Source organism: Mesoplodon densirostris, chromosome 1 (assembly GCF_025265405.1).
Source record: "Mesoplodon densirostris isolate mMesDen1 chromosome 1, mMesDen1 primary haplotype, whole genome shotgun sequence".
Lineage (NCBI taxonomy): Eukaryota > Metazoa > Chordata > Mammalia > Artiodactyla > Ziphiidae > Mesoplodon > Mesoplodon densirostris.
Window position 1 is genome coordinate 101,935,210 of NC_082661.1, and position 72,089 is coordinate 102,007,298.

A 72,089-nucleotide genomic window follows, 5' to 3' on the forward strand; every position below is an offset into this window, starting at 1 on the left:
TTTATGTAGATATTCTCCTTTTGAGGATGTGGAGTTGAAGGCCCTCCCTATTCTTGAGTGTGGGCTACGCTTACACACTTACCGACTTTTTTCCAAAGGGTAGAGTGCAGAAAAGGGAGAGAGAAGGAAGAACTTTACAGTGGAGAACCCTGGCCACACTTCCTCAGCAGGTGATCAAGGTTAACATCATCAGGGATAAGTCATGTTGATAGCCTGTGTACTTGACAGGATGTGATGAGAATGGTACCTCACCTCTGTGGTCTTCCTGCAAAAGCACATAACCCTAGTCTAATCATGAGGGAAAACCTCAGACAAATCCAAGTTGAAGGACAGTGTACAAGATACCTGATAAGTCTTCCTCAAAATTGTCCAGATCCTCAAAACAAGGAAAGTCAGAAAAACTGTCACACAGAAAACTAAGGGGCATGACAACTAAATGTAATGTGCACCCTGGAACAGAAAAGGCCATTAGGGAAAAAATTAGTGGAATTCAAATAAAGTGTGGAGTTGAGTTGATAATAATGTAGTAATGTTGGCCCTTTCATTGTGACAAGAGTACCCCTAGTCATGTAAAATGTTAACAATAGGGAAACTGAGATAGGGACAGATGGGCATTCTCTGTGCTATTTTTGCAACTTTTCTGTAAATCTAAAACCATTCTAAAATTAAAAGTTTTAAAATATATACTTAACATAGTTAACCCCTTAGACAAAAATTCAAAGAACTCGTACTCCCATTCCCGAGCATATTCACCCACCCCCACCATGACAACAACAAAAGTGATGTAAAATGGAGTCCAAGATATTCAAACTGGAACCAACATAGAGAGTGGTTTACCTTGGACGAGTGGGGATGACTCTATTGGCCAGACATAAGAGAGAGGCCGGAAAGTATAATTACCTGGATGAAAGATTTTGGTTTTTCTAATTTCAGGGGTGGATAAAAGCTTCAAAATCTCAGCTGAGCACTGGAGCAACAGGGAAGCTTTCCTCTCCATGCATGAGAAAGGCTTCATTAAGAATTTCTGTTAACTTAGGATAAAAATCAAGAAGGGGTTACTTTGGAGATGTTGGGAGTAAAGCCAAAAGAAGGGAGCTCTGGGAGCAGAAAACCACAGGAAAACAATTGCTGGAGAGACCTTGGGGGTCCCGGGGCAGAAATGCTTATCTGCTCAGTGGAATGTGATTCTGAGTGCTGTAAGGGAGAGATTCCTGACTGAAGGAGACTAAGACCCAAAGGGCACTGTGGGTCCCGCCGGCACCATATTGGAATTGTAGACCCGAGGTTCATTTGTTTTGTTGCTGTTAATTAAATCTCTCTCTAAAAGACACATTAAGAACGTTTTCAAGTTAGGATGTATTTTTTCCCACATGGGACAAGCCAGTGAATTTTCAGCCTATCATAATGTAAATTTACAATCTGTGTCACTGAAATCTTGAATGTAAGGAATCAGCTGTAATTCTCAATTTAAGAGAGGCCCAAACCAGGAAACGAGGACCAGAGGAAGTAGCATCATGAGAAGTAAATTTAATTTTGACCTTGATTATTTTGTATCTCTTGCAATATCTACACTGATCAAAGAAGAAAGGAAAAATTTTTTTGATTTGAAAATGAAATCTGTCCTTCTGAAAAAGGACCAAAAGGGAGACACGTGTATTTCAAGCAAAATAAAAAGTGTATATCTTTCTTCTGGGCTCTTGTCACCTACTGCTCATATGTATGATTGTCTTCCCTGGCATAATAATTTATTGCCTATTAGTTCACTATTTTGTAGGCCCACTTTTCTCTCTTTGGCTGCATGGATTACTCCATTTGTGGTAATGAGCTGGGTTGTGGGTAATCACACCATCAAGACCCATCTACCTTAAGCCCCAAAGCTTGAAACCCTCTCAGCATTTAGTCCTGCAAACAGAAAAAGAGCAATGACCTGCAAAAATAGAGACCTGAGAACTTCTGGAGATATTAAGTTTAAGCTTAATAGGCAGTCATTAATAAATAACATGCAGTATAATTGTCAATATGAACCACATTTAGTAATTAATACCTTGCAAACAAAAGAGAAATGAAATACTGAGTGGAATTAGACAGAGGTTATATTCTGTTCCCCTTGAAGATCCTGCTTTGAAGGGGAAATCACAAACTGTTGAAAATGATAGAAGAGCCATCTCCCCAAAGCTCACATAGTGAGTTGCTTAGCAAATAGGATTCTTAATACGCATCCGTCTGTGCTCTTACAAGCCTTACCTATGCTTAATTCTAAATGTCCAACTCCTCCCCTTTAATTACAACTTTTCACCTTTCATTGAAGTATCAAAAGGTTTTGGCAGAAGTGTGTGATTAATAAAAATGAGTGGGAAAAGTAGTTAAATATAGCCTCTTTCATATGTCATTCTTTTTATCTGGGATTCTTAGGCTAGAATTTATTTGTTGTATCCTCTAGTTTCTGCTGATAATTCCCATTTTTTGATGACCTATACTTTATTGAGTAAGGGAAAGGAACTAGTAATTACAGAGCAATCACCAAGGTAGATGGATTATCCCACTGGCTATCTCATGGAATTCTCTAAACAAGTCTATGAGATCAGGCTTGTTAACATCAATGAACAGACCAGAAATTTCAGGCTAAGAGAGGCCAAGCCACTGACCCGGACTAAAAGTAATAGACTGAGAATGCACTTACTGATCTTTCCAGCCCCTAAGCCTGTCATTTTCCAATTCTGGGAGCTAAATGTATCTAGAAATAGAATATGAAGGTCTTCTTGATGCTTTGTAAGTGACCATATCTAAAGTAAAGTTGTAGTTATTTATATGACATTTGATCAATGCCCCATAAAATTTAGCAGTTTGTCAATGGTTGAGAGAACAAAGGATAATTGCACTTCCCAAGTTCAAGTCACTGATTCAGAAGGGAATCCAGTCATTGCCAGCACTGCTGGCCAGTTGAGTCTGTGATAGAAGGAGAGAAACAAGCTCAAACCATCACTCATAAACCCTTTTAACCAACCCGTCCCCACTGCACCAGCCACGGAACAATGCCTGGATGTTGGAGGGAAGAGTTACAATTTCTTTCCATAATTGTTACCTAGCACAGCAAGTCTAACCCTCATCATGATGTTCAAGTTAAGCTAGAATGAGAGCAGATACACTTCAGGATATGTTATTGGATATCAAAATGTAATATGTTTTTTTTTTTTTTCACTGTCTTCTGCCAGGAGGTCAAACACTTAGCAGGATCTGAGATTTCCTTTTTTTTTTTTTTTTTTTTTTTTTTAGGAATGGAATATTAGTTTAGTCACAATCCCATACCTGTATCATCTATGGTTTCAGTGACCCCAATCTGACTTTCTCCGGCAGGGCATCTTCCGGAGTGCTGTGAACACAGTAGGTATTCCATGCTTTTTAAATTGAATAAATGTGTGTTTGGATCTCAGATTCCGTTCAAAATACTCATCAGATTCTGTTCACATTGCTTCAATCTTAGTCAAATTTTACAGGAAACACATTTTTAAGACAATTGTGATAATAATAATAAATAACAATAGTAAAACAAATACTCCATCTAAAACAAGTTTTAATACTTAACACTAGAAAAAGGACTCAATGCTTATTATAGTCAATGATTTCTCTCTACCTGATGAGAACAATACAAGGAAGCTTTAGATTTTAAAAATTCCTTAGCCGCAAGGATCACATAGGCAGTTAGCATTGCCTACTATGATCAGAAGAAAAATGAAAGAGAAACAAAATTATCATAGGAAATAAGAACTTGGCATAAACTCATCAAAAACAAGTCATCTATTCAAACAGAATTAAATTCGGATCCCCTAGATATACTATCTCTCATAAGAATAGCTCCAAAAGAACACATTCACCCAATTTCGGGAAATGTCCTTCCTGCTCTGTGGTACTTGTTTGAACTCTAGCCATCTTTCAAATCTCAGTTCATTGCATTTCCTTCCTGAAGCCATTAGCTCTTATTCCGTCCCTTTCTCCATTTCCTAAATGCCATGAAAGTAGGGTTGTGCCTCACAAATTAACATACAGCACATACAGGACACGTTTCTATGACATTGTAAGGTGGTACACACATTTTCATGTGTAACTCTCATCTCTGACACAAGAAACTGAGCCACCGGAATGCAGAAATTGCTCCTACATTCCTTCCCTGTAGCTAGCAGTGAGCTAGGCACAAATTATACTCAATAAATGCTCATGGACTGACTTCTGGGTGAATACCAAATGATCTGCTGGTTTGCTGTGTAATGCTGTGTTTTGGCATGTATTCATCTCTTATTATTTTTTTGGAAGTTCTTTATCTCCTCTTGATTTATTTTCTGAACCATGACATGCAAATGTTTTTTTCCTTCCTCTCATCAATCTAAATGCTACACCTCATTAAAATCTATCCTTAATCTCTGCCTCTTCCAGGAATTCCCTCTGACGTCCCTGTGTGTAGCCATCTTTCCTTTAGCAGATGTACTTTAAATAATGCTATCAAGTTGGTAAACCCCTATTACTTCACACTAGTCTTCAGTGTTTTCCATTGTCCATATTACTTCCCCAAGTAGACAGTAATCTCCCTTAGCTCAGGGGATGTGCCTTCTACTTTCTTTGAATCACCCACAAAAATCATCCATGAAATCTAAAGAAATGTGGATTGATCAGGTTTCTGATTCTGTCACATTTTGTGGTCTCTTCTAGCCTCAGTTAGCTGATCCATCATATACTTTTTTCCCCAAAGAGTGATTGCTTTTTACTTTACAACTCAGCCATACAGGGATTTTATTAATAGCTCAAACTACTTAATATGTGTGGGACATTCCTCTTGGATTTCCAATATGGTGTTTTTAAGAAGGTCCCAATTCCTGGAGATTTTAAGGTCTTTTTAAAACTTCTCACTTCAGTTTTTTTCTAGTATTTGGTCACAGTTTCCTCTTCTAAAATCAAGTAACCAAATAATGGACTTTCCCCCCCATTATAGCCAGAATATTTAAATAAATTTAATTATGTTATGGTAATTGCAATAAAGGCAAAATAATTACAAAATCACCATGAATTACTGTAACCTCTCCCTTTTGTTCTTTATACACACTCACTGTATTTGTCTTTGTGGGTTCTGAAAGTCTGTCTAGAGAAGTAGCCCTCTTACCAAATCATGGAATGACTGACAGAACCCTTATATTTTAAAAAAGTCACATTTTCTCCCACTTCACAAATCTGTAGGTAAATTATTACACTGATTATGTTTTTATTGTTAAATTAACCGTGTGGTTACAGAGAAAAGCATAAGGTTTTGAGCTTCCTAAAAATTGTTAAAATTGAGGTAATAACTAAAAGTTCTGCTTCTTTGTTTATCATAGTCTCTAAAAGAAATACATTAAACCAACATATTTGATATTCATGTATAAAGCAAAGGAAGAAAAAATAGTGTGATAAATAGAGTGTGTAAATGTTAGTGGATATGAATTTTACTGGGATTGATTTATACTTTTACAATCATCTGCAGAGAAATAGCACTATTTAATATTTTAAATAAGGAATCTGAAAAATACACACACATATATGAAATTGTCAGTTGCTTAATTTAACAGATAAAAGTTCAATTGTATAGATTAAGACCTGATGATAAACAAGCACCTCTTCTAATTGCTTTATTGGTTAAAACAATACATTCTTTTACTATCAATATCAGAGATTTATAGATTTATGAGCTTCTCTCCATTGTAATGGTTCTTGCTCTGTAAATAATATATGCTTTCTTCAAAGTAATTGTAACACTAAAAGAGAAAAGTGTGAAGTTATTAAAAAAAGGACATACAGAGGGGATAGAGAATATTGAAGACAGAAGATTATATTGAGAAGAATAAATATTGAAAATAATTAACTATACGCTTCATAATTAACTATATGAAATAGACTCAAAGGCTTGAGTACTTTCATTTATTTTTCTGAGCATGGAGTCATGTATATATAGACTGTTGTAATAGGTAAACATGTCTGTCTGCTTCTCAGTTGCCAGCCCAGTCCCCTTCTTTTCCCAACTGCCTCTTCTTCTCTTCAGTGTCAGCTCTCTTAAGCCCCTTCCTCAACTTCTTATCTCTTAGTTTCTAAATTTACAATTAATTTGATGAGAATAATAAATTACTTCGTGACCATTAAAGCAACTGAAAGATACAAACATCATTAGAATTTGATTTAAATAATTAATGTTCAACTCTCCTGACGCTAAGCAATGAAAAATTCTGGGCATAACAACATGCTGTCTGCATCCTGAGAGTGTCTCTCTGTAAGGTACAGAAAGGGTTGCTGCTTATGGCTCTCTTTGAATCCCTCTCTACTGACACTGCTCAGTGTGCATCACAGGCCTATGGTATCTTGTTTCCACAGAGCAGAGGTGAGATGGAAAAGTAATACTGCCACAAAGCTCTATGAACAATCTAAAGAGGGACTCTTATTTCCATGTCTGTTGACCCTGTATGTGCTGTTTTTGATGCCTCAAATTCCTTCCCTTCGGGCTTCCCTGGTGGCGCAGTGGTTAAGAATCCACCTGCCAATGCAGGGTACATGGGTTTGATTCCTGGTCCGGGAAGATCCCATGGGCCGTGGAACAACTAAGCCTGCATGCCACAACTACTGAGCCTGCGCTCTAGAGCCCGCGAGCCACAACTACTGAGCCTGCGTGCTACAACTACTGAGCTCGCGTGCCTAGAGCCTGTGCTCTGCAACAAGAGAAACCACTGCAATGAGAAGCCCGCACACCGCAATGAAGAGTAGCCCCCATTCGCCGCAACTAGAGAAAGCCTGCACAGAGCAACAAAGCTGACACAGCCTAAAATAAATAAATAAATATTTTAAAAAAATTCCTTCCCTTTTTTAGTCTTCCTTCCCTTCTTCCTATTCCTCCATCAGGACTCAACTGAGGCACCCCCTTTCTTGTTTCTCTGCCTCTGTGCTCCCCTGTATTCATCTTTTGTGGTGCTCACTACTACTCTGTAATTGCCTGTCCACTTGTCTACCTTTCAAACCATTCTGCCAGCCATACTGAGAGTCCCCTTTAAGTGGGTACTCGGTCTTTCACCTCTGTGTCACTCCTAGATATCCATCATGGTGCCAGAATTATAAGTTTGAATGAATAGATAAATGTCTGTATTCATGAACAGCTCCCTTCTTCTCACAGGATAGTCTGGACTTGTAGCCTGGTTCCAGACTTGCCATCTTCCTCCCTTTCCTCTTTACCTCCTGTAAACTCCCTCAGGCTTTCTGGGCACTCAAATGGTCCAGTCATCTAGGACATCCTTTTTCACACAGGCTGTGTCTTTTTTTTTTTTAATTAAAAAAAAATTATTTTATTTATTTATTTTTGGCTGCATTGGGTCTTCGCTGCTGTGCGCCAGCTTTCTCTGGTTGTGGCGAGTGGGGACTACTCTTCATTGTGGTGTGTGAGCTTCTCATTGCGGTGGCTTCTTTTGTTGCGGATCACGGGCTCTAGGCTTGCGGGCTTCAGTAGTTGTGCCGCGTGGGCTCAGTAGTTGTGACTCGCGGGCTCTAGAGTGCAGGCTCAGTAGTTGTGGTGCACGGGCTTAGTTGCTCTGCAGCATGTGGGATCTTCCCGGATCAGGGCTAGAACCCATGTCTCCTGCATTGGCAGGCGGATTCCTAACCAGTGCACCACCAGGAAAGCCCAGGCTGTGTCTTTCTAATTAAAATATTTTCTGTACTGTATGCAGGGAAAATCAAGACTGGGCTCAAATGTTGCTGCCTCCTTGTTCCCTGAGCACTTTGTTTATAACACTAATATAGCATGAATTACATTGTCCCATAGCTAGTAATATATCTGTCCATCTTTCCCATCACCCTGAACTCTTCATGGAGAAAGAGCTGTTCGGTTTTGTCTTTTTACCTTCAGAGTTTAAGTGATTTGCTCAAGTCCACAAAGCTGGCAAAAAAAGCAAAGGCAAACCCAGATATTCTGCCTGTAAGTCTGGTACTCTAAAAATATTTTTCTGAACTTCCCTTTCTTTCACACCTGCCCTGGAACTTTATTACTTTTAACAATATTAACAATAATACCAAACGTGTGTGTGCACACACATGGACACACACACACACACACACACACAAAACACACGTTTTTCTTTGTCTGTTCTTATAAATTATGACACAAGTAACCCTGGAAACCAAAATAAATGTAGATAGTAAATATAGAGCCCCTGTTGGGAATAATTCTAAATAGAAAGCCAGACACCAGCATTATTCCTAAAGCTATGCAAAGCTCTGTTGGTAGTATTTGTCATTATTATGTAACTTCCTTTGCTGAACTTTCCCACTAAACCCTTAAAGTTCTGATGAACGAGATGAAGACTGATGATAGCTGTCTAATTGTTTCATGGCGGAAAAAAAAAACTTTTGAAATTTCCCTATATGAAAGCCAGTTTTTGAGGGGAAACTGCCAGTTAAGCTATAATGGAGCTCAACTACAACCAGCCAATATCTGGTGTATTTTCTGGACTGTAGACCTCTTGCTGACAGAGCTCAAATACTCAACAGAGCACTCTGGGGCAGGATGAGGGAGGGAGGACTTATTAGGTAGGCCAAGGCAGCTTGAAATAAGTGCAGTCTGAGAGCAGGTCTTGGAATCTTGAGTCTTTCTGAACTGTAATCCTAGCTCAGACACTGATCCCTCCTGCAACCTGGGATAAATGACTCAACCTTCTTCCCTGGGTTTCCAGATCCTCTAAATAGGGGTAATAATCCTGACCAGAGCAGGCTAGCATATGAATTAAACATCTGAGAGGTCTGATCTTAAGGAAAGGCAGAATGAAGCATCACATTCCGTACAGATAGTAGTAACTCTTTCAACTTAAGCTACCCAGAACAATTTCTGTTAACAGGGTAAGAGATGGCTGATTCAGGTATCCAGGTATCCTGAAAGTGTTGTTTAGGCCTAAAAGGAATTCAAAGACATAAATGAAAGAAACATGAGGCTGAAAACTGAAAACAAAAATAAAAACAAAATAATGTTGACTTCACCCAAAATCACCATACTTTTTCTATCTGTGACAAGATAGTGTTTCAGTTTGAAGATAGCTGGCATTTCTGAGCATTGTTCCTACTACCTAAACTTATCAGCATATTTTGTTATTTACTTCAATAGCTTACAGATATATTTAGTTGGAGAAAAACTCAAATTATAATCACCAACAGTTCAAGGATACAACTTTTTGATACCTGGAGAGTCTATCAAAAGTGCCATTGTAGATTATACAGAACATTAAGATTCTGTAATCTTGCAATAAAATAAAAATATGTAGAATTGAGTCACTTATAAAATAGGTGAGGGGATGTGTTTTAGAACATCATACAGAGTTCCAAATTCACTCAATTCCAGATTAATTTTCCCATAGGAATAAATGCAAAAGAGGGTAAATGCATTCTTGGAAAGATGAACTCTAAAGCCACTCTAATGCATATTTACTTTTATTCTTTTCTCAGCATTATTTCTCTTATCTCAGAGTCTGCTTTCCTACATTAACAACAAAACAAAACATGGTGGTGATTTGTCCGTTGAATCAGTTATCTATTGCTGCATAGCCAATTACCCCAAAACTTGGGGCTTAAAACAACAATATTTATTATCTCACTTTATTAGGAACCTGGACATGGCTTAGTAGGGTTCTCAAGCTTAGGGCCTTTCACCATCAAGATGCAATCAAGCTGCAATCATCTCAAGGCTCAAATGAGGAAGGATCTGCATCCATACTTACTTGGCTGTTGGGGCAGGTTCTAGTTCTGCATGGGCTGTTGCACTGAGGCTATCAGTTCCTCACTAGCTGTTGGCCAGAGGCTGTTCTCCATCCCTTACCATATGGGCCTCTGCAAATGGCAGCTCGTAATGTGGCAGCTTACTTCACCAAACAAGCAAGCAAGAAGAGTTAGAGAGAAAGTGAGAGAGAGAGAGAGAAAGGGAGATAAAGACAGCAAGACTGAAGTCAGTCTTTTGTAACTTAATTTCAGAAGTGACATCTCTTTTGCCATATTCTATGAATTAGAAGTGAGTTGCTAGGTCCAGCCCACATTCAATGGGAGGCAATTATACAAAGCTATGAATACCAGGAGGTGGGGATCAGTGGAGGCCATATGAGAAGGCTACCTGCTACAGACATCTGTATACCTTATATTACATCTAATTTCCTTTCCAACAGTATTTATATTCAAAAGCGTTTTTCAGAGTTAGCATAAGCTTTACTACTTAGGATATACTTGTATGACGTTGTTATAAGATGTAAAAGAGCTCTCAAAATACCATAGTGAATGTTAAAATAACATCACAAAAGTCCCCTAAATCACTCAGAGAAGTACAGGAGCACAGACATATCACCAACAGTGTGTATCCCAGGAGACCAACAAGGACAGCAGAGGTCTGTGCAAGGTATAAGGTAGCATTACCCTGTGACAATAGCATCAACTCAGTTTATTCAATTCATTCAAATGTGTTTTCCAATACAATACCAGCTTGCAAATAATGCAATTCTTGAATATTTTGGGGAAGAACGCTTAGATTTTCATTAGTTCATATTCATAAGTGAGATTTTATTAACATGCCGTGTCACACTGTTCCAAATTTGTATAAAATATGACCATACTCTATGTCTCTGTATGTGAATATGTTTGTAAAAATAAGGCCTATATTCCATAAATGTTGGTATGTGGAATGTTTTTGAAATCTGATCAGGTTTTTCATTTAGATCATGGTATTAATTCAAAGTCATATTCTTGATATTCATGTAAGCTACCTAGTTTTGCAAAAGAAAAAAAAATTGTTCCTGAGAGTGTTATCCTATTTCTGTTGTTATGTATGTGTGTGTGTGTGTGTATATATATATATACACACACATACATATATATGTATATATTTGTATAACATATATAATTGTGAGTGTGTACAGATTAGAATGTGGACAGATTGGAGGAAGAATGTATTACTGCTCTTACGAAAACAACCCAAGGTATATTACCTACAAAGAGAGGGTCAACATCATGATTTATACATGTCGTCTCAACAGTAATCATTTGCTTGGAAAGATAATACTTACTTAAGAACACCTATTCAACTTCCACTCTGATATTGTTGAATACATATTTAATGAGAAGTGCTCCATTTAATATGTTTACTAAATGAGTTCTGTTACAGTTGCAGAAGATACTTTTGCTTACCAGCCACTCCTTTTGTACAAATTTCTTCCTCTTTTCTGAAATGCTTTATATTTGTTATTTTCAAGCATATGGTTATTTAGCTTATCCCTAATTTAGTGGTCTGAGATAAGATATATTACAAAAGACGTACTTCCATTTTTACATCATCAAAGAGAACAGATGGAGAAAAATAGGATTTTTTTCCCCTCAAACTTGCTATCTATGATGAATTAGTTGCTGACTTTGTGGAGAAAAATTCCCTTCCACAAGGGTTTCAAAGCATCATTCATGAATGTAAGATGCAGAAGTTCACTGTGAGTCAATAGTTTGAGCTGTGAAAACTCAATGCAAATTAGATTGTGTTAACAGAGGAACAGCAACTACAAAAAAAGGAAAAAAAATAAACTAACCATTCCTCTCTTCTGTTCACTTGTCAGACTGTATCTAAAATAAAGTGTTGACAGCAACAAATTAATGAAAAATGACCAAAACCTCAATAGAAAAAAAATGAGCAAAGGATATAAACAGTAGGAAAAATATAAGTTCTTAAACATTTGAAACGATTCTCAAACTCATTTATATTCAGACAAACAGATTGAAAGTATTTTTTATTCATCAGATTTGCAAAGATCAAAAAGTTTAAAAGTTTGTGGATGAGAGCAGAGGGATGCAGATAACTCACACACAATTAATGGAACTGGTTAGATTGCTACAGAAGGCAATTTTGCAATATTGTCAAAATATAAAATGCATATACCTTTTGACATCTAGGAATTCTCCCACATATACATAGGACATGTGCAAAGATGTTCATTGCAGTATTAGTTATAACAACGTTAGAAAACAATGTAGATGTCCAACAATAAGAGAATGGTTAAACAGACCATATGCAGCTGCTTAAAAAGAACTATATGCTCTATATGTCCGGAATTGGAACTACATGGTATACAGTCACCCCTCCTATCAGCGGGGAATTGGTTCCATGATCTCACACCCCCCCGGGATACCAAAATCGGCAATGCTCAAGTCCCTTATATAAAATGGCATCTGGGAAACCTGGGGATCCAAAGAGCTGACTGCAACGTGAAGTAAGAAAAAGTATGATGTTTTTAGTGGTACACTTAAAAGGCTACCACTTATGTACAAAGCAATAATACATGCAAATACATATTCTTGTCTATCTCTGGAAGAATATCTAGTAAAAGTGGTAGTCTTAGGAAAGAAGGAAGGGTAGGAGAGAACCCTTTCACTGTTTACATTTTTTATATTGTATCAAGTTTATGTATTTCATTTTCACATAAACACATTAATTATATGTACAAGGCAACATTTACTATTTAATATGCACAAGTAATCTGATGATAAATTGTTCCTTTTCAATGTCCGGAGCCAGTTTTAATAACTGCACTTGTGAGTTCATACCTACAAAACCTATAGATATGAAATTCTGAGTAGTCTTTGAAAACCTGAAGCAATGAATGAATTGCTGATTGGATGAGCCACTTATACCCTTTAATTAGAAGATAACTATTAAAAGAAATTGGTGAATTTTTTATTGTAAGCATAACCTTTCTTCCAACCTGCCTTTCCAAACTTTATTCCATATTGAAGGGGCAAAAAAGAGAGCTAGATAGAGACTTAAAGCCATTTCTTTTATAAGGTGGGCATTGATATAAAATCCAGAACACAGTATATATCACATGAATAATAGTTGAAAAACAATCTACATATTCAGATCATGACCTCCTTCTACTCATTTAAAAATGGTTATATGTCAACCCCAGAGCCTTAAAAGAAATTATTATTTTTGTTCCTGAAAGAGGCACTATTAAACTTAACCTTCTCATATGCCTCGTAAGTTAATAAAAATAGTTTTCAGTAGTGTCATCTTCTTCATGTTATCTTGATTTGTAAAATCCCTTTTCTAGTTGCTGATAAAAATAACAATTGTCATTTCAAATTAGTATGATATGTATCTATTTTTTAAAAATTAAAATAAAATGTTTACTTTTGGCATCAAATTCTAGGAGGGATAATGATACATCAGAATGACTGTGATCAAAGGCCATAGGATAATACTGGTATAAAAGGTAATTGAAGAATTCATGGATGCTGTATTAGTCTGGGAGGGCTGCCGTAACAAAGTGCCTGTCACAAACTGGGGGGGGCTGAAACAGAAGAAATGTATTTTCACAGCTCTGGAGGCTGGATATCCTAAATCAAGGAATTAGCAAGCTTGGTTCCTTCTGTAGACTGTGAGAAAAAGATCTGTCCCATGCCCCTCTTCCTCCTGTACTTTCACATCACCTTCTCTCTATGCATGTTCCTGTGTCCAAATTCCTCTTTTTATAAGGCCAGCAGTTATATATTATTGAGGTCCACATTAATGACCTCACTTTAGCTTGATTACTTATATAAACACTTTGTCACCAGATAAGGTCACATTTTGAGGTACTAGGGCTTAGGACTCCAACAAATAAATTTGGGGAGGACGCAATTCAACCCATAACAAATTCCTATGTTTAGTAAAAAAAAAAAAAAAAAGTATTTGAAGGTATATAATAAGTATTTTCAAATTTCTGAAGGACTGGGGTGAAAAAGAGGGATGAGATTTTCCTGGGCTGCTCTAAAAAACCCAAAACTAAAATGAATCTATGAAGTTAGGGGAGTAAAATATTCAATTATATATAAGGCAATACATTCTTTGAGAGGTTGTATAAGTGCCTATACGAAAGGCTTTGTATATTGCAGACAAGAATGTAAAGAATGTAACTGCCAGCTACAGACCCTGGACTTGTTTTTAATTTCTCTCTGCCTTGACTATTACCCTTTAGTAAAATGGAGGTAATAACACCTACTTCCTATGGTTTCTCTGAAAACTAAATGAGATGATATACATTCAACATCCAGCACAGATTAGAACCGAAGGGAGTTATTAATATCATTATTATTACTATTTGGTATTTTCTAATAATTGTAACGTATTGAGATTGTTCTGAAGAATTAAAATTGTGGTTAGAGGGCCACTTTGCACAGATAATATTACAGGAACTCTTACACTGTTTGCAAGTTGGATTGAGGATTTTTAAGGTCACTTGTAAATTAGTATTTTATAGTTCTAGAAGGCAAATGGTAAGTTGAAAATAGATTCAGCAGCCTTGGTTATACATCTTCCCCCGTCAACACAAACTAGAGTTGTTATTGTTTACTTTGGTTGTATCACTCCTCAGCTACTTAATTTCATAACTTGTAGCAATATTTTCCCCTGTCATGTGTTTGATTAATGTTGAAAAATATCTGTACAAACACCAACATCAATTTTAATGTAATCTTCAATGTCAAATATTATGACAAAAAACAGCACTGAATATTCTACTGATGTAGCAGCTCCTTGGAACTGAATTGCCTCTAAATGCAAGTCCATTGTGGGTTTATTAAGAATAAGTACAGGGCTTCCCTGGTGGTGCAGTGGTTGAGAGTCCCCCTGCCAATGCAGGGGACACGGGTTCGTGCCCCAGTCCGGGAAGATCCCACATGCTGCGGAGCAGCTGGGCCCGTGAGCCATGGCCGTTGAGCCTGCGCGTCCGGAGCCTGTGCTCCGCAATGGGAGAGGCCACAACAGTGAGAGGCCCACATACCACAAAAAAAAGAAGAAGTACAAGTTAACCTTGTCCTCATATCATATATAGAGACTACATCATCCATTCATTTATTGATTCCTAAGTCACCAAAATACACTTTGGTACCCTGTTATGTGCCCAGAGACTGTCCTGGCTCGAGGGATACAAAAATAACAAAAAAAGGTATTCCCATCTTCAGAGAGTTTTCAGCTTAGTGGTCAAAACATCTAAAGAGACATACAATTTCTGAAGTATTAGTACTGTGGTAGGTGAAGCATAGATTATCAAGGGGGTAGATGGGATGGGCACCTAACCACAATTTTGATGGTCAGGAAGGACTTGGCGATGGAAATGTTTCTAAGCTTAGACCCACAGGGTTAGTAGGAGTTCACAACTGAAAAGGAAAGGAAAAAGAGGATGCTAGAAAAGAAAAAAGTATGTGTGAATGCTCAGGGTCAAGAAAGGTCATGTAAGGGGAGGATGGGATGAACTGGGAGATTAGGATTGACATATATACACTATCATGTGTAAAACAGATAGCTAGTGGGAACCTGCTGTATATAGCACAGGGAGTTCAGCTGGGTGCTCTGTGGTGACCTAGATGGGTGGGATGGGGGGGAGGGAGGTCCAAGAGGGAGGGGATATAGGTATACATATAGCTGATTCACTTCGGTGTACAGCAGAAACTAACACAACATTGTAAAGCAATTATACTCCAATTAAAAAAAAAAGGTCACGCATCTCTATGAAAATATTGAAAACTGAAGATTGGGAATTTACAGAAAGTCTTTGCTACCTGGATACTCTGTTTCTTACCTCACAACTACAAACTTTACAGTAAACACATGACTGAATACAAAGGGACAGAGGTCACCTGGGCCAGTGTCAGATCACCAAGGTGCTTCTTACATGCAGACTCCTGGGCTCCACTGAAAACCTACCATGTTAAAAGTGAGAGTGGGGATGGCGTGGAGGTGGGGCGGTGTTGAGAATCTGCATTTTTAACAAGTTATTCAGGGGATCCTTATGAACCCTAAAGTTTGGGAATCACTGTTACCTATCTTCTTCCAGTCCTAAGAGGAAACACCCACAGCCTCCCAAGGATCACATATTACTTCCAGAAGCCTTCAAAACAGACCAGGAGTGGTGAAAATGACACTATTCATCCCAAGTATTCATTTTCATTCCCCTTCCTAATATGTCTATCTTTTGCCACGTGACTTGCAGTGCTTCTCTTTGGGAAAGACATACTCCACAGTCACCTCATTTACATCTCACTTGACCATGTAACTTACTGTGGCCAATGCAGTGTAAGTAAAAGTAATAGGTGCAACACGTGGGAAGATGCTTCGAGTGCCATTGCATGGCTCCCCCATGACAAGACTGAAATAAGGTCTTTTCTTTATTAGTCTGGATCCCCAAATGAAGAAGGTGTGTAATACAGAGCCACAACTCTTCAGGAGCTCACATAGTGATGACCAGAAACAAAGAGACTGCCAGGTATTTCTCCAGCAAAGATGGGTTTATTTGGGATCAGTAGAGAATTGAAATTCGGGGTCTACAACCATGGCGAGCCACATGCAAATCCGCCCCATGGGAAGGGAAGGAGAACCCTTTTATAGAGGGGAAAAGCAAGTTGGGAGGGCAACAGTGAACAAAGAGTCCATGGCTTTTCATTGGCTGAGTCCTTACCAAGAAAGAAGGAGAGTCTTTCTTCTTCCTGTTGGGCTCTGCTATCATCTCAGGGCATGAGAGCTCCCCCTTCTGGGCTCCCAACTCTATTAAATTGAGGTTTCTGTCGATTAATTTTTTTATAATGGACAGAGTGAGAAATAAACTGTTATTTATGTAAACCACTGAGATCTTGAACTTATATTTTATTAAGGCAAAACATAGAGAAAGATTTCAGATCCGAAGAGATGAAAAAAAAAATTTAATGTCTTTCCCTAAGACAAAATATGGTAAGTATGGCCACAGAAACACAAAAAGGAATTTGCAGTGCCCCTAAAGTGGTGTAGTAAGTGCACCTGGCAATACCCAACAAAAGGCCAGATCCTACGTGTACACAGTTACCTGATGGTCTCACCCCACCGTGGCTCCCCAGACTATACTGTCTCAAGGACAACAGTAAGACCTCTAATCTGTCTTCAGAACACTGCAAGGAGGGCTTATCTGCCCTGCTGCTCTCTTACACACACACACACACACACACACACACACACACACACACACACACACAGTTTGGACAAGAAAGAATACCACTGGGCAAATAGCCTTCAAATACACCATCTATCTAATTTCTTCATGGCTTTTCCTGTTTGCTTTTCCAAATTCACCTTCTCATCTTCCATGGTAACAGGACAAGACAAAATGGTTCTGTTTTAATATTCAAGGGCTGTCACTCACAGACAATGCAGTGCTTTCAGTGAAGAGCACCATTCAGCATACAAAAAATTTCTTGAATTCTTCCTTTCTCATCACTTGTGAATGAAAGATTCCCTGAACAATACCTTGCCAGACTCCTGATTTCATCTTCCTGATGAAATAGGTTACAAACAAAAAAGAGCATGAAAAATAACATGTATGGCTAAACCATTTGCTATCTACTCATTTCTTTCTATAAATCGACAAAACGGCAAGATTCTGAAATGGATGTGTAACATTAGCTTGGTAAATACCATTTGGATCTGGAGTCCTATACACGGAAAGAAATTCCCAGAAGCTACCTTTTTCTAACTTCTGGTCTTCTAAAGTAAATAGAAACATATGCAGACTTTTAAAAAGAAGAATTCTAAAAGATGCTGGAAACAAGTTTAATTAATATGCTGAAAATATACGTGCAGGTATACTCTGTACCTAGGTGACAAATAAGTCACACAGAATTTTATTAAAGCAATTATCACATGCCATTTGTGCCTCATGATTAGTCTGGCATCTTTAGTATAACGGCAAATGTCTCTGATGATAAAAAGCCACTAATTCCTGCAAGTGTAATTAGTCATATAATTTGGCAATAATGCGCTTTAAAATGGTATGTGGCTACTTTCAAAGCCCCAATATTTATCAAATATGATTTTTCAAATGTGCTTAAAGTTGCTAACATAAGTTGGAGTCCCTAGCTCCCAATACTTGCTTCAAATGTAAAGAAGAGATCCTTCCATAGGAATATAGCTGTTCCGAAGTCACAAGGTCCTTTACTCCATGACCCAAGCCAGTTGAGTCAGAGGTAATGATAATTGAAGTCTCTCTTGTTACCTGTCTTAGAAGGCCATGATTCTGCTGGACTGTTTATAATTAACCCTTACCAAGATCCCAGTGTAGTCCAGGGGTTTCTGAGGCTGTGAGTCAAAATTGGGAGCACAAGGGTATCCTAAACTCCACCAAGACTAACTCCATGGGGACAATTCCTGGCCCAAGATAACCATTGGAAACCTGGTGAATTATTTATAGATTCTTTCCCCTTCCTTCACTAACTGCAAGAATCCAAGATATTCCAAAAGGTCTAGGAGCCATTCACTTGGTCCTGTACTTTCCGGAATACCTCAGATGGCCCCAGCGTTGTTTTTTTAACCCCAGGGAACCTCCAGATTTCTAGAAATGACAGGAAAGAATACACACACATCGATTATGGGCTGGACTATGTGCCCATTAGATCAGAGTTAGAGTCAAGCAAATACTCAGATAAATCCAGCCTCCTCCAAGTTTCAGGGTACAAAAAGTCAGGCTTCATTCATTGACTGGCAGTCACTATGACAGGCATCCACGTCTCACCAAATGTATCATCACTCCGATAGGGACAAGTTTGCCCTCCATCTCCCAGGGATTCTTTTACTTCTCTTACACATTCTCCTTACCTAAGTTTCTTTACTATCCCACCTCCAAAATATATGGCCATAATAAGAATGCCATCTTACTGGTTAGGGCATTTGTTCATTAAAAAGCCATCTCTCAGCTAAATGAAGAGCCAAATATCATTAGAGGTGACAGAGCATAGACTTTTTACAATGAGTACCTCCCATAAGGGCTCAAATATCACCTTAGCCATTTATGACTCTCTTGGTGTGTATTTTATACACCATTTATTTAAAACAGCTTTGAGAGAAGGTCATTCAGGTATCTGGATGTGGGTTAACATCTAAAATGAACCATGGTTTATTATTCTTCTTATTGTCCACTTAGTAAGGATAGTATAGTAGGTGGCTGAAGGCTATGACCTCACTTGAGAGAGTGCAAAAACAGCACTTTTCCTTCGTTCACATTAGAATGAATATTTTAATATTTAAGTCTCTAACCCTTTAGGAGTGAAAGGTAATTTGGTGCATATAGCATATCTGTAGCTCATCCTTCTGACTCTCAAGAATAATACTCTAGCTCAGGTAGAGAAGAGCTGCAGCAAAAGGACATTAGTGTCTGCAGCAGTGTTCTGTTTAAACGACTTGGATCTATAAGGCAATCTTATCAAGCTTGTTTTAGAATAAATGGCAGCTTTATGTAGAAGAACAAGAGGAAGTAGTGAAGGATGCCGCCATGCATCATAACCCTGCAGGATTTTTACAAGCTGAGATAAATACTGAGATAATGAGAAGAGATTTACTTGTCAGAGGCTCTGATGTCAAAACCAGAGTTTTCTATGATTTTCAAAAAGAATGCTTTTTAATACATTCACAACACAATAGCCCACAACAGCAAATGATGATCCACAGAAATATATGTAAATTAATATCAAAAAGAAGCATCTCCCTCTGATTGTCAGGAATGCCTGTGGGTAATACGAGAGTTACTTTAAACACTGTGATATTTTTGAATGTTAACTTTTGCAAGCCCATCTCAATTTTGCTCTCATTTTTCTGGAAATAACTGAAGGGTCATACACAGAAAGACAAAAAACAATTCATCTGAGACTCTGAGTAGATTTTTATGAAAACCATCCACAAGCAGGAAACTTAGTAACCACAAGGCACAAGAAGAAGCTCCATCATAAAAACATCTTTGAGGAGAACTGAGAAGAATTAAATGGTTAAGATTCAGAAAATAAAGAGGTTATTGTGGGATGCCCCAAGAGTGTGCTTCAAAACTGTTAATGTTCAATGAATTTATTAACCTCAGAAAACAAGGAGTTGGGAGTTTAAAAGTTTGCTAATGTTATGGAAGTGTTAAAAGAATTCAGGAATGAGAGGATTTTAAGAGCTACCAGGGGCCATCTGATTCCTTTCTATTATGCCCTCTGAGTGAAGCCTGGAAACAGCCCTGATGGAGAATGCCTCTGCATTAAGAGATGATAACTGAGTTTCCTAAACAAGGACCAAAGAACTATTTTAGATTCTTAAAGGGAAAGGGGGCAAGGGCACTCAGAATCATACTAGAAAAAAAAACATTTTAACTATTTGTTCCTTACTGATAAATGTAATTATTGGACATCGAGGAAATAATATTCAGTAAGGATTCAGAATCAAACAAAATTTCGAAGATTGTCTCAAACTGGCTTAAGAGATGAAAATTGAAGAAAAAATATAGATTGTGCCAATGTATAAACCAGTATCACAGACATATGATGAACACCATTTTTGAGTTTGATAAGCAAACTTAGTAGAATTTTATTTTAAAAATGTAAAGGGATTTCAAGCACTAGGTCCTATTATTTCCCTTAAGACCAGTACTCCCAGCTGCTCCAAATGGAGCAGCAAAGTGAAATTAACCAACTCCCTTGAAAGGCTGTAGTGGTTCAGCTTGGGGGGGGGGCTGGTTAATTTCCCTTCTCCAGGGGTTCTCAGTGAGGCCTGGGAGCAGAGCAGAGCAGAGCAGGCAAGCAGAGTGAAAAAGAGAAATTAGCAAGCTTTCTAAAGTATTGCTTCCCCTACTTCTTTCAAGGGAATTGGTTAATTTCACTGTGCAACTCCATTCAGATCAGTTCAAGTTTGAGAAAAGCTCCAATTAAAAAGAGGGAGAGGGGAAACAAAGGAAATTGGGTAGAGGAAATGGATAGAATTTAAATCAATGACCTCAATCCAAAGCATTCCCCCCCAAATACTTAGAGCATTTAACCTGTAAGGATTACAAATATATATATATATATATATATATATATATATATATATATATATATATATTAATTTGGCCAGGTAAAAGAAGTTTTCTTTACACTTTTATTAATTTTATTCTTCCTTAGACTCTTGGTAGAACTTCTGAAATACAAATATTTTCTACTTTACCTGAATCATAGGGTTAAAGGCTGTTTATTTATGTCTTATCCATAAAACCCTCATTCCCTCTCTTCAAATCTGTATGATGTCAATATCTCTACCCATTTCCCATGTGAAATAACATTATCAAGAGTTTTAAAACTGAAAAAGCTAGAAGGGACTTCTTGTAAACACTGCCTTGAATTATGAAAAGGGAAAAATGAGAAAACTAAATGAAAAAAACCTGAATTTAAAAAATGAAAGAAAATAGTAGAAAAACTAAAGGAATGATAAGTGGAAGAGGCTTGAAGGGAAGAGACATATGAAAATAGTAAGTGCATGTATATCACCTAAGGACGCGAGGTACCATATTTTTTAAGGTATTGTTTTAATAGAGGAGAACAAACCTGACTCCACATTGGATCTATTCCTTTAGCTGTAACCTTTGTGCTCTGTTGCCTGTGCTTAGTCATGCTGGCTCTGCACCTTTGTCTGCTCAGTCAGTAAGAGAAGGTTGCCTATATAGCCTGAAATATACATAATAGGCCTTTCTCAAAGCTCTGCCTCCAGGCTTGACCTTCAAACCCACAACACTTTTCATTCATATACAGATTTAAAACTTTGCAGAACAGAAAATAACATTTGTTTCATGTAGGTTGACAAGAACATCATGACCAGACCTACATGGACAGCTGTAAGAACAAAGGATTACCACCTCCCTCCCCTAGGAGGTCTGGCCGGCACCAAGAAGTCTGCAACAAACAATCACACCGCCTCCCCTTTCAGTATAATAGAAGCCTGATTTCTACCTTGGGTAAGATGGTTTATGGGGACACTGGTCCACCATCTTCTTAGTCTGCTGGCTTTCCAAAGGAAGTGGCTGTTCCTTGCCCCGACACCTCATCTCTTGATTTATTGGCCTGTTGTACAGTGAGCAGTACAAGCTTGGACTCAGTAACATGGTGAAGGGCAGAAGTCAACACACGCATTCAATTTATAACGTCACTAAATAACAGACAAATTTTTACTAAGAAACCCTAGAATATGTAAAATCACTGAAATAATGTACTACGGCTGTTAGCCTAGTATAAATAAGTGTTCACTAATGGTATCTTAAAATGACTTGACTATTATCTATAGATCATTTCTATTCACGCTTCTCTTTTATAAAGTATGTAAAGTCCTTTCGTTAGAGAATAATCTTTTATCTTCAACACATTTGACTTAAACCAACCAATAATATTAAAACAGCTAAGGATATATAAAGTCTTTTTGTAGGTACCATGGTGAAATAAAAAATGCACAGCTTTGATTCCAGATCACAAATAAAATCTAAGTTCATCAGTTTCTAGGTAGACTCTACATGTGGTCTTGGGCAAATTACTGGCCCTTCCAAAGAAAGAAATGTCAATTTTTAGAAAATTAGGTTAATAATGATCTTGAAGGGACAGCAGTGAGTGGTCCTGAAGAGAGATCTTAGTTCTCTGCCCAGGAATTGAACCTGGCTAGCCTGGATGAAAACGAGGAATCCTAGCCATGAGACCACCAGGGACTAGAGGTTAGAAGCAAAGTGAGCCCTGGCTCTTTCCCCCATTTGAAAGCAAGAATGTTTCAAGGAGGCAATAACTGTAAAAACAGGTATGAAGTTTATTATTAAAGACACAGCACAGTATGGGAGAGAACACAAAGAAACAGTTTAGTTAAGTCAGAAGCAGGGCAGAAATACACACCCAGAGAGAAGGGGTATGAGCATCCTCTCTAATGAGGAGGAGAGCAGTATAAGTCAGAAACGAGGCAGAAATACACACCAGGAGAGGAGGGCGGGCATCCCGAATGCGGAGCGCAGTAAAGAGGTGACTTAAATCACTTATGTAGGACAGTCCTTCTGGGTCTTTGTTCACATTTGGCCAACAATCTTGTTTCTTTTTTCACATCTGACTGGTCCCAGGACCCTCCCCACCATGCGTGCACAACTTTTTGTTAAGATGGATCTCACCACATAGGCCTGTGGGTGCATGTCCACACCACTTATTATGGGGTGGCGCCGCCTCCCTTTTTGACCCCAAGGAGCCTTCCTGCACATGGAGAGACAGGGAAGTTTTCCTTGACCTCAGGAGTGGTCATCTTATCTCTTTACTTCAGCAGAGCTCAGCTTCTGCCACTAGGTTTGTCCTTGGAGTGTCTGGGTGAGAACAAAGCTTAAATTTTACTCCACTTGACAAATCCCAGCTGTCCAGCCCAGAGGGCCACCTATCTCCTACCTCAATAAGATCCACCATGAGTGATTGTTTGATTAGAGGATATGTATGTAACGTATCCAAGACACTGAATGTTTAGTGTTCAATGAATGGTAGCTATTATTATCATTATTAAGTTTCAATACAGATAAGCCTAAGGCTGAAGTAATTTAAGAGATCATCAAGTTTAGCGGTTCCCAAAACTAGGATCTGATTTCAGGGTCCAATCTCAAATTTATTAGATGAGAATCTCTGTAAATGCTGTCCAGAAATCTATTTGCAATCCAACATATTACTTTTATTAATAATACTTAAATAAGTTAAGTCACTTGCTAATATCTCACAGCAGCAGCACAAAAACTAGAACCTTACATTTTGTATATCTCAGCTTGAGCTTTTCTGTTAAACACTGTATCTCTACAGTCAGCTTTTCCGTTATACACTGTATCTCTACAGTATTATACTCAATGGTGTCCTTAGGAGTCTGATTAATCTTCATATCTTTGTTTTTTTAACATTTTGTGGTCTAATTCTATACACTTGGCAAATCCCACTATCTTTTTTCTAAACTCCAGATTCTTCGTGGCAGACAATACTCAAGCACATATTTTGCCCATTTTCTATAGATTTTTCCTATTACTTTTGCAGTTTTGTTTATAGAGACAGAGCTAAATCAATAATTCAGATATACCAGCTTCAATAAAACTACATTAAAAAATATTTAACTTCAATGTAAAGTTGTACTTCTAAACAAGATAGAGTAACAAGAACTATATTTTTCTTCCTGTCTGAAGCAACTGAAAATCTGGACAAGATATATAAAACAACAGTTCTTAATACAGTGGACATCAGGAAGTATGAAATAAGGAGGTTTAGAACATGCTACCCCAAAATATGTTGGTTTGGCATATTGGCTATTTTGAGCTAAAGGTATTTGAAAAACAGCAGGTGCAAGAAGAGTGTGCTGACCTCCCCCTTTTCTTCCTAAAAGCAAGGGATTAAAAAAAAAAAAAAAAAACCCAAGGAAAGGTGCCCTTCTTATATCAAGAGGAAAATAACATTCTTATCCTGAAAGACAAGGAGTCAAGGCCAAGAGAAATCTGTACAAACATACCTTGTTAAAATAACCCTAACTTTCCTTACCCTCCCTAAATATATTAGTTACTTTGCCACAATTACTACTCTTTATTCAACCTAGAATATAAGCATTTAGGCCTAACCATTTGGGTCTTCATTTTCCTATGGAAGGCTCACAAGTACATGTAAAAATAAAACTTATATGCTTTTCTCCTGTTGTTCTATCTTATGTCAACTTAATTTTCAGGACTAGCTGGAGATATTAAGAGGGCACAGGAAAAGTTTTACTTCCCTTCACAATGAACGACAGCAATCCCTGCACAACTGGAAATAAATATGACAGTGCCTACCATGCCCCAGCTTACTTTTCTAAAGAGAGTTTTCACGCCACAGTGTAGAGAGGGGAAACCTGGGACAGGCTAAAAAGAGTTCAAATCATACAAAATATCTTATCTGACCACAGTGGAATTAAATTAGAAATAAACAATAGAGGAATCTCTGGAAAATCTCCAAATACTTGGAAATTAAATAACACTCTACTAAACAACCCATGGATCAAAGAAGAAATCAGAAGTGAAATTAGAAAGGGTTTTAAGTTAAATGAAAACACACATATCAAAATTTGTGTGATGCAGGACATATATACACTATCAAATGTAAAATAGATAACTAGTGGGAAGCAGCCAAATAGCACAGGGAGATCAGCTCAGTGCTTTGTGTCCACCTAGAGGGGTGGGATAGGGAGAGTGGGAGGGAGATGCAAGAGGGCGCAGATATGGGGGTATATGTATAGCTGATTCACTTTGTTATACAGCAGAAACTAGCACAAAATTGTAAAGCAATTATACTCCAATAAAGATGTTAAAAAAAAAAACTGTGTGATGCAGACAAAGCAATACATGAGGAAAATGTATAGCATTTATAATGTTATATATTTAGAAAAAGGCCTATATTTGAAAAAAAGAAAGGTATCAGTTTCTACCTGGAGAAAAAGAAAAACAAAATAAATCTGAAGTAATCATATAAAAGAAAAAATATCAGAGTGGAAATCAGTGCAATAGAAATCAGTAAAACAATGGAGAAAATTAATTGCTAGAACCCAAATCTGTTTATTTTAGAAGATTAATAAAATCTATAAACTACTAACCATACTGAATAGGGGTAGAAAAAGACATAAATTATCAATAGCAGAAATGAGAGAGATGATACCATTACTGATTTTACTGATATTAAGTGAATCATAAGGGAATATTATGAACAAAGTTATGTTAATACATACATTTGACAACTTAAATAAAATGGATAAATTCCTTGAAAGACACAAATTGCCAACTCAATAAAAAAATAGCCTGAATAGTCTTATATATACTAAAGAAATTAAACTTGAAATAAAAATCTTCCCACAAAGAGAAGTGATAGGGAAGGATTACAAAGGGGAATTAGGAGATGTTTGGAAATGGATAGATAGGTTCATTACTTTTATTGTGGTGATGTTTTCAAAGGTGAATACATATGTGAATACATCAAATTGTACGTTTTATATGCAGTTTATTGACTATTAATGAAACATAAAAATGTGATGTAAAAAACACTGATTACATTTAGCAAGGCTGTGATAGTTAATAGTCAGTTTATTCAAGAGGATACCAGAAATTAACAATCAGATGGATAAAGAAGATGTGGCACATATATACAATGGAATATTACTCAGCCATAAAAAGGAATGAAATTGAGTTATTTATAGTGAGGTGGTTGGACCTAGAGTCTGTCATACAGAGTGAAGTCAGAAAGAGAAAAACAAATACCGTATGCTAACACATATATATGGAATCTAAAACAAAAAAATGGTTATGAAGAACCTAGGGTCAGGACAGGAATAAAGATGCAGATGTAGAGAATGGACTTGAGGACACTGGGAGGGGGAAGGGTAAGCTGGGACGAAGTGAGAGAGTGGCATGGACTTATATATACTACCAAATGTAAAATAGATAGCTAGGGGGAAGCAACCGCATAGCACAGGGAGATCAGCTCGGTGCTTTGTGACCACCTAGAGGGTTGGGATAGGGAGGGTGGGAGGGAGACGCAAGAGGGAGGAGATATGGGGATATGGGTATATGTATGGCTGATTCACTTTGTTATAAAGCAGAAACTAACAATTGTAAAGCACTTATACTCCAATAAAGATGCTAAAAAAAAATAAGTAAATAAACATCACACACACAAAAAAAGAAGAGGTCTTGGAACTCAAAAAAGAAAAAAAGAAATCAGAAACATACAACCCCAACCTTTGAAAGTGGTCAAAAGACAACATTCAAGCAGAGAGTAAAACTGCTTCAAGTTTAATGACATTGTAGATATTCTAGAAGTGTTGTTTTCCTTCTTTGGGTCAAATGTGATTATTTGAATTTCTGATTTGAAAACATTTGATATTTTAAAAAATCTTGTGTTTACCAATGGAGAGAGGAAACTATAATCACTGTTACTGACATCAATCAGAGAAGAAGAATACCTCCATGTCAGAGTGTGGACAGTCTGTTCATCTCTTTCAGTTGTTTATCACTAATATCTGCCCACTTCTCTCAAAGGCCTCTTGTGAGAATAAAATAAAATAATGTATCTGAAAAAAGTTTTTCCTATAAAGTGTCTAATACTTTGAGTGAGCAAGACTCACAGGGTGGAATGGAAAATATCTTTATTCTTTTCTTGAATCTGCCTGTATGTATCCATTCAAAGGTGATTATTTCAACCTCTAGCCCCCCCTTTCACATTTCTAGTTTATATGGAATCTAGGGAAAGTCCCATGATTTTTTTGATAAAGTTCACATAATCAGAAAGTCTTCTTCAGTCTCCCAGGCAGTTCTGGGACATTAATGACCATGTTCCACCCAGGGTAATAGCAACACTGTACTGAATTGAGTGCTAAAGCTTCTTCCCTGATTCATACCACCTACAGTGGAGGAAGCTAGAATGAATGACTGTCTCCTTCCCTTTTTCTCCTGTTTGTGCTTCAAAACATCTTCCCTCAGCTTGCTACTGTGAATGTGTTACCTCTCTAGAATCTAAATAGAGGAGGTAGCACAGGAAAAAGGGCAGGAGAGTTCCTACATAACAGGTACCAGTATGGCTGTCTTAGGGTTTAAAGCAGACCCTTTCCTTTACAGGAGCATTCATGAGTTCTTGGGAGACCCTCATTACAGGAAATCTTTTACTAGCAGTTCTCAGTGCAGGTATTCCTTGGATGGTTGCTTAGAATTCTTCTCTAAGCCCTTGGGTATCTGACTGTATACTGCCAACATCTTTCAGCTGAGTTTACTTTGCCTTTTTAAGCAGTCCTCTTGAACACAATCTAAAATGACCCTCTAACCACTCTTATTCTCCTGTGGCTCACAATCTGTCCCCGGGAAACTGCCCAAACTTTGCTGTCATTCGGAGTGCAATTGCATGCTGTATTTGTTTCCTACGGCTGCCGTAACAAAGTACCACAAATTTGGTGGTTTAAAATAATAGAAATATATTGTCTCCCAATTCTGGAGACTAGAAGTCCAAAAGAAGGTGTTGGCAGGACCATGCTCACTCAGAAACCTGTAGGGGAAAATCAGTCCTGGCCTCTTGTACCTTCTGGTACTTGCCAGTAACCCTTGGCATTCCTTGGTTTATAGATACATCACTCTAGTCTCTGTCTCTGTCATCACATGGCCATTATCTCGCTGTGTGTCTCCATCTCTCCTCTTCTTATAAGGACACTAGTCTTACTGAATTAGGACCCAGGGTAATTCAGTATTGCCTCATCTTGACTTATTTACATCTACAAAGACCCTATTTCCAAATTAGGTTACACTTACAGGTTTTGAGGGTTGGGACTTCAACATAGTTTTTGGAGGGGAAGCAATTCAACCCATAACACATAACAATCATTCCAATGGTACCCCTAAGCTCTACTGTCATTGGATCCTCAACCCAATTGCTCACCTTTCAGATTTCTCAGTCATGAGACAAGCACCAACCTCAGAGTCCTTCAAGCTCTTTGAATGGTTTCTTTAGAGCTCCTCTTATTGCATTGAAGTAAGAGTCAAACATCGCCTTCCCATCCAACACCCACTTCCTCTAAATTCCCACATAGATGGTTCAACATCTCTTTTTGGAACATGGGAAGAGGTAGCACCTATTATATTAGGACCTCAGTTAAAATTGAAGCTGAAATAGCTCAACATTTCCATATACAATTGTGAGAGTGGTTTAACTCTCACATGCTTCTGTTAAAGCAGGTGCATACCAAGTACATGTGTCATCAGAAATTTCATTCTCAAAGGTTTAAATAAAAAGAATACATCCCCCAAAATGAGAGTTTTTGCCTTCTCTGTTGCTCCCTTAATGGGTGAAGCCAGATGATCTTTATTAAAAAGTTGTGTGGTATTACTGGCTTACACATACATAGTGTGATCATGAGTAATAAACCCCAAAGCACTGTAACTGAAATCAGTAAATCATGCAGAAGACTAAAATTAGCCTGTACCCTAAAAAGGCATCCCTCCAAATGACTTTTGTTAAATAAATAATAAAATTGGTAATTTGACATCTTTCACCTAATTGGCTTGTAGGTGAAATTTAGATGAGAATTAAAATGGTTGAAAACAAGCATAAAAGAGCAAAAGTGAAGGTAGAAACTTAAAAGATGGGAGTAATCAAGAAACTGAATAACTGTTTTAAGAGTTATTGAATACATTTAAAATAATAAATAAAATAAAATAAAATAAAAGGTAGAGTAAAAAGTGGCTTTATTTCACACGACTCATAAAGACAACTAACTTTTGTAGAATCTAAGAAAACTATTAGCTGCACATATAAAAGCTAAGATTACATGACTGTATTTGTAATCATTCCTTTTTTTTTTTGTAATAATTCTTGGGATGTGGAATGGACATGATCACATATAACATGCACTACCACCCACCACATACCTCATGGACCCATTGATCATAATTTTATCTGCTAAGTACCAAGAGCTATATGAACTCTACTTGAGAGAGGATAATGATAGTTAATTCTTCTTTTCTAAGTTTCATCAGATAACATCTTTTCTTTTTCTGCCACTATATACATCCATTCGAGCTTTAACAGCATATGTCCAAACTACATCATTGAGTCAAAAAAACTACTTGGTAGTATTAAAAATTTTTGTACACGTGTATAGTAACACCTCTCCCCCCTCTGACTGCCTGCATTTACATACAATTAACTTAAACTGATTCCCTAATATGTGCTTTATTCAATGATATCAAATCACATTATTCTCTGCTTAGTACTTTTTTAAGTCAGGCCGGCATCAGGACTTCCTGTAACATGTACGTGGTTAGAATTACAAAATATTCTTGGGAAAACCCAGATGTGCATTCTCTCACTTCCTTATTTCGTCCATTCCAACCTCTAGCTCTTTGAGACTCTCTATTCTCCCATAGAATCTGTTTCCAATAAGCTCTATTTATTTTCCCTTTAATGAATGAAAGTTGTCAAACTGATCTCAGCTCCAGCTCATTATCCAAACTAGCTGTAGCTTTGAATGGATTTTTCAAACACATGCTGTGTTTGAGCAACAAATACTCCACGCAGGTCAGGGTTCACTTATACGGAGCTAAATGGACAACCTTAGAAAATTTGGGAGGTAGAAACAATAGTTTTCATTCATCTTTTGTAAGCATCATTTTCTCCCTCTTCTTGTCTGCCCTCCTCTGCCAGCAAGATGCCTTTTATTCTTCAGCTCTCTAGCATTAACATGATGGTCATTGTGAAAATGACCTAAATTCATTTACAAGAAGACATTATATGCCTAATAAGTTATACCTTAGGAATAGTTACCTTTCTAAATAATACAAAGGGAAGAAACTCTTTTAAAATGGGAACCAGTATAAAAAAATCAATGAATTCTAGAACTGGAAGAAACATAAATCCTTCCTTGGATCTCATTTTATTCAAGTGTCCAGCAGATATTTTTTGAGAGCCAATATGTACTCTCATGATAACATTCTTTTATTTTATCCCAATCTGTTCTATACCAATATTAGTTGGACATTTGTCTGTTTCTCTCTGACTTTCAGGCTGGAATAATAGCCTATTTAGTATTGACATGATAAATATTTGAGGAATTTAATTCAGCTCTATCCAGTTCCTCACTTTATAGTTAAGGGAAAGAATATGCTGGAATGTTAGGGGACTTTCCCAATAGCATACGTGTGGTGAGTGGAAAGCAGGTGAAAACCACTAGCATTTTAGGCATTGGTATAGAAAAATACCAATGATGCAAGCCTAGAATAATGTGGGAGGAGGGTGACCAGGCTGGCAGAGGATGTAAACACAGTTGTGTGGAAAATGGCTAGAGTATTAGGGGATCTTGGACCTTGAGCATAAAGAATTTCAGGGGGCCTGTAAATGCTATTTTCAAATCCTTGAAGATATTTAATATGGTAAATGAATTTTCTTGTGTGTGTCTATCTTCAGAGACAATAATAAACCAACGTTTTGGGGAAGTGAAAGGAAACCAGATAACTATCAGTTTAGGTATAACTGATTTATTGTATCAGCTGGACTCATAGGGTGCAACTAGAAAGAGAGAAAGGAGGGGAGAGGAGAGGAGAGGAAAGGAGAGGAGGGGAAAGGAAAGGAAGGGGAAAGGGAAGGAAAGGAAGAGAAAAGGGAAGAGAAGGGAAAAGGAAAGGGAAGGGAAGGAAGAAGAAAACTTTCCCTCTGCCATTCAAACACACTTATGGGATTTCTCTCTCCCCAGCGTTGATGACATATAGGGCTACCCTCTCAGCCCCATTTAGTTACAAGAACAATCTCATTTCAATAATTCTAAAAGTCCCATCCCATAATATAAAAATTCCAAACCTTATCCTCTTTGAAGCTCCCCCTTCCCTCCCTTCCCCTGTATCTGGGCTGGAATCAGAAATGCATGAGTGATTGACCTCCTCTCTCTTCCCAGTTCCCCCTCTTTTCCTCACTCCCTGGCTACTCGTTTGATGGCTCCAGGGCCAGACCCAGGTAGTGAATGAAGATTAGAAAGAAATGGCTTGGTTGTGTGAGGTTGGCAGAATTACTGTGATTGACTGTCTCACTGATGTTTTTGCAGACTCCTTGGAGCTCTTCTACTGAGGATCCCCATCTGAAGGTCACTCAGCCTGAGCAAGGCTGCTTCCCCAGCTGGCTGCTTAGGATTAATCTGGACTCCTGGTGGTTACCTCTGCTGAGGACTTCTTGTCCCTTTAGTCAGTCCTTTTGGGTAGGATTCCTTTCAACCTGACCTACAGTCAGTTCCCTTCAAGTCTACATGTTGGTGAGGACATAGCTGGAGCAAATGCAGCTCATTCCCAGAAATTCTATTCCCTCTACCACCAGGAAGGGGCAGCTCCAGTCACAGCCTCTCATCATTAGACTGTAACCTAGCAGGACCCTATGGGACCCTCCCAGGACAGACCCCTCCCTCCATGTCCTCTGCCTGCCTCTTGTTTGTAGAAAAGCTGCAGTCTCCCAGGCCTCCCCTGAGTCACAAAAGCCTGGCTCAAGAATTAATGACTAAAAGGATGTGAATATGTAATGACAAAAGTAGCAGTTGGGCCAGGAGAACTGGTAACAATTTAAACAGTAAATTATCACAGAATCTTTAGCTCCTCACTGAAATATATCAATAGCAGTATCTGATGTACATTTCCTGAGTTCTTTTACAGATACTAAAACCCCATACGGTTGGAAGAAGTTAACTACTTGATGAGCATGAGACCTACTAGAGCCTGAGGATTGAGACTGATCACGTTAACCTCTTGACACCCCCCTGTTACCTCACTGTCAACCAGTCAGAGAATCATGCACGAGCTGATCACACACCCTGCAACTCCCCTCCCTCACCTTGCTTTTAAAAATATTTCCCTGAAACCCATCAGGGAGTTCAGGCTTTCCAAGCATTAGCTGCCCCAACTCCTTGTCTGGTGCCTTACAATAAACGCTGCACTTTCCTTCACCACAACCCAGTGTCAGTAGATCGGTTTTACTGTGAGAGGACCACCAGACCTAAGTTTGGTTTGGTAACAAGACTGTCTGAGAAGTTGAGTAACATGTCTTTAAACATCAAGAACTTGACCAACACACTGTCAACCAGGGAAACCTCTCTGCTCATTGAAATCTGATCCCTCCCTAAAGCTTTCTCACTTAAAGTGGGGAGGAAAATACTTACTTCTTCCCCCATCCCAGCAACACACAGAAAATGCTCTCCAAAGAAATATCTTCCCTAAAGTTTTTTCAACCTCCATCTTTCATATAGGCTTGCAGGTGGGTAATAGTCAATACAGGCAGGTTCTAACTCCTTTGCTAGATTTTGCAAGTCTAGCTCCTTGATATAGAATGCTTTGTTCTCCAATTTAGGCCTCTGGAGAAAACAGAATATACCACCGAACATCCTGTTGCTTACATAAATTTTTTAATAATTAGAGCAGTTCAGAAAATGTAATTGTCAGCCTTGTGAACACTGACAGAGTTCAGACAGAGGCTGGATCTCGATCTGAGACTGTCAGAGCATAGGTAAAGCTCCAGCACAAATTGGGAAGACAGTCATCTCAAAGGTACTTTTTAGCTATTAAGACTTAACAATCTACAGGCTGCCTCTGTATAGGATGAGCAGAGAGGTTTCCCTAGTTTTCAAGGGCAAACAGAGGGAAGAACATCAACAGAAAACCAGAATATGATGTGACTCAAACATCTCCACATATCCTACTCAGCTATCGTTTATTTGATCTCTTCTCATTTTGTTTGAATTGGCATGTCATGATGGCACCAAGCTTGTTATTTCAACTTTAACATAAGATCCCTAGAGGGAAAAAAGGAGAGTTCTGGGTTCATATACACCAAGGATTCAGATAATCAAAAGAAGTTTAAAAATAAAACAGTAACAACATAGGAATAGTTATGTGGAAATAGTCAACATCACTCTATTTAAAAATAATTACTAATAATTATAACAATAACATAATTTTGTTCTTCCTTTTCCTCAGGCTCCCTCATTTTAATTGCACTTTGGTATTTTCTTTCTAAGGCCAGATATTATCTAACACATTTAGATAGGTCCTTCTTGCCTCTCACAAAGTTGCTTCAGTTTGATTTCTGTTCAGTAACTGAAAGAAATATTTAAATTCTAGGGTAGTTTTTTTTCTAATCCTCTTGCTCTGGAGTTCATCAACACATGCACTTTTTTGCTCTTTCTGAGAAAACCTGGATGCCGAATTCATTACTTCTCTAAGTGGTCCTAAGGAATTCACACACACAAATACATAATATATGAGCAATGTAGATTTTCCAACATTTTCATAAGTAAGATGGGTGGAAAGGTTAACATTTTATACTCCACAACAAACAACTTGAAACCCCTCAGATGTTTCTGCCTCTAATATTCTGTTCAGCTAAACCTCCATGGAAGACTTTTTTTTCTTCTTTTGACCTCGCCCTTCCCTCCTGCAGTATTAGACTCTGTGCTCTTTTCTCCTCTCTCCCAGATTTCCCTCAGAAACTTCCAATTCTTCTCTCCTTTATATGTAGAGTAAATCCTCTCTACCTCAGTGCCTACTGTGCATTTTGCACGTCTGAACACATCCCCGACATGTTGAGCTAAAAAACTCTCTTATGACACAAACCACTTTCCTAGGAATACAGTGTAAACACCCCCTTTGATTACCAGAATATGCTCACCTGGCCTACCCTCCCTCTTCCCTAGAGGTTCATCCAGATATTCTAGTGAAGGAGACGTTCTCCCTCTAGATATGCCAGCTGAGTGAAAGAATGCACATTTTCTTCCTGAGTTGTTTCTCTGTCCTGTCAACTAAAGTTTAATGAATAATTCCTGGTAGTCACAGCAGAGAATTCAATAAGATGACACGAACACATGACCAAGCAGTCTCTGAGTTAGTTGTGGAAAGTGAATTGGACGGTGCCACCACTGTCCTGTGCCCTGCGTCTTGAAAGGTCCTGAGTCCTCATGCCCCAGAGTCTTCGCCAATGGGAACTATTTCCTTTCCAGGACCCACATTTCTCATGGCCCTGAGAATTACATTCCACAAGATGATTTTTCTTCCCAACCGTAAACCTACAAACTTGTTTAGATGAAAAGAATGACAACACGATCCAGATAATCATACCTTGAATTTATAGGGCACTTTTCTGAGGAACTCAGAATTCTTCTTGAGGATCTAAGACTCCCCATCATTTCCCTCCCCTATATATCATCATCTGAAAACTAATGATTGGACCCATAATTGAAGACTTAGTTCAAGGGTTTAAATACATCTTTAACAGCTAGCCCTAAACACAGAGTTCTAGCATATTCCAACAGTGACGAAATAGGAAGCTGACAGCCAGTTATGGTGCCTACGGTGGTTGTAAAGGACTTTCTTTCTGCCTGAGTAAGGTATTAAGACATGTGTCAGGGCTCGTTAGGGAAGGTGTTGGGCAACTGTCAGCCCCCAAATGATTATAGACCACAGTTTCTTTTAAGACGTGCTCCCCATTTCCTGCACGGTGGTACCTGCCTACCACCACCTGCTCTGTCACACTGCCGGCAGAGAGTGCAAGGGACAGGCTTGGATCACCTGAGGTTAATGATTCCCTGTGGCTTCCCTCCACAGTTTACACATTCTAACGTTCTCCTGCTGAATTATCACCTGCCAGCTTCCACAGGGAAAGAAAGAAGTGCATGGCGGGTCCAAATTACCGGTAGACTTCACTACCGATGTGTGTGTATGTGTGTGCGAGTGTGTGTTTAATCAACAGTGTTGCTATAGTACCATTAGACTAGATTGGAAAAGGAAGAACCAAAGGGAAGGGAAGGACTTGAATCAAAATCATCTCTCCAGGGGCTTCCCTGGTGGCGCAGTGGTTGAGAATCTGCCTGCCAATGCAGGGGATACGCGTTCAAGCCCTGGTCTGGGAAGATCCCACATGCCATGGAGCAACTGGGCCCGTGAGCCACAAATACTGAGCCTGCACGTCTGGAGCCTGTGCTCTGCAACAAGAGAGGCCGCGACAGTCAGAGGCCCACGTGCCGCAATGAAGAGTGGCCCCCACTTGTGATGACTAGAGAAAGCCATCACACAGAAACGAAGACCCAACACAGCCAAAAATAAATAAATAAATAAATTTATTTTTTAAAAAAATCATCTCTCCAAAGATATGTCATTGAACCAGAGAAGGGATGCCCTGTAAGCATTCAAAATGATATTTTTAAGGGCTACCTGCATAGACAGATATGCTGCTCAGCTGCTTTAAACTGATGTTTTGCCATGTGCAGATAGGCACAAACACACATAAAAACACACAGCAAGAACTTTCATCTGTTTCTTAAATACTGCCTTGACTAGGAAAGCTCAGGTCTTTATGTGGTTAGGAGACGGTAATTTGGGCACAGCAAGGCTGCTCTTTATGTTGAGAAAATGAAAGCCCTTTGGAGATTAATAGGACGGTGGGTCTTCATTCATTTTGCAAGGGCACAGCCATGCTGATTCCCACACTGTAGCAACTTAAGGGGAGCAAGAATCAGCTTCACCTGAGAGAAATGAATCATGAAGCAATCTTCCCCAGACTGCCCCCTTTCCTTCAGTCTTCCACAAGCCCTCCGGTTTGCTATGTCAACTCTCATCTCCTCCAGATACTTCTTAGAAAAGTTCACTCACGCTAGACATCTCAGCAAGTATAAAGTACATGAAGGGGTCAGACATCTTGCCCAACAAATTAGCAAGTTTGATTTAGCACATTTGAACTCCCTGAAGTGGTATTCGGAACCTCCTGGGACGTTTCCTTCCTACAGCAAAGGTGATGCCAAAAAACTGTTTCCCCAGAATGCATTCATCCCTTGTTTCAGGTCCATCCACGGGAAAACACAACTGCCCTGCTGTAGCTCCCCCTGCCTGGGTCTCTAATGAGGTTCTGTTAATCTCCAATTCCTATAAGTGGCTGATTTTTTACTACATCTTGGGCTTACAGCTGTGTGGCTTTTGGGTTGGGACTATTTTTTAAAAGCCATGTCTAAAGGCAATTCACTGGATCCGAGAGTTATATCTTGACTTCCTCTTTTAACATTTCCCCGTCAGATTTGGGCTGCAGGTGAAATCCTGCAGTTACTTTGTTTAACATTAAAAATAATTTCAATTTCCTGCCAGAAACTGGTCTTACTGATCATGTTGCTGCTTAGAAGCCTGGAGAATCATGACTTTCACCTCACTTTTAGTAGTGAAAGATGGCAGATAATCCTAATTAAGAAAGAAACACGGATGGGAAGCAAGACTGCAATACAGAAGAAGAAGAATAACAACTCTACTGTAGCAGCTATTTCCATAATCCAAAAGAGAAAGGGAAATTGTAAAGGCAGCAGGAACTGCTTTCAAGAGTAGAACAGAGGGCCTCCCTGGTGGCGCAGTGGTTAAGAGTCCGCCTGCCGATGCAGGGGATACGGGTTCGTGCCCCGGTCTGGGAGGATCCCATATGCCGCGGAGCGGCTGGGCCCGTGAGCCATGGCCGCTGGGCCTGCGCATCCGGAGCCTGTGCTCCGCAACGGGAGAGGCCACAACAGTGAGAGGCCCGCATACCACAAAAAAAAGAAAAAAAAAAAAAAAAAAAAGAGTAGAACAGAGATGCAGCAAAATTTACTCAGATCCACTTCTTTCTTCAGCTCAGCTGAGGATTTCTATTTAATTAAGTACTGCCAAACCTACAGTTCAGTAGAGAACGCCACAGATTCTGAAAGGAAAATGATTTGCATTCAAGAAGCAAAAATGGTATATCTCACTATGGCATTAAGTAAATTTGCATTCAGAAGATCTGAAGATATTTTTCCCTAGGCATTATTTCTTCTTTTCTTTTCTTCAAATTGTTAAAAATCTTGTTTTGAGGACTCAGAGATGATGCAGAAATGTCAGTGACTGCAGGACTGTGACCTGCTGCACTTGGCAGCCAGCCTCTTGACTTGGGTGTCCAATGCTGTTGACAAACCACTGAGGGCTTGTTCATTACAGCCCTGGGTAATGGCAATGAGCATTATCCAGGGCAGCATACCATGAATGCTGAATCTGAACACAGCACAGAGAAAATCTAGGAACGTCAATGAATCGTTACCTTTTTGTTATATGGTTCCCATAACAGAAAACAGACGTCTTACATACATGCAATAAAGAACAGGAAGTAAATTTCTCTCTAGAATGTTATATAGAAAGGGCATGGGCTTCAGAGTCAGACAAACCTAACTCCATGTAAACACACAGAAATGTTACTGCCCACTGGACACCTTATACTGTTCACAATTGGTATAGTTTCTAACTGGTATAGCAAACTCAATAACCCAATAAATGGGGGCAATCGTGGGAAAGGTCTTGGCCAAAAAATATTGAACACCAAGCATCACTCATTCCACATTGAAAATTTACAGAAATGTTCTCTAAAATTCAGAATTAAGGGGTTCTCATAGAACCTAAAGGGCTTACCCAGAACAGTGTCAAAGATCCTATAACTCATGGAGAGATAAATTCAGGTTTTGTTGTGTTTAAAAAGGGATAGGGAAATTATTTCAATTGATTTCCTATTGCATATCAGATATTTTATACACAGCTCACTTATTTCTCAGTGCAGTGAAAGTATTATTACCTTCATTTTACAGAGGAAAAAATTGAAACTAAGATACTAGTAATAACATGCACAATGATTGTTTTTATTACTATTATAGTTAATATTGAGGGCAACAATTTGTCAATTACTGTACTAAGTGACTTAAATATATTACTTCATATAGACCTCCCAGAAGAGTCAGATATTTGTATTCTCCTTCTATGGATGAAGAAATTGAGGCTTGCAGAGTTAGAATAACTTGCCCAAGATCACACAGCAAAACTATCAGGCCAGGATTAAAACCCCGTAACTTCCCCTAGGTCACAACCACCTAGCGAGTCGGATATGATATACTTTACTTGCTATAAATCTTCACATTTTGTAAGTTACTAGTTATGTGAAGTATAGTAGGCCTCTCTAAATTACTGCTAACGATAATTAAAATATTACAAAAATTAAAAGCGTACAGCAGTCACTGGGAAAATAAAGGTAATATTTAGAGCATGCAAGTTTGGAGGGGTCTACCTACATTAGATTAACAAATAAGAAACTTTATGCATACAACTTCCCTGAACTTCTTACCAAGAAATCTCATGATGATATAAAAATTACTTTGAGCACCAATAAGTATATTCATTTCTCCACATCGCCTAACCTGTATTTTATTACAAGCACAATTAATGGTTGACTTAAACGGTTTACTTCAAAGAGTGGGGTCTCTTGAAGATTTTGTGTCTGCCAAGGTCACATTTCTTTTTTGATTATAATTACCCTAGAAAAATTATGAAGTATCTTAAAATCTATACATTGATAAACCAAAACGCCTGTGAAGAGGTTTGGAAATATTCTCATATTATCCTAAAACACCTGTAGAATTTCAAAGTACTCTTGCCAAAAATATTTTCGAAGGTAGGTTTTGGGATCTCCAGAGTTTTACTTTCTGACTGTGTGAGGGGTCAGGAACCTCATTCTACCTGTGAGCACCTCTGCTTCCCAGCATCCCTCACGGTTAGGTTGGCCATGTGATTGACAGCACACAATGCAACATAGGCAGAAGGGATGGGAGGCCAGGCTCCTAAAATATTCCAAGTAATTTTTCAAACCCACTCTCTGGAGTCTGTGCATCTGGAAGTGAAAGTCTCAAGACATGGTGAAGTCACACAATGAAAGGACTCTAATCCCTCAGTAGCCACTCGGGGCAAAGCTACCCAACTAGGAAACTCTGCATTAGTATTTGTGGGTGAGAATTAACCTTTGTTGGGTGAATTCACAGAGAATTGTTTTAATAGCAGCCAGCCTTATTTATGGCAACCTTGGATCTGGAAAATTAAGACTTTACTATATGCTTCATAAAGTCCCCATGAAGATGGAATGAAATAATGAATTTAGATGCACAGCAAATATCCCTCCATCTTTACATGAGCTTGAGTCTGTAGCCTGTAAGCTTGTGTGTGCGTGTGTTAGCTTAAAAAAAAAAAGCAAGTTAAATATGTATTCTATGACATATACTTGGTTAAGTAAGTACACATATGTTTATACCTAAATATATAGACACACTTCTCACCCAGTCTATACATTCCTCTGTTGTTAAAGTCTGAAAAGGAGACAAGCTTTTTTTTTTTTTTAATTTATTTATTTTATTTTTGGCTGCGTTGGGTCTTCATTGCTGCACTTGGGCTTTTCTCTCGTCACGGTGAGCAGGGGCTACTCTTAGTTGTGGTGCACAGGCTTCTCATTGCAGCAGCTTCTCTTGTTGCAGAGCACAGGCTCTAGGCACATGGGCTTCAGTAGTTGTGACACGTGGGCTCAGTAGTTGTGGCGCACGGGCTTAGTAGCTCCGTGGCATGTGGGATCTTCGTGGACCAGGGCTTGAACCTGTGTCCCCTGCACTAGCAGGCAGATTCTTAACCACTGTGCCACCAGGGAAGCTCAAGACAATCTTTACAATGCCATTTGGTGGTTACCAGACATAGACAAAGAAGGCACTAAAACATGAATTTTAGAACATTTTGGTGTTCATGCTGGACTCCCACCAGCATTTTTCCTTCTAGAGCAACAGAATTAAAGACTCTGATTCATATAGAATCACCAAATTCATGTGATCATGAACCAGTTCTACATGTGATTCACATAGAATCAAGAATGACAAGCCCACAGAGTGAACTGAATGAACTTCTCTATATTGAAAGACCAGAGCTGGAGTTCAGGTCTGTGTCCCAAAAAGATGGCCCAAGAGAGAAAGCTGTTGTGACTGATTTCTGGGACTTTTAGAAGCTCCTCCATTCTCAACTGAATTAGATAGCTAAAACACTCTTTCTAACAGTGGTGGGTTTTACACCAGGCAGCAGGGAATGGGGGATCAAAATTTTAGAGAGGTCTTAATAGTTTCTCACTAGAAGTTAGAAGAACAACTAGAATAAACGACATGGTTGAAATCGTTTGTATCTATAGAAAGACTATAACTGTTCAAGTCTAGTACATTAAATGCTTAAGCTATATAGATACTGGGTCAGACTGGTTCAAGAGAGAGATCTAAATTCAGAGTCAAGGTCTGTTCTAGCACTAAATCTCTTCCTTCCTGTGAATCAGAAATCTCTGGCAGGCTAGAATTTAAATTCCAGCTTCCAGGAATTGTTTACAAAATACACAGGAACAACCTAAGTGTCCATCAACAGATGAATAGATAAAGAAAATGTGGCACGCACACACACACACACACACACACACACAGAGGAATATTATTCAGCTACAAAAAAAAGAAAAATTCCTGCCATTTGTGAGAGCAAGGATGAGGGCATTGTTCTAAGTTGAATAAGTCAGAGAGAGAAAGACAAATACTATATGATCTCACTTACATGTAGAACCTTAAAAAAAAAAAAAGCAAAACAAATTCATAGAAATAGAGAACAGATTGGTGGTTGCCAGGGGCAGGGAGTGGGAGAAATGGGTGAAGGTGGTCAAAGGGTACAAACTGTAAGTTATAATTTATAAGATGAATAGGTTCTGAGGATTTCATGTACAGCATGATGACTACAGTTAACAATACTGTATTATATATTTGAAAGATGCTAAGAGAGTAGATTTTTTTAAATTGTAACTTATGTGAGGTGATGGATGTGTTAACTAACCTTACTGTACTAAGCATTTTGCAATATATACACATATAAAATTACTGCATTGTATACCTTAAATTAAGCATGTTATATGTTAATTATATTCAATAAAGCTGAGAGAGACAGACAGATAGACAGATAAATTTCAGCTGCCACCACTGGCTCATCCCTCAGATCTAAATGTCTTTCTGAAATCGTGTACAGATCAGAATGAATTCTTGTTCAACACTTCATCATCTTCTGCTTTATTATCCCATGTTTCATAGCTTTATTTGTTAGCTTGGACCCTCTGGGTTTTCAAATCTAATTTCTGAATGTGGGTAGAAGCTGCATATATATCTGTGACTCTGGATTCTGGATACCTTGCTCCCTGAAAGCTTTTTCCTTCCTGTACCATAGTTTGTCCCATCTGGTACTACGTGGGGGTTAAAAGAAGTGGAGGCTGGAATTCTATGTCAACACCAAATCACTGCATGAGATGATGCAATGCAGGAGACAGGCATTTTTGGAAAGCAGCAGAAGCTCTCCTGATGGTGACAAAGGCCTAGCATAAAAGATCCCAGTGCTGCCATCCTTCGAGAGAAATAAGATGAGACAGCCAGGAGGATAGTCAAGTCCTCCCAAGCTTGAGCATTGAGCTTTGGGTACCAAGCAACGCATTCTGCCAAGTAGGAACCTCTTCAATTGGATTTAAAGTTGGCTTCCTGCCAAATTCTTAAAATTATTCTACCCTAATTATACATACTCATATATGTATCAATACTTGCAAAAATTACTTGAATGTATTGGATGTCTTTCTAGGTATATTTATTTGCTAGGTCTGCCATAACAAACCATCACAAATTTATTTTCTCAGAGTTCTGGAGACCAGAAGGCTGAGGTGTCAGCAGGGTTGCTTCTTCTGAGGCCTCCTTCCTTTGCTCACAGACGGCCACCTTCTCACTGTGCCCTCATCCCTAGCTTCTCTTTGTGTGTCCAAATTTCCTCTTCTTATAAGAATACCTGTCATATTGAATTGGGGACCACCCTAATAGCCTCATTTTAACTTAATTATCTCTTTAAAGGCTCTCTCTCCAAAGAACAGTCACATTCTGAGGTCCTGTGGGTTACGGCTTCAACATAGGAACTTTGGAAAAACACAATTTAACCCATAACACTAGGTCATGAATTAAATTATATAAGAGAATAAAGATGGGCCTTAGGCGTAATTGCATTAAGAATAGATTCTAGGTTGGACCAGGAGTGGATGGATCCAGTGGTTCTGAATGTGGTGAGGCTCAGTGTACCAGGAAGTCATTTACAAGTAGGTTTGAGTGTCTTCTTCACTCCAGGTACTATGGTAGGTGGGTACACAGACATAACAGCAACAGTCCCTGTTTCTAAGAAGTTCAGAACCCAATGACAAGACATGAACACTAACAATTTAATCTGATAATAAGTAAGTGTTAGAGTAGCGGTATAGATGGGACATCATGAGATCAAAGGGAAGGATCTCTCCTCCTAGAAATAAGGAAAGTTTCACAGTATAAAGGACCCTTCAGTGGAGTAAGAAACCGAGCAAGAAAGACGGAAAAAGAAAAAAGGGAGAGAAGGAGATTCGGGTGAAACACAAAGAGTAGTAAACTTTTCTCCATGCCTAGGTTAGGGTGTGAGTTAGAGAATGATGGTCATTTGGTCAGAAGAAGAAAAGGCCTGGCGTGTTTTCTCATGCACTCACAGACAATCTAGAACAATGCTGCCCAATAGAACTTTCTGTGTTGAGGGAAATGTTCCATATCTGTGCCATGCAATGGGGTAGACACTAGAACTTGTGGCTCTTGAGTCCTGAAATGTGGCTGGTGCCACGGAAGAAGTCGAATTTTAACTTAATTGTTTTACATTTAAATTTAAATAGGCACACATGGCTAGTGCCTACTGTATTGGACAGCACAGATCTGGAGGAAAGAGTTTTCACCCTTCTGCTTCTATACTGTCCACGTGCATCGCACAAAACTCCTATCAATAACACTTCTCAGAATGTTCAAATGGAAGTTTGGCTGAGAACATAAGGCAACAAGTATCACAAAGCAAAATTAATTGTGAGATAGATCTCCAAGTGTATTAGTCAGGGTTCTCCAGAGAAAACAGAACCAAGAGGATGTATATATATGAGTCAGCAAGCTGAAAGCCCAGGAGAGCTGATAGCACCATTCCCGCTCAAGTACAAAGACCCAAGAACCAGGAGAGCCAATGGTGTAGTTCAAGTCCAAAGGCAGGACAAAGCCAAAGTCTCAGTTCAAAGGCAGTGAGGCAAGAGGAATTCTCTCTTACTCAGGGGAGAATCAGCCTTTTTGTTCTATTCAGGCCTTCAGTTGATTGGATGAAGCTCACCCACACTGGGGAGGGCAATCTCCTATACCCAGTCTGCTGATTTAAAAGTCAATTGCATCCCCAAACACCCAGAATAATGTTTGGCCAAATATCTGGGCAACTTGTGGCCCAGTCAAGTTGACACAAAAAAAATGAACCATCACACCAAGTAAAGCCTAATAATAAAAGTACTTACTAGAGACTCTTAAACCTCTCACCCATGTGAACAATATAAAAGAGTTGAGGGAGGAATTTTGGAGAAAATTCTTGGGGACCCCAGAAAGAACTACCTGTGGTTTGGTTTGCTATGAGAAAGGCCTCATCCACCCCTCACTCAACCCTAATGAAAGAGCTTCAACAGAGAGATGGATAGGTGTCTTTGCTATTGGGGTGAAGCGTGGATTGGAGTCTGCCTTCCACCTGAAAATCCCACAAGGCAGAGTGGGGCTGGATAGCTGTTCCAGGCAGGAGGAGGGAATGAAAGGCAGCAGATTTCAGTCGCCTGAACTCCCACACGAGGTTGACACAAAGTATGTTGGAGTCTTTCCCATCAGTAGAAGTGGGCCACGTGTGAGCTCCTTTATTATAAGATCACCCAGCCAGGAAACAGGCCTCAGCACAGTATCACATATCATATGATAGTGTCCCTAGAGTCAGAGAAGAGTCTATCACCTACATCAAGGGGAGTGTAAATGAGAGCTCCCAGAAGACTCACAAGTTTACCACCCAAGAAGAAGGAGCTTTCAATTTCAGTCAGGTCCTGAGAGTCTGAGATCAGGTTTTGTATAGACCAGTCAAGTAAGAGATTTCCAGCCCACATACCTGCTCTTCCTCTAGTCAAAAGGATCAGGAGTCACAGTTCCTAAGCTGACGGAAGGAGAACTAGCACCAAAAGAAAAAGCCGACCACATACTCTTCCCCAACTGCAAGCTTTCTACAGCTGGCCTTACCTAGGAAAAGGCGAACAGCTCTAACCTGAATGAACTTGAAGTTTTGTCTGTAATGTGGAACTAGACAAATTCAAGAGATGTCTAAGAGGCAAAATTGACAGCTCTTGATGGACACATTTCATACAGGTGGTGAGGACGAGAGGTTTTTGAGGATCATGCTTGGGTTTCTGTTTTGGGTAGTTCTCTCCAGCTGTATCTGATGATCCTACAACTTTGTATTTCCTAAGATTAAATAGATAGTGGACAGCCGCAGAGCACAGGGAGATCAGCTCGGTGCTTTGTGACCACCTGGAGGGGTGGGATGGGGAGGGTGGGAGGGAGGGAGATGCATGAGGGAAGGGATGTGGGAACAGATGTATATGTATGACTGATCCACTTTGTTATAAAGCAGAAACTAATAAAAAAATAAATAAAAAAAAATAGATAGTGGAGTTTCCATCTTTAGCAGAGGAAAATCTAGCCCCATAGAGAAAAGTTTTAAGAGACCACGGAGAAAAAAATAATTACTCTGAATCCATAGTTGTGCTAATTTAGTGTACCAGATACACGCACAATGATTTTCAAATGGTTGTCCAGTGAGAGGGAGAGGGCATGATCTCTAAATCATCTTAGAATCTTGGGGCAGATGAGTGGAAATTTATATAATTCAGAATGCCTTTTAAGAAGCTTCTTTTTTGTGTGATGAAAACTCTAATTCAAAAAGATACATGCATGCCAGTGTTCATAGCAGCACAACTTAAAATAGCCAAGACGTGGAAGCAACCTAAATGTCCATGGACTTCATCCAAGGAATGGATGAAGAAGATGTGTTTTATATATACAATGTACTATTACTCCGCTATAAAAAAATAATAAAATAATGCCATTTGCAGCAACATGGATGGACCTAGAGATTATCATACAAAGTGAAGTCAGACAGAGAAAGACAAATATCATATGATACTGCTTATGTGTGGAATCTAAAAAATGATACAAATGAACTTATTTACAAAGCAGAAATAGATTCACAGACAGAAAACAAACTTAGGGTTACCAAAGGGGAAAGTGGGGGGAGGATAAATTAGGATTAACAAATACACACTACTATATATAAAATAGATAAATGACAAAGACTTACTGTATAGCACAGGGAACTGTATTCAATATCTTATATATTCAATATCTTATATATGTTATATATATATATAACTGAATCACTTTGCTGTACACCTGAAAAACAACATTGTAAATCAACTATACTTCAATAAAAGATTTTAAAAATTAAAAAATTAAAAAATAAGGTTCTGATTCTCCCAACCCAGATGTGAATCACTGCTATGAAGGGCAGGAGCCATTAACAAGGAGAATGACATAAACATATTCGTGTTTTAGGAAGCCCATCCTGATGCTTGAATGCAAAACGGAAATGGACCAAGTGTAGAGACTTTAAATATGAACACTCACTCGGAGCTAAAGGCAATTATTCAGGTGAAAGACGATGGGAATCTGAGCTAAGGTTACATAAGGGATGCAACAAAGGGAAGAAATTCAGGAGATATTTAAGAGGCAAAATTAACAGATCTTAGTGATAAAATTGGGTATAAGGGGTGGGAAAAAGAATTTTTAAAGATGATGTTCAGGTTTCTGACTTGGGTAATTCCCTCCAACTGTATTAAGGTAGAGACCCCAAAGACATAAGCTGAGACTTGGATAAGGATTGTCAAGTTAGAGCCAGTCCTGAGTGGGCATTCTGCTATATCACATGACTATATCATATCACCTTGCTGTGGTAGGTACAGTAAAGCCTGCCCCTTCACAAGATGTCTATGTTCTAATCTTGGAACATTTTAGGTTACATGGGAAAGAGGAATTACAACTGCATTGGAATTAGGTTGCCAACGACCTGGTTTTTAAATGGCAAGATTATCCTGAATCATTCAGGTGGGTCCAATGTAAAATGTCCTTAAAGGTGGAAGAAGAAGGCAGAAGAGGCAGTGTTGAATGATGCCATGTGAGAAAGACTCAGCAGCAGCCATTGCTGTTAAGGGGGGTTGGGTGGGGAAGGGCGGGGACAGGAGCCAAGACGTGCCAACAGCCTTAGGAGCTGGAAAAGACAAGAAAACACATTCTCCCCTAAAACCTCCAGAAAAAAATGTATCATTGCTGATAACTTGATTTTACACCAGTGAGACCCATTTCCATCTTCTGACCTCCAGAACTGGAAAACGACAAATTGCTGTTGTTTTAAGCCTGTAGCACTTTGTTACAGCAGCTGTAAGAGACCGATACCCTTACCATCTATCCTCCCTTAGCAAATCACTGGTCTCTGACCTATGTTCCGAATTCATTTGCCTCTAAGTAATGCTTTAAACTTTTCTTGACTCTTTGAAATGTATGAGCTGGCTACTATGAGCCTACAATTGTGTGACTACCTCTGCATTAAGTTAAACTACCGGGTGTATTCCCTGTGAACAGTTGGGCCCACTGAATTATTCAATACGAACATAAAACAAAAGAACACTTTGCAATGTAGTCTTTTCTTTCTTTTTTTAACCCTGCTTATCTAATCACCATTCAACCAAAACATTTCTCAAGTAATCAATAATTTAGTTATAAAACTTCGGCAGCTTTCTGTCACAAGGTATAATATTTATTTTGCTGTTGAATTAATTAATGTTTGGAAAATGCCATGTAAATGTTAGCTCTTATCCTTTCCTTATTTATAGTAACTACATAACCTTAAATTTAATTCCATGCAATAGAAAACTCTGTGAAATATATGTGGTAATGATGGATGAACATTATTTACCCTTATGACTTTCTCTATAACCTATATATAATATTCAGAACTTGAAATGATGAGGATAATTTCTCTCAGACCTAGCTTGGCTTAGTACTCAGGAAGTACAGATGTGAATGATTTTGGCTGGAAGACTTAAAAATGAATATAAAGTCACTACACTTTTCGCATAACTCTAAAGCAAGAGAGGAGGAGAGCAGGAGTCAAGGCTGTCAAAATTGTGTCTTTTGGACGATGAGAATATTATACGTATTTTTATAAGGTGCAAAACATGTTTCCCAAACAGAGATAAAGCAAAGACAATTTTGATTCTGTTTCAAGCTCATAAATAGTCTAACGTCAGGTTTATGTTGTGAATCACCCCCGCTGGACGATGGGTCCCACCTGGAAGCACACATCATATTCACTGTACCACTGCCAAGTGTTCCAAGAGGTTAGCAGAAAAGAGCTGTGGGGCCCCAAAGACAAGGGCTGCAGCATCTTCTTTATAGGCTGAGGAGTGATGAGAACATCATGTTCTTCCACAAAGTGCTGGCCAGCCAGACAGGCAAGGGAGCAAAGAATCTGGCCTCTGGGTTATCCTTAGTTATTACACTACCACCTAAAAGGACAAAAATGTAAAGTGGGTCAAGAAGAAACACATGAATTATATAAGTAAAGGAAATTGAAACTTGACTCTGGGCCCACAGCAAGCTAGGGATACCCTACTATAAAATTCCAGAATTTTGCACACTCGTCTAAGCCCTTAAGCCACAGAGACACCAAAAGGCCTCTCTATGAAGATGATACTGGAAGCTATAATTGGATTAAGGTTGAGGTACTGTGGTTATAAACTGCATGCGAAATAACAAATATTTTAAACACAAAAATTGTTTGTTGTGTTTCTTAAATTTGAGCCACATGCCATCAATCTCAAAATGCAGGGTAATTGCAGTCTCTGTGACATGTCTGTTTGTATAGCAAAACCTATATTTGAGCATCTCCGGAGAGCTAAGGTGTAATCTGCCACAGCTGTGTAATTGAAGAAGTTCTGATGTATGGAACTATACATGTTATTTTCAACTAGCAGAATTCAGGATATTTTTTTTTCTTTTTTTGAGAATGAAAGTGTAGAGGTCTGGATTATAGTTGTATTTCTACCAAATTAAAGGAGCTCACAAATGCTTATGCTGTGATAGAAGCAGGCCTTAAAAGAGTCCATATGTACGATTGCACTTCTACTCGGTAATGTGATTTTCAACCAACTTTTAAATACCGTAAGCAAAATTCACCTGAACTCATACACACAGTGAATCCTGGGTGGGAATGTTAATTCAAATGTGTGCTTTACCATAAGTAAATATCCTGAAATACAGCTTCCTGTTCACATTATCTGCCCCTCCCAAATATGGGCTCCAAAGTTACTTCATGGGCTATTCAAAAGAATATTGCTTCCTGCCTACGTATGCATGATTGTTTCAATCATCCAGACAGACTCTGGCGCAATGCTCAGTACTTGGAACTTTCCATAGCTTATGCTCCCTGGAAGCTTTGTAGCCCCTTTTCCACTTTATTAACTTGAGAATAGTTGGTTTGTCCCTGGGTTTTCTTGGGTGAATTGACTTTCCACCAAGTACTATCAAGAGAGCTTAATTTCTGGATCTTGCCTTAATGAAAAAAAGAGTTGCAGTTCCACGTAGCCGGTTGTGGCCCACACGTAAGTATGCCCTTGACATAACTTGAGCACAACTTTAGACAGCGGATATGACCCAGATCCTTCTCTACCCTGAGAGAAACTAGCTAGAGGGAATGCCATAGGATCACCAGGGATTACTAAAGAGCTTTCAGCTTTTTGTGGGTCATTTAAAAGAACAACATATCGTTTGTAGGACTTGGAACAGAGAGGACTCTCTGTTCTCTATAAATGGACCTTGACCATGTTTAGAGACACTAGCAGGGAATGCAGCTCCCCACAAAGCCCTCTTACAATTTCACTATCCAGCAGGGCAGCCTCTCTAAGAACATAGCTTGGAAGGGACTCATATGACGAGGTGAGAGAGAAGGGAGCTGACAATTCAACCACCCACAACAGCCAACACAAGGGTAACCAAGATGGCAGATGCCACAGGGAGATAGACAGCACTGTGTTCCCTTTTGTCTCCTACTATTTTAATTTGACTCCTTATTATTGTACAAAAATACCCTAACTTGGCATAAGACATAAATGTCTTAATAACAACACTATTATTAACATGCTAGAATTAGTTCATATACAACTAGCCTGTGAGCTTCTTTGCTAGATGGTGAACTCTGTGAGGGAAGAACATTTTCATTTTGTATGTACAGAACCTGGCATATTTGGCAGACAATGGGTGCTAGAGAAATGTTTATTAATTTGAGTTTTTTTCAGTGCACCTTATTTGTCTAGTGTCTATATTGTCCTCACCATGGCCATTTCCTAGTCCCTGGAAACTTTGAATAATGAAGTATAAAACAAATATTTAATACCATACACAACACCACAAGATCAATTATACCATATCTTGGTTCCTTTGTACCTTTCATCTTACTTATTAAATAGATGTGAGAAAACACCACAAGGAGAGTCACATGTTAGGATTTTAGACGTATTTAAGAATGTGGAAATCCTCACTAGCCCTGAGATAGTTTACCATAGAAATACATCAATTTCATCAAAAATGAATTTCTGATCAACATGGGGAAAGTACCAGTGCTATTAAATCCTGCATAGTTATAACTGCGCCCAGGTCTTCATTTCTTTAGTTCCATTGGCAGATTCAGAAGCAGAGCAAATGTGGAAAAGATTCACGAATATGATGCTCAGCACATGGTTCCCTTGATTTCCCCACCCCCTTCTTTGAGACCTGAGAAGTCTGGCGAAGATGCTACAATGAAAGTTTGCCCACATGAGTTACCTATCCTTTGCCCAGTTTATCTCTCTTGGAACCCAGAGCAGCTTGTGATTTAGATCCCTGTCTTATCCAGCTCTGCAGAGCTGAGAAAGCATGGGGGAGGAAGTCAGTGAAAAGAAGAGGGATCACCACGCTCCCAGCTTCACTCAGGCAACAGATTGCCACGGCTCAATAGCGCAGAGTGAAATGATCATGATCCAGAGCTTGAAAATCCCCATTAGAAGAACATTTACAGCATTAGGAGAAAATGTGCTTTCCTTTAGGGGTGACTGGCTGCAGGGCTGCTCTCTGTCAGTCAGGTTCTGAAAAATCTCCCCCGCCCCTCCTTCCCCCAGGATGTTACACTCAGGGCTGCTCTTCTCTGTCGTGAGGATGGCACCTCATATACCCTCAGTCAAGAGGCAATCTGGAAAGATGAAAAAAACTGGACTATTAAAAAAAATTTTTTTTCTTATTGAAGTATAGTTGACTTACAATGTTGTTATTTTCAGGTGTACAGTAAAGCGATTCAGATATATATACAAATAGATAGATATAGATATATTCTTTTTCAGATTCTTTTCCATTACAGGTTATTACAAGATGCTGAATACAGTTCCCTGTGCTACACAGTAGGTCCTTGTTGTTTACCTATTTCATATATAGTAGTGTGTATCTGTTTACCCTAGACTTTTTGATCTGAACCTTCACGAAGTATTCAGGTAAGATGCCTGCAGCCCAGGGCAATGAAGCACCCCAGAGACCAAGTAAAGAATAAGTAGTAGGGCAGGATAGAATATGGTTATTCTTATCCCTGAACTTATTAATTAGAGAATTTGGGTCAGTTGTGCACTTGATTTGTTTGCAGATTTCCATGATGTTGGACAACTAATTAGAGCTCATGGGATTACTATAGTCTCTACTTTTAACACACATATATGAAAAGCACAGTCACTCAATGACCAAAGAGAAAACTTCCAACAACTCTTATACCATGGAGCCCAGAAGAGCCTCTCAGGTCTTGATGGTGAATTTCATGAACACAGCAGGTCAATATCAGTTAAATTTTGACAGCCCTTCAAACAGTGAAAGCCACTGTGGGTTAGTGGTTCAGAGCATGGATTTGGAGCCACACTACCAGACTTGAAACCTTGGATCTTTTCAAATCAATGGTTATATGACTATGTGAGTTATTTAACATCTCTGTGCCTCAATTTTCCTACCTATAAAGTGGGAATGATAATAAGGTACTTACCTCACAATAATTAATAAAAGTGATGAACTTGTAAGAGTGTATGAACTTGGAAGTATATAGTAAGTGCTTAATAAGCATTAGTTACAATATCTAACATTTTGTGAGGAGAAAAAATGGAAAAAATAGTGTCTACGTTCTGTGGTCTTGTTGGAAAATAAGAAAGTACATTTTAAAATAGTTTTTTTATATATAAATTTATTTACTTTATTTATTTATTTTTGGCTGCGTTGGGTCTTCACTGCTGTGCACAGGCTTTCTCTAGTTGTGGCGAGCAGGGGCTACTCTTCGTTGCAGTGCTCGGGCTTCTCATTGCAGTGGCTTCTCTTGTTGCTGAGCACGGGCTCTAGGCACACGGGCTTCAGTAGTTGTGGCACGTGGGCTCAGTAGTTGTGGCTCACGGGCTCTAGAGCACAGGCTGAGTAGTTGTGGCACACGGGCTTAGTTGCTCCGTGGCATGTGGGATCTTCCCGAACCAGGGCTTGAACCCGTGTCCCCTGCATCGGCAGGCGGATTCTTAACCACTGCGCCACCAGGGAAGTCCTTTAAAATAGTTCTTAAAAAGAAAAATGAAAGACCCTAAGAGCATGAAAGGAAATAAGACCAAAGGCTGTTGTGGTTATAGATTATAAGCAAGGAGAAAGGCCTCTGAACTTGGCAATAGTCAAATGTGTTTTTCATGAACATTAAAAAATTTCTGTGATTGAATCAGCCATCCATTAAATTTTAAATTAAGAAAAGCCTTATAGAGAAGATAGACAACAAGCTAGACAACTAAAAAGGGATTAAAAAGCCACTATAAATTTGATTTTCATATAATTTCTTATAATTTCTTTATAAGATTAATATAAATGCCTGTTAAAGTAGACTAGTCTATGTACATCGTTTTACATAAAAAGTTTAACTTAGATTAGGTATTCCTAACAAATCAAGCAAGTTGTCCAATATAAAATATACTATTACTTTAATGTACAAGCACATCTAAATAGCTATTCCAAAAGAAAAGAAGAAAATTGCTTGCTTTTTAAAGGCATCCCAAGGTAGTAATAATAGTATTAGTTTCATTTGGGATTTATTTACATATTCACTACATGGATGATGCAAATATGTTCATTTCCTCACTGCCATATAAGGATTTGTACAAACCAAGAGTATTTTAGATTTTGAGGCATTTCAAATCACTGACCACCAACCCTAATTTTTAGGTTTTAAAACTGAGGCCCACAGAAGAGAACGAACTTGCCTAAAATTATAAATAAAATAATTCCCATGTATGTTTGTCTCACATAAAGAGAACTTGCTCTCACTCAGGTAAGACAATACAATACCATACTGCCAGTGCACTGTTTTCCTATGGCTGCTGTAACAAATTATCATAAACTGGGGTGCTTAAAATAACAGAAATGTATTTTCTCATGGTTCTGGAGCCAAAAGTCCAAAATCAAGGCATGCACAGGGCTGCACTCCTTCTGGAGGCTCTAGGGGAACATCCATTTCTTGCATCTTCCAGCTTCTGGTAGCCATCAGCATCCCTTGGTTTGTGGTCCCTTCTCTCTCTATGCCCTCTTCACGTCACCTTCTCTGTGTGGGTCTAATTCCAAACCTCCTCATTTAGAGCCTATCCAGATAATTCTGAATAAAACCTTCACTCAAAATGTTTAATTTAATCTCATCTTTTACCTTATAAGGTAATACTCACAGGCTCTGAAGGCTAGGTTGTAGACATATCTCTTTTTTTGGGGGGGAGGGGGGAGTGGGAGGTGAGAGGCAGGGTACCACTTAGTCCACTACAGCCAGGGAGAGTTATTGAGTTTGTGGATGCCTCTAAAATAGAAATTCCATCTCTGAGGGGCTTCAGATGATAAAACCATAAGAAATTATTGTCCTTTACCAATTGCTCTGCAACTCCCTTCTCTTGATTAATTGAAATGTCATTACAGAACTGTAGAATCCTATCATTAGCAAACCATTTTTTATCTATATCTCCGGGTCCTACTTAACCTTGACATGTGGATTCTGGTTAAACATGACAGATTGGATACATCCAATGATCTCCATTCATTCCTGAAAGCCCACTAAGAAGCCAGTTAAGGAATACAACAGGTAAACACATACAAGGTGAAATATTATAGAAGAAGATAAAGAGCAGAAGAGATATATCAACCAAATTTTGGAGATGGAAAGCAGATGGGCAAGTGAAGACTAACTTAACAGAGCAAAGAAAGACAATACTGAGTTTGCAGAGGGAGAAGTCAGTAAGTCATGTATGGGTTCATACCTAGAAACTCCAGAAAAGCTAAGGAACTGGAGGCATTAGTTACCCTCAAAGGCCAAGTAAGAGGTAAGGATTCAATAATACCTTATCTGTAACAATGAAATCCAAAATTTCTGACAACTAAATTTTTTGTGTGTGTGTGGTATGCGGGCCTCTCACTGTTGTGGCCTCTCCCGCTGCGGAGCACAGGGTCCGGACAAACAGGCTCAGCGGCCATGGCTCACGGGCCTAGCCGCTCCGCGGCATGTGGGATCCTCCTGGATCAGGACACGAACCCATCTCCCCTGCATCAGCAGGCGGACTCTCAACCACTGCGCCACCAGGGAAGACCCTAAATTTTAAAATACTCACTTGGGGACTTCCCTGGTGGCGCAGTGGTTAAGAATCCACCTGCCGATGCAGGGGACATGGGTTCAAGTCCTGGTCCGGGAAGATCCCACATGCCGCGGAGCAACTAAGCCCCTACGCCACAACTACTGAGTTTGCGTGCCACAACTACTGAAGCCTGCATGCCTAGAGCCCGTGCTCTGTAACAAGAGAAGCCATCACAATGAGAAGCCTACGTGCTGCAATGAAGAGTAGCCCTGCTCACAGAAACTAGAGGAAGCCCGTGCACAGCAACAAAAGACCCAATGCAGCCAAAATAAATAAGTAAATAATAAAATACTCACTTGGCAGCAAACCTTGACATTATCTGAACTACTCTGCTATCAAAATTATTTTTAAAATATATAAAACTAATAGTAGTCTTTATTTACCCCTCTTAGTGTGTGAATATTAATGTTCCATTGCACAAAATTCAATATATTTGATTAAAGAGTCTGTCTTAGGTCCCACTGGGTAATATATTTTTTATGTATTATATTTGCTGAAATCTTTAAAAATATTTGATGGGATTGCCTAGGAGATGGCACAGAGGGAGAAAAGTAAGAGAGGTAGTGGACTGGGGCTTCTCACTCTTTCTAAGAATTTTAAGTTTCATTTTTGGCCCCTCAAGCCAGGCTTTTCCTGGAGCTTTCTCTGTCTGAACCATAGTGCTTACGTCCAGGGTTCTGGCTGTGTTGGGTACAAGCCAGGGGATACCAGAGGAGAAAAAATGGAAAACTCAATGGTGGTTTGGAGAAAAATCACAGTGAATTTAGAAGTTACTAGGGTGAGCATAATCAATAAAATCAGAAATGAAAGAGGAGACATGATAACTAATAACACAAACACTGAGGATCATAAGAAGCTACTATGAACACTAACAAACCAGATAACCTAGAAGAAATGGATACATTCCTAGAAACATACAATCTACCAAGACTGAATCATGAAGAAACAGAAAATCTGAACAAACCAATTACTAGTAAGGAGATTAAATCAGTAATCAAAATCTCCCAACAGACAGAAGTCCAGGATCAGATGGCTTCATGATGAATTCTACCAAACATTTAAAGAAGAATTAATACCAATTTATCTTAAACTCTTCCAAAAAATAAAGAGGAGGGAATACTTCTAAACTCAGTTTATGAGGCCAGCCATACCCTGATACCAAAACCAGATAAAGATCTTTAGCAGGCTAGTATCCCTGATGAACAAAGATTCAAAAATCCTCAGCCAAATATTAGCAAACTGAATTCAAGAGTACGTTGAAAGGATCATACACCAAGATCAAGTGGAATTTAGTCCTGGGATGTAAGGATGGCTCAACATCTACAAGTCAGTGTGATACAATGTGTTAACCAAATGAAGGATAAAAATTATATGATTAGGGCTTCCCTGGTGGCACAGTGGTTGAGAGTCCGCCTGCCGATGCAGGGGATGCGGGTTCGTGCCCCGGTCCGGGAGGATCCTGCGTGCCGCAGAGCAGCTAGGCCTGTGAGCCATGGCCACTAAGCCTGCACGTCCGGAGCCTATGCTCCGCAACGGGAGAGGCCACAACAGTGAGAGGTCCGTGTATTGCAAAAAAAAAAAAAAAAAAAAAAATTATATGATTATATCTATAGATGGAGAAAAAGCATTTGCCAAAATTCAACATCCCTTATGATAACCATCAACAAACTAGGTATAGATGACATAACAAAGTGCATATATGACAAACTCACATTTATCATACTCAGTGGTGACAGGTTGAAAGATTTCCCACTAAGATCAGGAATAAGACAAATGGGTCCCCACCCTCACCACTCCTTTTCAACATAGTATTAAAAGTCCTAGCCAGAACCATTAGGCAGGAAGAAGTAACAAAAGTCATCCAAATCTGAAGGGAAGAAGTAAAATGGTCTCTGATTGCTGATGATACAATCTTATACATAGAAAACTAAAGACTCTACAACAAACTGTTAGAACTAATGAACAAATTCAGTAAAATTGCAAGATACAAAAACAACATACAGAAATCAGTTGCATTTCTATATACTAACAACTAATTATCTGGAAAATAAATCAAGAAAACAATTCCATTTATAATGGCACCAAAATAATAATACTTAGGAATAAACTTAACAAAGGAGATGAAAGATCTGTATACTGGAAATTTTAAGACGTTGATGAAAGAAATTAAAGAAGACACAAAGATGGAAAGATATCCTGTATTCATGGATCAGGAAAATTAATATTGTTAAAATGCCCATTCTACTTGAAGCCATCTATATATTCAATGTAAATCCTATCAAAATTCCAATGGCATATTCCCAGATATAGAAAAAACAATATTAAATTTCATAAGAAACCACAAAAGATCTGAAATAGTCAAAGAAATCCTAGGAAAGAAGGACAAAGCTGGAGGCATCATGCTTCCTGATTTAACACTTTATTATGAAGCTATAGTAATCAAAATGTATGGTAATGGCATAAAAACAGACACATAGACCAATGAAACAGAATTGAGAACCCAGAAATAAATCCACACATATATGATAAACAAATATTTGACAAAGGAGCCAAGAACACTCAATGAGGAAAGATAGTCTCTTCAATAAATGGTTTTGGGAAAATTGGATATTCACATGCAAAAGAATGAAATTGGCCCCCATCTTACACCACTCACAAAAATGAACTCAAAGTGGATTAAAAGTGGCGTACAGCCACTATAGAAAACAGTATGAAGTTTTTTCAGATTAAAACTAGATTTTATTTCTTTTGGACATATACCCAGCAATCATCCAGCAAATAACTTGATTTTAAAAATGCGCAAATGACCTGAATAGATATTTTTTTCAAAGAAGACATACAAATAGCCAGCAGGTACATGAAAAGATGCTTAGCATCATTAATCTTCAGAGAATTGAAGATCAAACAACAATAAGATATCACCTCACACTTTTGGACTGTCCATTATCAAAAACATAAGAGCTAACAAGTGTTGGTGAGGATGAGGAGAAAAAGCACACCTGTACACTGTTGGTGGGAATGTAAACTGGTGCAGCCACTGTGGAAAACAGTATGGAGGTTCCTCAAGAAATTTAAAAGAGAATTACCATATGATCCAGCAATTCCACTTCTGGGTATATATCCAAAGGAAATAAAATAATTATCTTGAAGAAATATTCCTATGTTCATTGCAGCATTATTCACAATAAGCAAGGTATATAAGTAATCTAAGTGTCCCTTAATAGATGAATGGCTCAAGAAAATGTGATACACACACACACACACACACACACACACACACAGAGGAATATTATTCAGTCTTAAAAAGAAGGAAATCCTACCACTTGCACCAACATGGATAAACCTGGAGGGCATTATGCTAAGTAAAATAAGCCAGACACAGAAAGACAAATACTACATGGTATCACTTACATGTAGAACCTTAAAAAAATTGATTAGAAAATTATTAGATTTCCTGGACTACTTGCTCATATTGAAAGAGCCATAGGAAACTAAGCAAACAAAAACCAAGGCAGTTATTACCTTCACTAAAAACAAAAAGTAGTATAAGGAAACAATAATTATAGTAGTCCACATGGCTTTGCCATGCACAGTATTTATGTAACATAAAATAAAAGCATCAAATATAAATTTGATATATGATTAATATATTATCAAATAGCAATTCAATATATGGTTAAAATATGTTCATGAGAAGAATGGGGGAAAGGAATTATGGGAGTGAACGTAGGGTATTATAATAGGTTGATATGAGAAAGATACTATCTAAATTTTAAAATCAAGAACTAGACAAATGCATTTGAAATTTAGAAATAAGGAGGTAGCTATTAGAAGAAACAGGTAAAAGAGGTGAAAGTTGTTACCTCTGATACAGAGACCTGGAGTGGTTTGACTTGAGCAAGAGTCTGTTATTTTTCATTATAAATCTCTAACTTTTTAAAATATGGGTTAATTTGATATAAATAAAAATCAAATTAATTTTTAATAGAGACTAGTGATAGTGTTAGCAAATAAATAAGATTAATATTATTGTAATTTCTTGCCTGTACAAGTTTAATATTTTCCCTCCTCTCCTTTTCTATCTAATCTGCATTTTTTCAGCCTATATTGCATTTTTTTCTTTTTTTGCCAAATTACTCTTTCTACAGTACAGCTCAAATCATGTTCTCAAAAACTTTAAGTGGCTAAACTCACTAATTTGGCATGCAAGTTCTCTACAACTTACTCCCCAACTATTTTCCTTCCACTTAATCAACAGATATTCATGGAACCACTGTTGTGTGTTTTGTTGGAAGCAGTAGGATACAATGATGGACAAGATAGGCATAATTCCAGTCTTTGAGGCACTTACATTCTACAGACTTCCTGCTAACACCCTCTTTTGCTAGACTTTTGTTCTAATACTTTTGGATTTTCAGCCCTCTCCTTTCTCTTCCAGGGTGTATACTCAAACCTTGGTTCTCTTCAAGGCAGAAGGCAAACGTTACCCCCTTCACAAGGTCCACTGTGACCTCACCCACCCCCAGTGAGAGTGAATTTTTTCTTACCCAAACATCCTTTGAACTTCAGCCCTGTGGCTTGTATGTACTTACTGCTTTTCCCCAGGATTACAGCAACTCAAAAACATGCCTTCCCAAGTAAAACCTGAATTCCTAGAGAACAGGGTCCTTATAGATTCATTTCTATATCCTTTACTGAACCCCTACACAAAGTAAGTAATAAGCAGTTATCTAGAGAATCCATTTGGATATTTCCACCTACAAGCATTGAAGCACGATATTATACTGATATTTACTTCTATTTTCTTTTCTGTCAAATAAGTATTTTATTTTAGAATAGATTTAAATTCACAGAAAAATTGCAAGGATAGTAGAGAGTTCCCATGTACCCCACACCACTCCTCTTATTTTTAATATTAATAATATGGCACATCAATATGGTACCTTTGTCACAATTATTGAACTAATATTGATACATTATTAACTCAAGTACATATGGTATTCAGATTTCCTTGGTTTTACTTAATGTCCTTTTTTCTGTTCCTGGATCCATCCAGGACATCACATTACACTTAGTTATCAAGCCCCCTTAGGCTCCTCTTGGCTGTGACAGTTTAGTTTCTCAGACTCTTCCTATTTTGGATGACTATATTAGTTTTCTATTGCTGCAATAAAATATTACCACAAACTTAGTGGCTTAAAACAATATAAATTGATTCTCTTCCAGTTCCGTAGGTCATACATCCAATCCAGGTCTCACTGGCCTAAAATCAAGGTGTCAGGAGGGCTTGTTCCTTTCTGGAGGCTCTAGGGGACAACGTTGTTTCCTTACCTTGTCCAGGTTCTACAAGCTGTCTACATTCTTACCAATGACCTCTGATAATTTTGAAGAGAACTGTTCTGGTATTTTACAGAATGTCCCCCAATTGGGATTTGTCTGATGTTTTTCTCGTGATTAGACTGGGGTTATGGGTTTGGGGGAGGGTAAAGTAACACTCTTACCACATATCAAGTCCACACATATGGTATCAACCTGACTTGTCACTGTTGATGTGATCCTGGGTCACCTGGCTGAGGTAGGATTTGTCAGATGCGGTCGACAGCTTACCCCAAGATACGTCTCTGTCCTATACCCTAGAGACTGTGATTATCTTAGGTTGCATAACAAAGGAGAATTAAGGTTGTCCGATGGAAATAAGTTTTCTAACCAGCAGACCTTAAGATAGGGAGGTTGTCCTGAATTACCTGGGTGGGCCCACTGTAAAAGGCAGAAGAGAGAGTCAGAGAAAGAGATGGAATGAAGGAAGCAGCTCAGGATGATATGATGTGATAAGAAATGGACAGGCCTTTGCTGGCTTTGAAGACAGAGGAAGGGGGTCATGAGCCAAGAAATACGGGCAATCTCTGGAAGCCAGAAAAGGCAAGGAATCGGATTCTCCTCTAGAGCCTCCAGAGAGGAATGTAGCCCTGTTCCCACGCCTGACCACACCTTGATTTTAGCCCAGTGTTACACTTCTAACCCACAGACTGTGAGATAACCAAGTTTTATTGTTTAACACTGCTAAGTTTGTAGTACTTTGTTACAGCAGCAAAACTAGTACTGATTTTTCCCTGAAAAATTATTCTTCCCTCCCCCCCCCCAAAGTCTACTCTTTGAAAGGAAGGCACAATGCACAGTCCATACTTGAGGAGAGGGAATTACTCTCTATTTCCTTAAACATAAGGTAGCCACATAAATTATTCGGAATTCTTCTACAGGAGAAATTTGTCTATTCTTCCCGTCTACTTATTTTTTCAATCATTTATTTATGTCAGTATGAACTCATGGATATTTATTTGATATTTAAGATTATTAGATTTACATCTTACATCTTCTTGGCCCAAATAGGTCATATATCAAGCCCTGGACCAACTGCTAGCAAAAAGATCTCCATGACTGGTTCTGACTGATCATGATTCACCACTGGGGCTACACACAATAGCTATATACCCCCCCACCCCCCCAAAATAGATGAATTCAAGGGAGAGGGTAGGAATGCATCGTTTGCTGTTCAGTGGGCAACAAACACTCAGGCAACTAACAGATAATCATTTTTGGTTTTGCTTTGTTTTAATAAGAAATGAGTCCAAAAGACACTAGTGCTCTGAATCTATCAATTAGAGACACTGTATTGACTGATTTATCATCACATTTGAAAATAAATTTCTTCTGGTCTTGACACATATAGGCAGCTGAAAAGACAAAAGCATACTTTTCACATTGAAGCAAGTTTTTTTCTAAAGTTACATCACTAATCATTAGAGAAATACAAATCAAAACTACTGTGCTGGAGAGGGTGTGGAGAAAAGGGAACCCTCTTGAACTGTTGGTGGGAATGTAAATTGATACAGCCACTATGGAGAACAGTATGGAGGTTCCTTAAAAAACTACAAATAGAACTACCATATGACCCAGCAATCCCACTACTGGGCATATACCCTGAGAAAACCATAATTCAAAAAGAGTCATGTACCACAATGTTCACTGCAGCTCTATTTACAATAACCAGGACAAGGAAGCAACCTAAGTGTCCATCGACAGATGAATGGATAAAGAAGATGTGGCACATATATACAATGGAATATTACTCAGCCATAAAAATGAATGAAATTGAGTTATTTGTAGTGAGGTGGATGGACCTAGAGTCTGTCATACAGAGTGAAGTAAGTCAGAAAGAGAAAAACAAATACCATATGCTAACACATATATATAGAATCTAAAAAAAAAAAATGGTTCTGAAGAACCTAGGTGCAGGACAAGAATAAAGACGCAGACATAGAGAATGGACTTGAGGACATGGGGAGTGGGAAGGGTAAGCTGGGACGAAGTGAGAGAGTGGCATGGACTTATAGATACTACCAAATGTAAAATAGATAGCTAGTGGGAAGCAGCCGCATAGTACAGGGAGATCAGCTCAGTGCTTTGTGACCACCTAGAGGGGTGGCATAGGGAGGGTGGGAGGGAGACGCAAGAGGGAGCCGATACGGGGATATATGTATATGTATAGTTGATTCACTTTGTTATATAGCAGAAACTAACATACCATTGTAAAGCAATTATACTCCAATAAAGGTGTTTAAAAAAAAGTTTTAAAAGATTTCAGGAGTTTGCTATACATATCACAATAAAGATTCCCAGAAAACAAACTTACAAAATTACAGAAAATAAATTGCCTGTCCTTGTTTTTTTCATGTGTCATTGTAGCTAGGCTGTAGTCTCCAGTTATTCAATGAAACATCATTTTAGGTGTTGCTATGAAGGAACCATGCAGATGTACTTAAAGTCCCTAATCAGATGACTTTAAGTAAGGTAGATTGTCCTGGATAGTCTGGATGGGCTTGATTGAATCAGTTGGAAGAATTTAAAAGCAGAGATGAAGTTTCACTAAAAGAGAAAAAACTCTGCCTGTGGACAACTACCACCCATGCCTGAATGTTCAAGCCTGACCATGATCTTCCCTTCCTGGTGAACTGCCTGATGGATTTTGGACTTGCTTAGACACCCCCTACAGTCAAGTAAGGCAATTCCTTGTAATAAATATCCCTGGTTCTCTTCCTGCCTCCCTCCCTCCCTCCCATATCCATCATCCATCCTTCTGTCCGTCCATCCATCCATCTAACTACCTACTTGTCTATCTACCTTTCTATCTATCTACCTACCCACCCATCCACTCTTCCACCCATCCACCCATCCACCCATCGACACTACTGATTCTGCTTCTCTGGTTGAACTCTGACTGAAACACTTAGAGACAAATCACTTCAGAGAGGTTCATCTTCTGATCTTCTGATTAGTATTATAATATTCCTTCTTCACTCTAATATTTCTATTATGCTTTTTTCTTAAAATTGTATCAACTTTTATAGATAAAGAATTAAATGATTTCACTTTTATCCATTAAGCGTTCAATGCACTCAACATTAATCACGTTCTCCAGAAGGAAATTTCTTCTGAGCTTGGCTAAATTACAAGGGAAGGTCGGAGTTGGGGGAAAAACTAGGGCAGAGCGCAGAAGGTGGGGATGTGCATTCACAAGATGAAAAATAACACATTTTGACATTTTGACAACATAAATACATCTAAAACATCTGCTGGTTTTGGGGTGTTTTGAGTACTCCACAGGCTTGCTGACACAGTTCTAGAAGTAAACAAGAATCCAATGCCAGCTGATTGCAGCTCTTGCCTTTCAACAGGGGACAAGTAACAGTGCTTTTATTTGTCTGAAAATTAAAACTCTTAATTCCTTAGCTGTGATGATACTCCAACTTTTCTTCTCTCCATTACAATTGTTCGGTCTTTATTGCTTACTTGGAGAATAATTAACAAACCACAGAAATTATCCTTTCTCATGAATACATCTCAAGAAATCTCATCAGGCAACAATCTCATGTTCTTCGTGTCTTACTGTCACCAAAGTAACACAAGGTTTGAAAACAGAACTCCTAGGTTTAATCAACTGTACTCCAATATAAAATTAAAAGTTTAAAGAAAGAACTCCTAGGTTTGAATCCAATCAAATCTTGTAGCTGAACACTACCTCCCTTCCCTCTTTATTTTCCACCATAATACCACCTTCTTACATTCACTGTCATGTATTTATTCATCTTGTTTATTGTCTTTCTTCCCCATTAGAATCTAGGATAAAAACTCCAGGAGGGCTGGGATTTTGTCTATGGATTCACTGCTGAATTCTAGTAAGTACTGATAGTACAATGCCTGGCACATAGTCAGCGCTTACTAAATATCAACCAAACAAATCTCATTGTGTTACTAAATCTGTAACTTGAATATCATAATGGTACCTAATTTACTAGATTATTATGAGGGTGGAAATGATAAGCCATGTGATGCTCTGGAATATCTCAGTAACCTGAGCTCAGAAACTCTCTACAGGGATTCCAACATCTGCTTCTATCCAAACAGAATATATGGGAGTTAGAGTAATACGGGGCAGAAATAAAGCATTCATTTTACCTTTTCTCAGAATTTACTATTCTGTTACCTACAATTCTTTGATTCTTTATCTACAACATTGTCTTGGGTTGGAATCCAGTGAGAAGTTTGTTTGCTTTAACCTAGTACTGCACTAAGTAGGGATTTAGGAGAACATTTAGCTGCTTGTCATCTACTCAAGTTATTCAGCCAGTCAACAAACAGAATCCATGTTGCCTGGCATTCTGCTGAAAGTGGTGGTGTATTCAAGATCAATAAGACATTTGTTCCTGTAGCTAGTTAAAATCCCAAGAAATTTTTCTTCAGACAGAACCCAAATACCTTCTGCTGGGCTTTGCAGTTTATCCTTTTTATTCTTTTTTTTTTAAAGTGGAAATGGAAGAAAAATGGATATCCCTTCTGCCATAAAATACTGGAGAGAACTTGCAAATAAACTCTTTTGAATATTCAATTTTGAACCCTGAGACCAAAGAACAGAAATGTGCCAGGCTGCGTTCTTCAACACTCTGATATTGAGAATGAATAATCCAATGTTAAATTAAAAATATGAATGAAGTCCTCAGGGACACACAAGAGTGTTAACAGTGGTTGTCTCTGGGTCACAGAATTTTTGTTATTATTGATATCTTAATTTTTTTCAAGAGCGAGCAGCATTATTCATATATATATTAATTTTAAGAAAGAGTTTCTTTCTTTAAAATGGCATTTTAAATCTTGGGAGTAATAGAAATTTTGCAAATGTTTTCAAAGTCTTATCATTAGCTAAGTAGAAAGGGAGAAAAGATAAAAAAGCAAACAGGAGTTTAAAACATGAAAATAGGTAACCACAGGTCATGTAAGCAATATGCAGTCAAAAGTTCAATAAACAAACTGTTTTGGCAACACAGTTAGCTCACTTATAAACAGCTTCTCTCGGCCCTTCTGATATTTTCTCATAAACGCTAAGATATCACTGTGTTCAGGGACTGTGGGCTATTGGCAGGGGACAAAACACGAAACACATTTTTGACTAATAATATTTTACTTTAAAATGCCACTGATCTTAAGCTACCTCCACAATTGCATATTGGGGGCTTTTCAAGTAATTTATAGGGAAAAGCTGTGAAGTTTATCTTTTGAAATGAAATGAAATAATACCTGCACTTCCTACTTTGGGGACATTTTATGTTAAATCACTCCGACAGGCAGAGATGACAAAACACTGAGAAACACTTAAAGATTTCATTTCTCTTCCTGATAACGACAAGCTTCATTTTGTGCTCTCAGAGGGGAAATCAAATCTGATTTACTGTCAACTACTTCAGTGCCATGATCCACATTTCACATCCTTTAAACAGCCTCAGCAAAGCAAGGATATTACTGTCCTCTCACAGTGGGGTTGATCAACTGCCAAATGCCTGATAAATCATCAAATGCTTTCATTCTAAACGACCTGTTTCTTTATCATGATAAAGCATGATGCACAACATGTGGCAACCCATCATAACTTTATGGGTAGAAAGAAACTTCATTTACACAACCTTTCTTTGAAAGGGCAAACAATGGCAGTGAAAGGACAGACTACAACTCCACGTATTTTTTCATTCTTCTCAATTTTCCTCCTTTTTTTATTTTGTTTCACCCAAACAGCAGAATAGCTCACTCCTTTCTTTGGCCCTGAGAAAAACCAAATAAGATCTGAAGAAAGCCCAGAAGCATCTGAAAAATTACGTTGACCAGCCTCACTCTCATAAGCCTCAAATTGCTATTCTGACCCTGAATCCCAAGGAGACCGGCAGTGAGCTAAGAGGAAACAGTCGTGAACTGGCTATGAATTTAAACAACCAGCAGAAAAGGAGTTAAAATGTTTAATCATCCTACCAAGCTCATAAGGGGTAGCAAAGCAAATACTAGCTGCCTTGACTGGATTGGAAGGAAGATTGTTGGCAGCTCTTTGAGGGTGAGTGTGGATTATATTTTATTGTTGCTAGTTTTTTCTAAGAACTGGATTCAAGTTGGTCAAAATTGTGGCGCAAGGTCAAACTCCCAGGGGTACCTCCCTCTTCCTGAGCCCGCCCCAAGCCATCATGCTGGGCCCTTTGGGTTTTATTCTTTCCTCTGTGCCAATGGCCATAAATTCTCAATGATAAGATTCAGAGGTGGAATGAGAAAGGTAAAAGACAATCTATTGCATTCTTGAAGAGATACCAAGATAAAGGATATAACTCTATCCATCAGTAGTCTCCCCCTGAATAATTGAGGGTGAGAAGCAAGAAAAACATTGGGAGAGCCAGGTGAGTGATGCCAGGAAACTGAATTCATCGCTTAAGGAAAGCAAACCAAAACAGCATGACAAATTCTCATTTTAATACAAGGTATAATTAATTGCCTATTTCTCCCCTTTCCAAAGCCTAAAAGAGGAAGTTGTAACTAACTTGCTTGGCCTTTCCATTCAAAACCATTTTTTTAAAATCCTGTGTTTCCTATCAAGACATGGATTCTCTTGCCGTTCACTAAAGACCTACATAACTTATCTGTTTTTCTATTCAGCCATTGTCTTGCTATTGGTCCACATTTCAATTAATTTTTTTTAGGCAACAAGTAAAACTAAAATATTTTACTATCTCTGAGGAATTCAAGTGCATACAGATAAGAGGGGAAAGATTAGTCACCTCATAAAATAGGCTTCAGGAGAGACTAAGCCCACCTCTCTCAACCCTGCAGTACACAGACTGTTTTCTACTGAAGGCAATGTCCCAGAATTTAAGTCTTTGGTGGGGTAAAAAGCCACAGCCATCCGTCCTGTGACTGGGCCACAGGGCTGGCCGCTGCTGTACCACATGCCCATGGCACTCCTGGTGCCATCCGGATTTCCAGGCCGGTGTGGGTTTTCTCTATGCCTAGTTGGCTATGTTCACAGTTTTGCACCGAAAGCCCTGAGTAGCTGCTGCAATGTCCCTTTAGGCACCTGCTTGATGACCCAACTGTCTCTGTCACCATCACCTTTGATCATCTTATTTTTTCATGCATGAGACCCAAACCCACTTATTCACTCTGGTCCAAGAGCACAGAAAGGAGGAAAGTCTGTCCAGCCTGATGGACTCCTCACCTGGGCAGCCTTGTGATTCATGGTACAGCCCTGGTATTGGATGGGCCAGCACGTGTGTGTAAACATGCTTGGGCAAGACCACTGTTCAGTCCAGCCATTTCTCTTCATCTCAGGATTACTAGGAAATGCGGACCTGGGATCACCTATTCAGATTAGCAACCCCTAGTCTGTGGAGGAAAAATGAAATACTGCAAATGATGTTGCCATGTTTAGGCAAAAGAAATTCATGGTGAAACTTGGAGTTCAAATGAAGTTCTGCCATTTTTCCCATTTGCTGAAAGTACATCCAGCAGATTATTTTCAAGAAAAATTTAATCTTTCATGGTTTTTAAATATGCAGATGACCTCTCAACATATTTGATGAATTGACCATTATGTTCTTGTTAAACTTCTGTTCTCCTGGTTTATGAACATTTTAGTCTCTAGGTTTTCCTCCTACCCCTCAGGTTACTAGACCATCTCTCCTTTAGTATCTCTTCCTCCACTATTGAATTTTGCAATGTTAGGATTCAACTCTTTGGCTTAAATTATCATGACTATGATAGTAAAGTGTTTATTTTTTAGGAAAAAAGTTTATTATCTACAATCCTCCTCTCCCTCCCACTCTCTCCTCTTTGGCAGGTCTGAAATAGATCTTTGTTTTACAGAGAAGACTGACAGCTGACCTGATGAATGACAGAAGGTAGGGAAAGCCACTCTTACACACAGAAATAAAGGATTTGTTGAGGAAGACTGGCGGGGCGGGGAGGGCAGTGATCACAGAAACATAAGTGTTACAGAAAAAGAGGGTGAAGAGATAAGGCAGCCACTGTTGGAAAGAGCCTTTGGCAATGAGCTGCCATATTTAGAAAGGAACTATTTGAGAAGTTTGCTATGTGATATATGATATGTCCTTTATTGTCTCTCATGAAACCTTGTTAATAAATCTACATTATTCATCATTGTTTCTATAGATGGATTTATATGGGGGGAGTTTGTTTGTTTGGGGTATGCAAAGACATGTTGCACTGATCTCAATTAAGGAAAAAGAAGAACAAAAGTGGCTCAAGTTCTATGTCCCATTCAGACCTATTCTCTCAGCTATATATTGAGTATCCAACTGCTTCCTGCCATGTCTGCTTCAAGCGACTGAAACTACTACAGCCCAAACTAAACTCAAAACGTGCTCTCCTTCAACCATTTCCCTTTGAAGAAATGGCAGCACAGTCCACCTAGTTGTGTGTCTCATAAATCTTAAAGGACAGCTCCTTGTCTCTTGCTCGTGACTTCACAGCAGTCATCATGTTCTTCCTTGCTATCTTGAATCCATCCCCTTCTCTCCATTTCCTCTGCCCCAGTCTCAACCCAAGCTACCGTCATCTCTGTCTAGAACTCCTGCTAAAGCTCTAACTGGTCTCCTGCCTCCCATCTTCCCATTTTAAATCAGAGGGATCTTTAAAATATATCATCTCCTAAGAGGAGGGCCTTCCATTCTTTTAGAATAAAATTCAGACTCCCTCATTTCACTGGCAAGGTCTTTCATGATATGATCCCTACTTACTTTTCCACCCAATCTCCTTTCTTGGTATTCTTTGTGTTCTCAAGGCACACTGATCACTTTTTTTTTTTTTTTATTTTACAAATTTAATCAGTTATACATATACATATGTTCCCATATCCCCTCCCTTTTGCGTCTCCCTCCCACCCTCCCTATCCCACCCCTCCAGGCGGTCACAAAGAACCGAGCTGATCTCCCTGTGCTATGCGGCTGCTTCCCACTAGCTATCTACCTTACGTTTGGTAGTGTATATATGTCCATGCCGCTCTTTCACTTTGTCACAGCTTACCCTTCCCCCTCCCCATATCCTCAAGTCCATGCTCTAGTAGGTCTGTGTCTTTATTCCTGTCTTACCCCTATGTTCTTGATGACATTTTTTTCTTAAATTCCATATATATGTGTCAGCATACAGTATTTGTCTTTCTCTTTCTGACTTACTTCACTCTGTATGACAGACTCTAGGTCCATCCACCTCATTACAAATAGCTCAATTTCATTTCTTTTTATGGCTGAGTAATATTCCATTGTATATATGTGCCACATCTTCTTTATCCATTCATCCGATGATGGACACTTAGGTTGTTTCCATCTCCGGGCTATTGTAAATAGGGCTGCTATGAACATTTTGGTACATGTCTCTTTTTGAATTATGGTTTTCTCAGGGTATATGCCCAGTAGTGGGATTGCTGGGTCATATGGTAGTTCTATTTGTAGTTTTTTAAGGAACCTCCATACCGTTCTCCATAGTGGCTGTACCAATTCACATTCCCACCAGCAGTGCAAGAGTGTTCCCTTTTTTCCACACCCTCTCCAGCATTTATTGTTTCTAGATTTTTTGATGATGGCCATTCTGACTGGTGTGAGATGATATCTCATTGTAGTTTTGATTTGCATTTCTCTAATGAGTAAAGATGTTGAGCATCCTTTCATGTGCTTGTTGGCTGTCTGTATATCTTCTGTGGAGAAATGTCTATTTAGGTCTTCTGCCCATTTTTGGATTGGGTTGTTTGTTTTTTTGCTATTGAGCTGCATGAGCTGCTTATAAATTTTGGAGATTAATCCTCTGTCAGTTGCTTCATTTGCAAATATTTTCTCCCATTCTGAGGGTTGTCTTTTCGTCTTGTTTATGGTTTCCTTTGCTGTGCAAAAGCTTTGAAGTTTCATTAGGTCCCATGTGTTTATTTTTGTCTTTATTTCCATTTCTCTAGGAGGTGGGTCAAAAAGGATCTTGCTGTGATTTATGTCATAGAGTGTTCTGCCTATGTTTTCCTCTAGGAGTTTGATAGTGTCTGGCCTTACATTTAGGTCTTTAATCCATTTTGAGCTAATTTTTGTGTATGGTGTTAGGGAGTGATCTAATCTCATACTTTTACATGTCCCTGTCCAGTTTTCCCAGCACCACTTATTGAAGAGACTGTCCTTTCTCCACTGTACATTCCTGCCTCCTTTATCAAAGATAAGATGACCATATGTCTGTGGGTTTATCTCTGGGCTTTCTATCCTGTTCCATTGATCTATCTTTCTGTTTTTGTGCCAGTACCATACTGTCTTGATTACTGTAGCTTTGTAGTATAGTCTGAAGTCAGGGAGCCTGATTCCTCCAGCTCCGTTTTTCGTTCTCAAGATTGCTTTGGCTATTCGGGGTCTTTTGTGTTTCCATACAAATTGTGAAATTTTTTGTTCTAGTTCTGTGAAAAATGCCGTTGGTAGTTTGATAGGTATTGCATTGAATCTGTAGATTGCTTTGGGTAGTAGAGTCATTTTCACAATGTTGATTCTTCCAATCCAAGAACATGGTACATCTCTCCATCTATTTGTATCATCTTTAATTTCTTTCATCAGTGTCTTATAATTTTCTGCATACAGGTCTTTTGTCTCCTTAGGTAGGTTTATTCCTAGATATTTTATTCTTTTTGTTGCAATGGTAAATGGGAGTGTTTCCTTGATTTCACTTTCAGATTTTTCATCATTAGTATATAGGAATGCCAGAGATTTCTGTGCATTAATTTTGTATCCTGCAACTTTACCAAATTCATTGATTAGCTCTAGTAGTTTTCTGGTAGCATCTTTAGGATTCTCTATGTATAGTATCATGTCATCTGCAAACAGTGACAGCTTTACTTCTTCTTTTCCCATTTGGATTCCTTTTATTTCCTTTTCTTCTCTGATTGCTGTGGCTAAAACTTCCAAAACTATGTTGAATAAGAGTGGTGAGAGTGGGCAACCTTGTCTTGTTCCTGATCTTAGTGGAAATGGTTTCAGTTTTTCACCATTGAGGACGATGCTGGCTGTGGGTTTGTCATATATGGCCTTTATTATGTTGATGAAAGTTCCCTCTTTGCCTACTTTCTGCAGGGTTTTTATCATAAATGGGTGTTGAATTTTGTCAAAAGCTTTCTCTGCATCTATTGAGATGATCATATGGTTTTTCTCCTTCAGTTTGTTAATATGGTGTATCACATTGATTGATTTGCGTATATTGAAGAATCCTTGCATTCCTGGAATAAACCCCACTTGATCATGGTGTATGATCCTTTTAATGTGCTGTTGGATTCTGTTTGCTAGTATTTTGTTGAGGATTTTTGCATCTATGTTCATCAGTGATATTGGCCTGTAGTTTTCTTTCTTTGTGACATCCTTGTCTGGTTTTGGTATCAAGGTGATGGTGGCCTCGTAGAATGAGTTTGGGAGTGTTCCTCCCTCTGCTATATTTTGGAAGAGTTTGAGAAGGATAGGTGTTAGCTCTTCTCTAAATGCTTGATAGAATTCGCCTGTGAAGCCATCTGGTCCTGGGCTTTTGTTTGTTGGAAGATTTTTAATCACAGTTTCAATTTCAGTGCTTGTGATTGGTCTGTTCATATTTTCTATTTCTTCCTGATTCAGTCTTGGCAGGTTGTGCATTTCTAAGAATTTGTCCATTTCTTCCAGGTTGTCCATTTTATTGGCATAGAGTTGCTTATAGTAATCTCTCATGATCTTTTGTATTTCTGCAGTGTCAGTTGTTACTTCTCCTTTTTCATTTCTAATTCTATTGATTTGAGTCTTCTACCTTTTTTTCTTGATGAGTCTGGCTAATGGTTTATCAATTTTGTTTATCTTCTCAAAGAACCAGCTTTTAGTTTTATTGATCTTTGCTATCGTTTCCTTCATTTCTTTTTCATTTATTTCTGATCTGATTTTTATGATTTCTTTCCTTCTGCTAACTTTGGGATGTTTTTGTTCTTCTTTCTCTAATTGCTTTAGGTGCAAGGTTAGGTTGTTTATTCGAGATATTTCCTGTTTCTTAAGGTGGGATTGTATTGCCATAAACTTCCCTCTTAGAACTGCTTTTGCTGCATCCCATAGGTTTTGGGTCGTCGTGTCTCCATTGTCATTTGTTTCTAGGTATTTTTTAATTTCCTCTTTGATTTCTTCAGTGATCACTTCGTTATTAAGTAGTGTATTGTTTAGCCTCCATGTGTTTGTATGTTTTACAGCTCTTTTCCTGTAATTGATATCTAGTCTCATAGCATTGTGGTCGGAAAAGATACTTGATACAATTTCAATTTTCTTAAATTTACCAAGGCTTGATTTGTGACCCAAGATATGATCTATCCTGGAGAATGTTCCATGAGCACTTGAGAAAAATGTGTATTCTGTTGTTTTTGGATGGAATGTCCTATAAATATCAATTAAGTCCATCTTGTTTAATGTATCATTTAAAGCTTGTGTTTCCTTATTTATTTTCATTTTGGATGACCTGTCCATTGGTGAAAGTGGGGTGTTAAAGTCCCCTACTATGATTGTGTTACTGTCGATTTCTCCTTTTATGGCTGTTAATATTTCCCTTATGTATTGAGGTGCTCCTATGTTTGGTGCATAAATATTTACAATTGTTATATCTTCTTCTTGGATTGATCCCTTGATCATTATGTAGTGTCCTTCTTTGTCTCTTCTAGTAGTCTTTATTTTAAAGTCTATTTTGTCTGATATGAGAATTGCTACTCCAGCTTTCTTTTGGTTTCCATTTGCATGGAATATCTTTTTCCATCCCCTTACTTTCAGTCTGTATGTGTC